The following is a 72,089-nucleotide window of genomic DNA, read 5'->3' as shown; positions in this document are numbered from 1 at the left end:
GGATATAGCATATTTTATGAATATGGCATATTTTATTACATACAGGGCAAGTAATAGATAGTTAGATACTGCCTTCTGCAAAACATACTCACTCCTGTTAAGGTATCTATATTAAAGCAACAACAAATCAAATACATTGGTGTTTCAACTACTTCCTAATTAAATAAATACATATTTTTCATTGTCTTGTTTTGGATAAACTGTTACTTTTATGACAGTGTCCCTTTTCTGGATCTCTTGCAGAAATGAAACATTGAAAGAGGAATGACTTGTATCTGACTTGGGATTAGTTGATTTTTCCCCCTCTCCATTTTCCCTCCCCAATGGTCACCCCAGCCCTTTCGCTGCCTGTAAGTTACGAAGCCCAGCAAGTGATCCGCTCCACAGTTCTTCAACACTGTCTGCCGTGAGCTAGTTTGGATCAGGAGGGCTACGTGATTTCCCTCTGAGTAGCCGCGACACTGGGGATCAACCTCACTTCCCTGTAGGCACCCCATAAAACCACAAAAGCTGAATGGACAAACCAGCAAGGGATTATTTGAGCTTTTATCATGTGGCATTCATAACTCTCTGAACCGTCCTTTGTAACTAAATCTTGACAAACGAATCCAAGTCCGATATTGTTGCTGCCATCAACCTCAAGTTTCAAATTAATTTTAGTATCAGTTTTCTTTTACCGATGCATAAATCTGTTCCAAAATTCTTTCTTTTCAACCCACCTGTGGCACTATACTGTGTGCTGAGTGTTTTTCCCTACCCTGCTGCTGTATCTTCTAGGACAGGGTTTTGCAGTGAGGGGCAGGAAAATTGCCCAATGTGAGAGGAAGCTACTTTTAACTCACCTGCTTAGAGAGGTGGATGCAGAGCTTTCAGATTATAGTTCAGCAATTCTTTCACAAAACTATTAAGGGTTTGTTGCCAATGCTACACGTTCTATTCAACTCACACCAAAATTGTAGCTGCATTTCTATGTCTGCACAGCGGTTAGCACTGCTGCCTCACAGTGCCAGGGAACCGGGTTCAATTCCAGCCTTGGGTGTGGAGTTTGCACGTTCTCCCTGTGTCTGCATGGGTTTCCTCCGGGTGCTCTGGTTTCCTCTCACAGTCCAATTAGGTGGATTGACCATGTTAAATTGACCTTTAGTGTCCCAGGACATGTAGGTTAGGGGGATTATTAGGGTAAATATGTGGGATTATGGGGATAGGGTTTAGGTAGGATGCTCTGTCGAAGAGCTGGTGCTAACTCAATGGGCCAAATGGTGTCTTTCTGCACTGTAAAGATTCTACGATTTTAATTTTTGTGCTGCTATGCCTTCTAGTTCTCAGACATTCAAAATAAGCACACATTTAGACTCAAATTGCTGGAGTTTCAGTGTGTTTCTTATAGCTCTCCATTTGGGTGCTGGACTAATGCAATGGCTCAGAACTTCCTGATCTCTGGATGGTTGGAAACCAGACGCACCCAGGAGATGTGTTATGGGACCTCTGAAGTCCCAATGTAAGAACTCCATGGGAATTGCCTGTGAAGCTTGAACTTCCGATGGGCAATTTCACTGCTCCTCATGCAAAAGAATCTCCAACTCTGTACCAGAATCAGAGTATTCTGATGTACTTACCTAGTTACCCAGGAAATGTTAGACAGAAAAAATCCAAACTAACTCTTGTGTAATTATATAACTGACCCCCAATCACTCACACTGGCCCTCCCATCCCAACTGTTTTTAACCCGACCTGACTTCCCCTGATCTGACCTCACCAACTGCCTCACTGACCTCTTGGCTACCCCTTGACCCGACATGACTATCCCACGAGTCCCCACCACCAGACTCCGCCCCCCCACTCCCTGAACTAATCTGACCACATTCGATTTGCCCTCTGACCCCTAACTTTCCCCAACATGATTGGACAAACCCTCCCGACCTGACCCAACCCAACTATCAACCCACTCATCTGCCACACTACCATCCTGCCAAAGTACCACCTCACCCACTTGTCACCCTACCCCCTTACCCACCCGACCCCATAGCCATCCCATCCTCTTACCCACGTGACCCCCTTACCCACCTGACCCCCTTATCCACTTACCTTCTCTTTGTAAGTTTTCAAAGAAGCTTTGGGACATTTACATCCTTTACTTACAGAATATGGCAGCTAGTGCTATAAAAAGGGGGCATGGTTTGTGTGTGGATTCTTTCCATTGCAGTCCTCACACTGAATCCATTCTGCAGGATCCTTCATTGGAAGACTGCCCTGAAAAATCTGAGGAAGGTAAGTGCGTATGTCTTGTCTGGTCATGGTCAGAGGTAAGGGGCTCAGACCCTGAACAGAAGGTTGGGGCAATTGCTGCTCAGCTCCTGACCGCAGCACAACAGTAAGTGTGGCACTATGAATGTACATTCTCGCAACAATCAGTCCTGGACTCTTCATGAATAAAATAACAAGACAACGCCATTTAAAAAATAATGCCTCTCTATATTAATATAACTATATTATATAGTTGTGCTAATATAACTATATAACATCGTCACTCACTTTCATGACGAGAAGCCCAGCACAGTGCCGATACGTAATGACCACACGCACCTTCATAGTTTCGGACAGGCAGGTTTTCTCTACCGTTCCAATCATTAACTTAATTTTTTAATATGTCTAAACTAAAGGGGATTAACAATTGACTTTTATTAATAAACTGAACACCTTCAGAGTCCTTCACAGTTTGTTTGCTTTCTCAAAAAACTGTTATTCACTGTATGGCTTAGGTGGAAAAATGTTGAGCTATTGGCTTTGACTCACAGCTAATTCTGAAACCCTTTGACAAATGAGCAGGTTCATTGATTGGCTGGAGCCCTCGGTGATGGATGGTCTAAGCTCAGAGATTTTCTTTTACAAAATAATATTGACAGGCCACAAGCTTCTTGTTTAGCTTCTCCTTTTTAGGCAGTATTCCCTCAGGATGGGCAATAATTTACTTCCACTCCAGTTCAATTGGGCTGAAATGTGATCTGCAGACTCTCACATGTGGAGCAGTTGGTGCTTGAAGGGTTGGGTAGGTAAGGAGTCTGGAGGTGTGTGTGCCCCTTCTCTGATGCCTCGACTTAGTTCCTGATGTTCCCAACAAAGTTTCACAATGTTTGTGGTGCCTTCCGAATGAAACCTCACCATTTTGGGTCGCACATGAGGTGTGTTTGACCTCTTGAGGCATTCTGTAAAGACATCCCCAGAGCGTTTAGCAAACATGAAGTGTACCTCACAGCCAAGAGCCAGGAGACTGTCTGTCTTTTGAAAATTCCACGCAACTTTAGCCAAAAGAGCTGGAGTAAATTGTGACAATGGCAAACAAAATTGTTGTTTAAAATTTACATTTAGGAAAAAGAAGCAAGTTCTATCTTCATGGAGATGTGGAGAGAAATAAAAACTTCGCTGCACATGATTCATTCATCCATCTTGAGTCACTCAAAAGGCTGGATCTCAATATGGTAAGAGTGAGTATTCTGTCCACCAATGGGGGAAAGTGGGGAATTCACATTGATATGCTTCAGGGAATGCTATCCAGGGTAAGGGTTCTTTGTTATGATTACTGGATAGTTGCTATGGGAATTTCACGGTAACTTCACTGCAGTGTTAACGTAAGCCTTACTTGTGACTAATAAATAAACTTTACTTTACTTTGGATCTCAATATTGTTTACCTACATATTGGAAAATTAAGGAATAATAACAGAAGTCAGACATTCTGTGACTTGAGCTTGTTATGCCATTGAATTTGGTCATGGCCGACCTGTACCTCAATTCTATGCACCTACCTTTTGCTCCACACCCCATACTAAATAAAACACAACATTGTTGTTTAAAAATAGGAATTGATCAGCTTGTGTGTGAGTTCCAGATTGTAACTACCTTGTTTTTGTCTTTGCCTGTATCTAATCGACCAGTCCTAGTAGTCCATTGAGTAGAAGGTGGCGGGCTGCCTTCCTGAAACACCGCACTATAACAAGTTTGATACAACAGAGTAGATCATTTCAAAAGGCAATTAAGAATCAAATACATTACTGTGGGATTGGAGTCACACATGGGGCAGACTAACTAAGAACAGCAAGTTCAGACCCTAAGGGACATGAGTAAATCAATTGGGTTTTAATGACAATCTGTGAGCTTCATAAGCACTGACTGACACCAGCTTTTTGTTTCAATATTTTTTAAACCGAATTCAAATGTTCAAACTGACTTGGTGAGATCTGGACACAAACTCTCCAGATTATTAGGCCAGCAGTACATGTCTGCAAAATGTGAGAAATATAACATTTTAAATTCTATGCTACAAATTTATCCTCCTCACACATTAAACTGATTCCTCAAAACATAGAGGAAATATTAAAATACCCTCATGTTTGCATATACTTTGATGCAACTTCAAAGTGGTGGAAGTGATTTGGACCAAACTGAGTTTACACCAGTATAAAAGCAAATTACTGCGGATGCTGGAATCTGAAACCAAAAGAGAAAATGCTGGAAAATCTCAGCAGGTCTGGCAGCATCTGTAAGGAGAGAAAAGAGCTGACGTTTCAAGTCCAGACGACCCTTTGTCAAAGCTAAAAGGCATAGAAAGTGGGAGATATTTATACTGTAGGGTGAGGGAACGAAAGATACAACAGAGTAGATCATTTCAGAAAGCAGTTAAGAGTCAAACACGTTACTGTAAGATTGGAGTTACATATGGAGCAGACTAACTAAGAACAGTCATAGCCACAAAAACAAGGGGAAAGGCTAAGACCAAAAGAGAAAATGCTGGAAAATCTCAGCAAGTCTGGCAGCATCTGTAAGGAGAGAAAAGAGCTGACATTTCGAGTCCAGGCGACCCTTTGTCAAAGGCCTAGAGGTGCTAATGGCAGTCCATAGTGAGAATGGAAGGTGTGAATGACCAAAGGGCAGAGAAGCTGAAATCAGAGGGTAAACTGTGACAGATGAAGATGTGGGGAGAGGGGGGAGATGGGTGGGAGAGAGATAAAATTGAGGAAAAAGGGAGAAAAGGGAAGCAAAGGGGGAGAAAAGGTAAGAAAAGAGGGGATAAAAAGAGGGGATAAAAAAGGGGGAAAAGTGGAGGGAAAGAAAAATAAAGACAATAAAGAAATAAAAGGTAGAGAACAGTTAAAAATTAGATAAATGAAAACAAAGGGGTCGAGGTGGGGTAGAGCTAGTCATCTGAAGTTGTTGAAGTTGATGTTGAGACCAGAAGGCTGTAATGTGTTTAGCCGGAAGATGAGATGCTGTTTCTCCCGTTTGCATTGAGAACACGTGTGGTTTTGAAAGGTGTTCGGTATTTGAGAATTGTTGAAAATCTTGAATTTTTGTGGGAACTAGGGATAGGATTTTACAGGTCCAGACTGCCCACTGCAATGTTGAAACCAGTGGGTAGAGATCAGCAACAATGGGGGAAGAAGTTTGGCAGGTAACATATAGATTGGGAGACTCAAATTAGTACAGTATAATAGAGGAGGAATTTCTAGAGTACGTACGGGATGGTTTTCTGGAGCAATACATTGTGGAACCAACAAGCGAACAGGCCATCTTGGACTGGGTGTTGTGCAATGAGAAAGGATTAGTTGGCAATCTAGTGTGAGAAAACCCTTGGGGATGAGTAACCATAATATGGTAGAATTCTTTTTCAAGGTAGATAATGACGCAGTTGATTCTGCGACCAGTGTCCTGAATCTCAATAAAGGTAACTATGGTGGTATGAGGCATGAATTGGCCATGATGGACTGGGAAACATTACTGAAAGGGAAGACAGTGGACAGGCAATGGCAGGCATTTAAAGAACGAATAGGTGAATTCCAGAAGTTCTTTATTCCTGTTTGGCGTAAGAGTAGTAAGGGAATTGTGGCCAAATGATGGCTTACAAGGGAATTTAGAGATAGTATCAGATTCAAGGAAGAAGCATACAAATTGGCACGAAAAAGCAATAGGCCTGAGGATTGGGAGCAGTTTAAAATTCAGCAAAGGAGGACCAAGGAATTGAAAAGGGAAAAATAAAGTATGAAAGTAAGCTGGCAGGGAACATAAAAAGTTTCAATCAATATGTAAAGAGAAAATGATTGACAAAAATGAATGTAGGCCCCTCACAGTCAGAAATGGGAGAATTCATAATGGGGAATAAAGAAATGGCTGACGGGTTAAATTTGTACTTTGCTTCGGTTTTCACAAAGGAAGATATGAATAACATGCTGGGAGAAATATGTTTTAGTGAGGAGCTGAAGGAAATCAGCATTAGGAGAGAAATAATTTTGGGGAAATTGATGGGATTGAAAGTGGATAAATCTCCAGGTTCTGAAAATCTTCTTCCCAGAGTACTTAACGAAGTAGCCCTGGAACTGTAAATCCATTGGTGGCTATTTTTCAAAATTTTTTGGATTCTGGAATAGTTCCTACAACTATGTTAAAAATAATTGAGTTTTGATATAAACATACACTTAAATTTAGATGTAGGCAAATTTAAGGGAAGATTACATTAATATATAACACCTACCAGGTTATGTATTCCATTACACCAAATTTGATTAATATATAACACCTACCAGGTTATGTATTCCATTACACCAAATTTGATTAATATATAACACCTACCAGGTTTCACTTGAATGTTTACCACACCTTTTTGTTTGCACATGTTACTATTAAGATTCTTAACTGTTTTCCCACTTGAATAGAAATTTAGATCAAAAAATCTGGGCGCAATTACATTTGATTTCCATATAGTTTAAATTTTGAGATCAAAGTTATATGATTGATTTAAAATAATGGCATTTGTCATTAAACAATTGAATGTAAATTCGGGACCGAATCAATCTTCCATCAGTAAGTAACCTACAATTAGGCCACCTTGAGAAATGAGCACACAAACTTTAATATATACTGGTAATAAACTGAATTGTTGTTCCTGCAGATTACCAGGACAAAAGAAGGTCTGTCCTGGTAATCTGAAGAGTGGCACGACGGCACAGTGGTTAGCATTGCTGCCCCACAGAGCCAGGAACCCAAATTCAATTCTGGCCTCAGGTCACTGTCTGTGTGGAGTTTGCACGTTCTCCCCGTGTCTGTGGGAGTTTCCTACCACAGTCCAAAGATTTATGGATAAAGTTGATTGGCCATGTTTAAATTGACCCTTTTGCCAGGTAATGACATGAAGAGGGGAACTGGGAAAGTTCCGAACACGTCAATTAGGAGAAACGTTTCTGAAACCACCTTGACCAAATGTTATGAATCCTCAGACATCTAAGGAAACCAAACCGCAGGATCCTATCATTTTGTAAAGCAGGGCACCGGTAAAAAGCCATAAGACACCCTAAGCTTAGAAAAGGAAAGTGGTGCTCATTGGGTTGTAAAGACACGAGACCCTGGTACAACACTAAGGACCCTCTGCCACTCTGAGTGAAAGAGCCAAGTGCTTTTAACATTGATCTGCAGTTTCACTGTTACTCAGAAAGAGCTGAGGCGGACAGAGATGACTTACTGTTCTTCAGCATTAAAGATAAAGGATTGCTACACTGCCTGAAAATGTGTAATGATACCAGTAACATTGGGCGTCAGGCGGAGAACACTACAGAAAGAGATTTTGATATTTTCAGCCTCACCTCTGGGGATCTGGGTGCCTTTGGGACTCAGCGCTCGTTCCAGGAAAGGCAAGAGCCTCCAAATGATCAGAATAAAACGTTGAAAAATTAACCAGCATACACGTTATCACATGACATATTTATAAAGTATTCACATAAACCCTATTTTTAGATTTTTATTTTGATATTCCTTTTATCACTTTCAGCACAATGTTCGCAACCATGCAGCAGCTTTACTAGTAATGGACATATGTGTCAGACACCGGTCAATGAATACTTTGGAGATTGATTTTAAAAGGTAATAGAGAACAGCAGATTTGATTAATGTTAGCGGTAAGTATTAATGGAGCTTCAGTGAGCAAAGCTGGCCGGCAAGAGTTGAATGCAGAGCTTGGACTGGCTCCCAGGGAAGCCGGGAACACAGGAAGATTGCAGAGTATTCGTGGAAGAACGTTTGAATCTGGACCCAGAGTGCACAAACACCCCAGTGGAAGGCAATCAGCTGGAAATTACAGTTCAGCACTCAGCTGAAGAAATGCCAGTGCACCAGAGAGTTACACAGGCGTGGGGAATGCTAAACAGCTGTATGCTAATGAGCAGTGGCTTTACAAAATAAGTATCCTGCAGAGCAGCATCAGTCTAGATTACCCACAAGTGTATTAGGAACTGGGAGGACCTCTTCATGAGCAGGAATTGATTTTAAACCTCCCGCTGTTAAAATGCATTCTATTTATACTACACAGATGTAAACCAAAGTGTTTGTTTTTACTTTAATGTGCCACCATTCAAAATATCAGGCTTATGCACATGGTAGGTGAGAGGATATTATATATTACACTGCTTAAACAACAATCTCCTATTTTATCCAATGTATAAATTGCATTGGTGCGTTACATATTTTGCTGCTGTACATTGTAAAATCTACATTACAATATAAACTTAACGATTGTTTTCTGTTTTCTGACTATGAGGGAATGATTTATGCAGCACCCAGACTTTTTGACTGATAAATAAATGGAATATAAAAGTACCATGTTTCTGCAGGTTGTATTTTTATTTTCCTGGGAGGCAATCCATCCACTCCTGTGCACCCTCCCCCTCCCCCCGCCACCCCATAATATGATGCCCATAGGACTTTGGAACTTGGCTTGAGGCTGTGATGCCTAAGATCTCCTGAAACTCTACTGACCCTAACTATTTGCATTTCTATCAAGCTATCTTTCAAGTTGAGACAGAACATCTACAGGGACAGTATTATATATATGTGTTGGAATCATAGAACACCTACAGTGCAGAAGAAGTCTATTTGGCCCAATGGGCCTGCACCAACAACAATCCCACCCAGGCCCTCTCTCTGTTACCCCACATATTTACCCTATCAGTCCCCCTGACACTAAAGGGCAATTTAGTATGGCCAATCAAAGTCCTGCACATCTTTAGACTATGGGAGGACATAAACCTGTCATCCGGGGCTCTGCAGCTGATCGCCACACCCCCCTCACCCGAAACAATCGCGACCCTTCTCCACCCGGACCGAACGTGGCTGAAACCACCAGGCCCCCTTCTCCCCCCCAACTGATCACTGTTCCATGGTGGCAGAGGTTCCCCCCCCACCTCCCCCCCCTATCCAACCTCAGTCTGGCCCGCTTCTCTCAGTTGACCATAGCCCCTCAGACCCCATCCCCTTGGCACTGCCAGGTGCCTGATAGGCACTGCCGGCCTGGCACTCTGGCAGCGCCAGCGGGGCACCCCTTGCCCTGACCTCCCAGGAGGGCCTCAATGGCCTCTGGTTCTACTGGCGATGGGGGACTATACATGATCCTCAAAAAAGAGAACCTTGCCTGGCGAGATCACAGAGGCAAGTGAGCCTGGACAATTCTGTCCAAGGCTTGCTAATTCCATTCAAATTGGGTTTTAAATGTACTTAAGTATTACATTCAGCCTCACACCTTCTTTGGGTGTGTGGTAGATCATGCTGGATATCCAGTGCCAGTAAGATCACTAGAAAAGAGAAATTGGGCGCAAGCTTGATCTCTCACTGGCTCACCCCATCCCATGGTAAGATCGCCCCCAAAGTCTTTTAACCAGATAGTTGAATTGGTCAAAAATAATTTTAACCCCCGATCCTCAATAGTTATGAGATATAAATTTAATTCTGCAGTCCGGGAGCCAGGGGCTTTCATGGCCGAATTGAGATGATACGTGTTCTTCCCAGTTGTAACTATATATATGTATTAAATATGTAAAATAACATACTAAAATTTCACAATAGTTTTTCAATAAATATTCAGACCAAACATTCTATATTGTTGGAATGAAAGCAAATGGTATGTTGGATTAGCATTCTATACTTCATTCAGAAATAACTGGAGTGAAGGTCAGAAGACATATGGATTAGCATACTGCATGTTTGCCTGGGGGACTTTGGTACAAACCCAAAGCAAACAAGTTAAGATTCTCTCTGACTAACAGAGTCATTTGTAAAATGAGTTGGGGTAGTCTCATCCTAGGACTTGGTGAATGTGCATTTATACCATAAAACTGTCTTAATTCCTCATTTAAATTGTTATAATATAGGTTATTTCGGTGTCTCAATGATGAGAACTGTTTATTGTTAATCTCTAACTATTTATAGAATCCAAGTTACTGTCATACTGGGTGCTGCTCACCATGGTTTCCATGGTGTTCTCTCTGATACTATTACCATGTGAATCTATACATCATACCATGGGTGGTGCTCGTCTCCAGTCCCATGTTAACCCTTGCTCAGCCAAGCACCTTTTCATTACAATGGCATGCAGACACAGAACACAGCATCCCCTTTTCTTCTCCAAAGAAAACCCGCCTTTCCAGCTAAGTATAACTATTTGCAATACAATCTTTACTTTTTATCCCTGCTCCCCAATCTTAAGTTTTTGACTATAAATTTGGACGGTGTTGAGGCTTGACAGTTCTTCCACATCTCGGTCTGTCACGCTTGGAAGAACGGTGGTAAAACTCTATATTTCTGGTACTTGGCTATCTCCATTTGATATGCTTGTTGTGCTCCTTCAGGTTGCATTTCTTTTTATTAACAACCTGCCTTCTTGTGTCAGATACTATTTTTGTCCCATTCCTTCTGAAGGGAATATGCACTCTATTTTGTTGCTAGAATTGACTCAACCTTTCTTTTTGAGTGGTGTTGCCATATTCTTGCTGGATGTGGATGTTTTGCACTGGAACCTTCATTTCCACTTGTTTCACTATTTTGAGAAACATTTATTTTCAACTAGTTTTGCAGGCTTATGAATATTGACATTCAACTCAATGGTTTTCAATACATCTGAGACATCCAGTGCTTTTTCGTCTTCTAGTTCTTTGAGCTTCAGTGTCGGATTTACATTTTCCAATCTTATTTCTGTTTTTTCTTTCTCTGTCTGCAACAGAACTTTGTTCTTGTTTTCATTCCACTAATTCTTCAGCTCTGCAGTCTGTTTCTTGTAGCTTTCAGGTTTCTCTTGGAATGTGGAATATTACTGAGTATTCTCTTTCAACTGGCTCTTCAGTTTCTTCAGAGTGACATTAAATTCCATAAAATTGGAGATTCGATGGGCTGGGTGGCTTCTTCTGCACTGATTCTCCAAAAGAGCAGCCCTTCCAGATCTTCCCCTCCTCCCTATCTCCATTACCCCACACATTTAGCATGGCCAATCCACCTAACCTGCACACCTTTGGACTGTGGGAGGAAACTGGAGCACCCGGGGGAAACCCACGCAGACACGGGGAGAACATATAGATGGCACACAGACAGTCACCCAAGGTCAGAATCAAATCCAGGTCCCTGGCACTGTGAGGCAGCATTGCTAACCACTGGGGTCGGGAGTGTAGGGCAAACCCCATGCAGGGATCGATCTGGGTATTCAGAGTAGTTGTGCTGAAGTTAGAAGTGGTTTTCCAGAGTAACTAATAGTGTAACACTGGCAGAACCATTCAAAGTTAACAATTTAAATTACTTTCTCGGATGGTTCCCAGTAGGTAAATTCACATGGGATACAGGGAAACTTGATAAAGTGGATTCAAAATTGGCTCAGTTGTAGGAGACAGAGGGTGATGACAGAAGGCTGCTTTAGTGGCTGGATGCCAGTGTGCAGTAATGTACCGCAGGGATCAGTGTTGGGCCCCCTATTATACGTCATTTATATAAATGGCATTGATGACTATGTGGGGGGGTAGGATTAGTAAGTTTACAGATCTTGAGCTGTACACCAGGAATAGAAAGGAAGGGAAACCATCAGTCTTCCAACAAGGAAGGTGGGGGAACAGCAAAGCCCACAGTCACAGATCACAGTTTACAGGTGACAAAGATTGGACGGGTGGCTAACAATGAGGCGGAGTGTCTCATATAAGATATAGACGGAATGGTCAAATGGGCAGATAAGTGGCAACTGGAATTTAACCTTGAAAAGTGTGAGGTGATACACTTTGGAAGGAGTAATTTGACAAGGAAGTACTCAATGAATGGTAGGACACTAGGGGGTTCTGTGGAACAAAGGGACCTTGGTGTGTTTGTCCACAGATCTCTGGAAGTGGAAAGGCATGTTAGTAGGATGGTGAAAAAGGCATAGGTTCAAGGTGAGGAGCAGTAGGTTTAGGGGGATGTGAGGAAAATGTTTTTTACCCAGAGGATGGTGATGGTCTGGAATGTGCTGCCTGGGAGGGTGGTAGAGGCGGGTTGCCTCATATCCTTTAAAGAGTATCTGGATGAGCACTTGGCACATCATAACACTCAGGGCTATGGGCCAAATGCTGGCAGATGGGATTAGGTGGGAGTTCAGGTGTTTCTAATCTGTCAGTGCAGACTCAATGGGCCAAAGGGCCTCTTCTGTGCTCTTTGATTCAGAGTGCAATTGTCCAGGGGAGGTTAGTGCTTCTGGACAATTGTGGTGCAAATGTTTACCTGGGAACCTCTGAGAGCAATTACCCTGCACACCATTGGGGTATGCCCCAAATCTGACGACAGTGGAGAGCCAGAAAGTTACAGGCCTCTATTTTTGCAATTTCTGGCTACTTGAGAGCCATTTCTTTCTTCTGTGCTAAGCTCTTCAGCTTGTGCATTTCATTGCACTGGCATGGCTGGTGATTTACATGAACAATGTCTCCCTCGCTCTGATGTCTTTCGGCTCCATGGCTCTGGGGTCTCCTGCTGCCCTCAGCACATTTTTGGGAGTTGCCTTCTCACCATGGGGTCTCTTGTTCCCTTGGTGCTTTGTTGGGGGTTGCCCACTGTCCAGGTGTTATGTATTAATATTGATTCTTGGTAGCTGCACTAAGCACTTTATATTAACAGATTCCTATATTCACCAGATGTGGCATCAAAGCTAACTAGCAAGGGAAACTGCAGAAGAAGCAGCCATGTAGTGAATACCAACCTGTAAATATAGCGCCGTTATTTTTAACCCTATGTGCTTCCTAGCGTCAATTCTCCAATATACATCACATACATCTTGCTGCCCTTGGCGCTTTATTGGAAGTGTGCTAGACTACTTGTGTGTCTGCTGTAGCCATTTCCTTATCCAAAATGCATCCGGCTCTTCCGATTTTCTGTCCTCGAACCTCATACCTGTGTTAGACCCCTTTGCCAAATTGGCTTGAAAATGTCCACATTGCGGTCAGTTTGTCTGGGTGTTCAGTAAACAAAACAATAGCCTTTAAAGGGACAGCTGGAAGCTGCCATCCAAAATGTTAAGTTAAATGTTTTTTACTTACCTTGTTCTGTAACTAAGAGGAACTAGAGCGCTTCTCCCAGCTCTGCATCATAAACATGGGTTGCTGCTGAATGCAAGTCACATCCCAGCCCACCCATTCACTCACACAGAGTTTAATTTGATCTTGGGCTGGTGTTGTTGTTCTCCTGAGAGCAGAGAAGGTTAAGAGAAGTTAGACAAAGGTCTTCAAAATCATGAATGGTTTTGATAAAGTAAATAAAGAGGAACTGTTTCTAGTGGTATAGTGTCAGTAACCAGAGGACATGGATTTAAGTTGAGTGGCAAAAGCACCAGGGGATGACAGGGAAACATGTTTTTACTCAGCGTGATGTTTTGATCTGCAGTGCACTGCCCGAAAGGAGGATGGAAGCAGATTCAATACTAATATTTAAGAGAGGATTGGATAAATTCTTAAAGGGAAAGAAAAAACTTACAGGGCTATGGACAGAGCAGGTGGTGGAGACTAATTGGATAGTGGTACTAAAGAGCTAGCAGAGGCAAGATGGACTGAATGGCCTCCTCAGTGCTGTACTGTTCTATGATTTTATGATTCTAATTCAAATTTATGATGTACATTTGAAGCTCTTACATATTAAGATTTTTTTAAAAATCTTCAGGTCATGTCTTGCTGATATCGAATTTTCCCATTTGTTTATCTTTTCATCCGGATCCATGAATGGGTTAGTACTACATCTGTCGCAATCCTGCCAATTAAACCTTTTCAGATCAATTTTGAACAGCCTGAAACCAAATTTAGGAATCCATATGACACCAAAATGAAGCAGAGAGGCAAGAGTTTGATTTAAACTTTGTATTTTAGCCTCATTGTGAAGCCAAATCCATTAAGAAGGGTCTTCTGAGAAGAAGGGATCTAACTTTTGATGGTGAGTGGATTTTTCCCCTCTGACTTTATATCTGATTATGCATATGTAATCACAATGGGTTTTGCCAGATTAAAAGATTTTGGTTACCCCAAATGATGAAGATATTGAGTGAAGAATTATTTAACTATCAACCCTAATCATTCATATCATCAGGTAAAACATTCCAAGAAATAAAAGGAAATCTTTCTTGCTCCAAAATAATAAAGCTCGGCCCAAAAATTTACGAAGTAAATTCACTTTTCATGCCTTCTGAGGGACTGCTCTTGTGCCATGAAGTAAACCAAGAAAGTCAACTAAGCAAGTCTTAAACCAGAGCTGAAAACAGTTCAAATCTCTAGCCAATTTTTCCCCAGCTTAACAACCCTTTATTTTGGCTAAAATTGACAGAGGAATGTTGGGTTCTGGATATTATTAAAAAGATTTTGTATAAAATGCATTGATCATAAAGTTCTTATCGGTGCTTCAACAGTTGTTTATTGAACACACAGGTAATTCTATTTTTACTGCTAGCCACTTGCATCATTTAGCAGCACAGATAAATGTGGCTGAGTAGTCCATTGATCAACATTATACTATTTCACTTTAAGTATAACTGGCTCAGTTTATTAGAAGTTCAGGGTGGCAGCCAGAAAGCAGAAATCATTAAAACACAATTTGTGTTTCATTTAGCTTCCGTCCCTTTTCATAATTTGGTTAAGGGGTCTTTCTGCAGGGGTGACAATCCATTTTGCAGCAAGCTTCAACTTGACCATACCCCCTCCTCTTCAAGCCCACAAACAAAACACATGTGCCCAGACACGAAACTTTTTCATTGTGTAAGTGCCTGCATCAGCAGCTCCCTCAACTCCACTCAATTCATTATTTATTGGGATGCACCAATCAACATTCAGCCTGTCAGCTACATTGTTAAAATGAAAGGAATCTATGTAAAGGTGCTGGGGGAAATCTGTAGTCTCCAGACATGAGTTTTTAGACTTTGGCCTGTCAGTGAACGCAACATTCAAGGCAGACATCAGACAGAATGGGCTTCTTTGATCTGAACCCTCTGCAGGGAGCTTAGATCTCTGTACAGTTTGAAAATCTAAATGAAGTTTCATGAGATGTGTGTTCAAGACTATAGAGGCTATGGAAGCTGTAGCAGATTAAGGTATTTCATGAAAAATAATTCACACCTATGCAATAAATTACATTGGAGTACACGAGGGACCAATCAACCAACCATATTATGTGTAATGCTTCATGTCACTGGTAATTATTTTCCACACCAAATACAAAAAAAAATGACTTAATGGGTGAGACCTACGAGGCTGTGGAACATTTCACCTGTGGTGACTGGTTAAGTAATCTTTATTCAACGATGACTTGACAATAGTTTCAACACTGTCGGGACCAGATTTCCAAAACATATCCCAGAATTTGCAATGCAAGCACAAAAACTTCTGTTGGGAATTTGTTGTGGAAATAGGTCAACACGAGTTATGTTCAGAGGAGCTACATTAGAATTAAACGTGTGCGACCCCGAGCGGTTATCACCTTTAAATGTCATAAGAGCCCAGCATTCACAGCACAAACAAAGCTGTGACAGAAGGTTGCAACTCGTTGGCAAGTCTTGGCAGTGACTCTTTTATTTGTTGTCCAGGACACCCCAGAGAGGACCACCATGGAGTCCAGCAGAAATGTTGCATCCAATGTAACCGCAAAGACAAGGTGGAATATAAAACGCCTTCCTGCCAATCTTTTAATAATGATGTGGAGAATGCTGGCGTTGGTTTGGGGTAAACACAGTAAGAAGTTTAACAACACCAGGTTAAAGTCCAACAGGACTTTAACCTGGTGTTGTTAGACTTCTTACTGTGTTTATCCCAGTCCAACGCCGGCATCTCCACATCATGACTACCATCAACACCGCAAACTGCCGGCTCCCAAGTGGAGAGGATCTGCAAGAAGATCGCGCGTATCGACACAGACATCAAGTTTCTACAAAGATGCAAGAAAGCAGACCGAAATCTAGTGGCTTTTGCTACCAAATAAACCTGTTGGACTTTAACCTGGTGTTGTTAGACTTCTAACAATCTTTTAATAACCAGCCCTTCAGCAGCCAGCATCTATTTTTCATTTGCAAAGGAATAAAGTCCATTTTGTGCCCCCATACTTTTCATTTAAACCTGTTCTGCTGCTGAAACCCTATCCCTCAGCTCAGATAGCTTTTGTTGCCCTGTGACAGGTTTCACCATTGAATCAGCTCACAGGAGAGTAGAGACCAATACAGAGTATCAATGTACTGTTCTTTCCCTTCAAATGTAGAATTCAGATTCAACCTTGATTGTATGTGACAGACTGTCTCTCCTTACTCTCTTCAGGGCATGATGAAGTGTGTGTTAACAAGTACCAAACCGTCATTGAATTTGTTTTGAGTATACAATTCCTCTTTTCCTTCCCACCAAACCCTTACCCCCATTGTTTAAAAACCACACAGAACAGGAGATCGTCCTGAAAGTACCCCTCGTACGTTTGCCATTTTATAATTCTTGTACTGAGGAAACAGTAAAACTTTATCACAAGAAGAGCTCAAATTTATACAGGGAGTTTATGTTTATACATGTCCTCAGGAAGTCCCCAGAGTACTTCAGGCCAGTGAATTGCTTTTGAACTGTGGTTTCCTTTATGATGTCGAGAACAATGCAGACAATAGACAGATACACAAATGTCAAATGAAATGGAAGACCACTCGATTAATTTTGATTGGTTGGTGGTTGAGAGAAAATATTGGCCAAAGCTGCAGTAAAACCTTTTGTTCTTTTTCGGATACTGCCATGGAACTTTTTACATCCTCCTGAACAGGTTTTGTTGAGGTGTAATTTCATAGATCATAGAATCCCACAGTACAGAAGGAGGCCATTCAGCCCATTGACTGCGCCAACCAGAATCCCACCCAGGACCTATTGCTGTAAGCCCGCACATTTACCCTGCTAGTCCCCCTGACACTTGGGTCAATTTGGCATGGCCAATCTACCTAACCTGCACATCTTTGGACTGTGGGAGGAAACCAGAGAGCATCTGGAGGTAACCCACGCAGACACAGGGAGAACGTGTAAACTCCACACAGACAATGACCTGAGGTGGGAATTGAACCAGGGTCCCTGGTGCTGTGAGGCAGCAGTGCTAACCACTGTGCCAACGTCCCTCCCTGGTCCATGCCCTATTTATTGGGCATGGACCATGGACAGTCAATCATGAGAACACTGGAGGAGTTATAGGCATAGATGAGCTTTCAATGTAAAATACGCTGAGATGGAGGTAGAGGAGAAAACAGGTGATCTTTTTTATGGAGAAAATATGGAGTCAGAGCTTTCAGCTCAGGGTCTTTATTGACACTTCAGTTGTGATCAGCTGAGGAAGAGGCTGGCAAGAGTATAGAGATTGATGCAGGGGAAAAGTAGGTAGCTCAGTTTTCCCAATGTGTAGCTGGAGGTAACTACTGCTCATTTAAGGCTGCAGGTCAGATAAACAATCTGACAGCACAGGAACAGCGATCGTGTCAAGATGTGGCTTCACATTGAAACTTACCCTGGATAATATTATTAAAGAGCAGCATACAGATGGGAAAGAGGAAGTGGACAAGGATGAATCTTTGGGGCAGACTCCTGAGTTAATAATGTGGGGTTTGGAAGAACAGTCTTGCTAAAAATGGACAGCAGATAGGTAAAAGTAGACCCGAGCAAGAGCAGCCTCACTGAGTTGGATAGTGGAGGAGGAAAACATTGAAGGAGGATGTTGTGGTCGCCCTTGTCAAAAGAAATTAAGGAAGGATAATGCAGCACAGGAACAGAGGTTTCAATGCCGTGGAATGGGATTCAACCTGAGGGATGTCTTCAGATTTGGGAGATATTCAAGGCCTTTGGAGAAGGACTGGAAATTAAAATTAATTTGCTGAGACAGAGAAGGCTGTGTTCTCTGCCCCCTACTATACTCCTGATACACCTATGACTGTGTGGCCAAATTCCCCTCCAGTTCGATTTTCAAACGTCAACAAAATGAAGGAGATTATCATCGACTTCAGGAAGTGTAAAAGAGAACTTGCCCCTGTCTACATCAACGGGGATGAAGTAGAAAGGGTCGAGAGCTTCAGGTTTTTAGGTGTCCAGATCACCAACAACCTGTCCTGGTCCCCCCATGCCGACACTATAGTCAAGAAAGCCCCCCAACGCTTCTACTTTCTCAGAAGACTAAGGAAATTTGGCATGTCAGCTACGACTCTCACCAACTTTTACAGATGCACCATAGAAAGCATTCTTTCTGATTGTATCACAGCTTGGTATGGCTCCTGCTCTGCCCAAGACCGCAAGGAACTACATAAGGTCGTGAATGTAGCCCAATCCATCACTCAAACCAGCCTCCTATCCATTGACTCTGTCTACACTTCCCGCTGCCTCGGCAAAGCAGCCAGTATAATTAAGGACCCCACGCACCCCAGACATTCTCTCTTCCACTTTCTTCCGTCGGGAAAAAGGTACAAAGGTCTGAGGTAACGTACCAACCGACTCAAGAACAGCTTCTTCTCTGCTGCCATCAGACTTTTGAATGGACTTACCTTGCATTGAGTTGATCTTTCTCTCCACCCTAGCTATGACTGTAACAGTACATTCTGCACTCTCTCATTTCCTTCTCTATGAACGGTATGTTTTGTCTGTATTGCCCGCAAGAAACAATACTTTTCACTGTATTGTTGTTAATATGTGACAATAATAAATCAAATCAAATCAAAGAGAGGTCAGGGATAGTTTCATTTGAGGAACGGAGGTGGTTTTACAAGGGGAGAGTCTCTGCAGTGAGGAAACCACTTACTTTGCTGTTATGTTAGATTTTCTTTCCTAAATGTAAAATACTCATTTAAAGAGCTGCCCAAACACAGATGAAATTCACATACATTTAGCAGATTTGTGTATTTGCCTATAATTGACTTAAAGCTCATAACTCAGGATGAAAGTACTCAGAGGTCATCGTTAGATAATTGGTTCTCGAGTAAGGATAATATCTCAGTTATCCAGCTTGAAATTCTGACCAAAATGGGTTACTCTTAATTGCCCTCAGGGATGGACAGTAAATGCTGGCCCCCAGGCAGCAATGCCCATGACTGAAAATAAATCTTCTCACCTTCCTCTTCTGCTGTTTCAAGATCATTTTGATTTTCCTATTGAATATGGAGCATGTGGATAGGATAAAGGTGATGCTGAATCCCAATTCTGGATGTGAACTCACCTTCTTCATTTTCAGTAGTATAATACCTCAAGTTAACTTGATGTGGCAAATAATTAAATAAAGGGTTTATTGATAAGAAGAGTTTATTGACATGAAGAGTCCAACACCACAATTAATGCAGGTCTACCCCAATAATGCTCTGACTCCAACTGAAGCCCTCCAGCCTCATGACTGCTCACCCTCACTCCCAATTGGCCCAGGTTTGCACACCCATGCTCCATTGGGTCTGGCCTGGTCACATGGCCCATGAAGGATTGCCCTTTAAAGGGGCCATGATACCATATGTGGCACTGAACAGCTCCATCTTTACTTCTCATAGAATCTCGACAGTGCAGAAAGAGACCATTCAGCCCATCGATTCTGCACCAAGTCTCCGAAAGGGCATCTTACCCAGGCCTTATCCCTGTAACCCCACATATTTATCCTGATAATCCCCCTAATTTACACCTCCACACATCTTGGGCAATTTATCATGGCCAATTCACCTTGCCTGCACATCTTTGGACTGTGAGAGGGAACCAGGGCACCCCAAGGAAACCGAGGCAGACACGGGGAGAACGTGCAAATTCCACACAGTCACCCAACACCATATTGAACGCGGGTCCCTGGTGCTATGAGGCAGCAGTGCTAACCAACATTGCTAACTTCTGGGTGAGAAAAACAAACAACTTTGGCTATCAGTTCAATAGTTAATGGAGAAAGGCATCCCTTTTCTCATCACGTACTGCAGTCATTTTCTTTGAATAATCTGATGGGAAATGATAGCTCTTCAGAAGACATGGAGTGTGGAACAATCAACATGTACTCAGTGGGAAATGTTTCACTGAGAATGGCGCAGATAATCATTCTAAAGGTTAACTATTAAGTGAAAGCTCCAAATGTATTACTTAGATAAAGGTCACATTCTATGGATTATGATGATATAGTTCTAAAAAGATCTAATGAGGTTGCCCTGCAAACTTGCTGCAGGAGAGATTGATGCTCTCGACGAGTTCCCCGTCAGAATAATCTCAATTCTAAGAATGGGGAAATACAATTGAATTGAGATAGTCCATTAAGGCTGTCATTTTTGCAAGAGTTTGTCTGTCTGACAGTAACTTCAGACTCAAACCAGAAGCAACTACCCCCCACCCTCCTTCACCTATGATGGGAGGCGGGTGGGGAAATCTGCTCGATTACGCAGCAGGTTTGCGTTCTAATAGCCAGGTCTAAACTAGAAATGTACTGAGCGTTTGAAAGATTCATAGAGTCAGAGAGTTTTACAACACAGAAAGAGGCTCTTCAGCCCATCATGCCTACACCAGCCATCAAGCACCTATCTATTCTAATCCCGCATTCCCCCACTTGATCCGTGGCCTTGCATGCTGTGGCATTTCAAATGTGCATCTAAATTTAGGGAGGCACGGTGGCACAATGGCCTCACAGTGCCAGGGACTCGGGTTCAATTCTGGAGTTGAGTGACTGTGTGGAGTTTGCATGTTCTCCCCATGTCTGCATTTCCTCTGAGTGCTCCAGTTTCCTCCCACACTCCAAAGATGTGCAGGTCAGGTAGATTGGCCATGCTAAATTGCCCCTTAGTGTCAGGGGGACGAGCAGGGTAAATACGTGGAGTTGCGGGGATAAGGCCTGGGTGTGTTTGTTGTCAGTGTAGGCTCGAATGGCCTCCTTCTGCACTGTAGGGATTCTACGATTCTAGGAATGCTTCTTAAATGCTGTGAGGGTTCCCATCTCTATCACCCTATCAGGCAGAGTTCCAGATTCCCACTATCCTCTGGTGAAATTTTTTTCCCTCAAATCCCCTCTAAATCCAACTGTCAGAGTTATTCAGAATGTGAGTTGTATTTGTACAATAGCCTCTTAAGATGTGTGGTTGATTGCATATTTTATCATATTTTACCCAGTCATTATTTCTTTTCATGATGTACCTTCTTGTATAAAGGAGGAAAATCATGTCCCGTAGCAGTTGGGGCCACCTCATCCTTCCAGCTGGTTATTTGATTGCTGAATGAACAATTCACCTGGCTGTCACCTTGATATGGAATAGACTGTGATCCAGGAGAGTAGCACGAAAGCAAGTCACAGGCCTGGATTGTTAACTTTTGTTTCTCTCTTCACAGACTCTGCCAGAACCACTGACTGTTTACACTATTTTCTGTTTCTGATTTCCAGCGTCTGCAGGATTTTGCATGGTATTGATGAGGAAATAAAAACAGAAAATGCTGGAAAATTTCAACAGGTCTGTGGAGAGAGAATAGAGCCAACGTTTCGAGTCTGGATGACCCTTCATCCAGCTCCGATGAAGGATCATCCAGACTCGAAACGTTGGCTCGATTCTTTCTCCACATGATGTCAGACTTGTTAAGATTTTCCAGCATTCTCTGTTTTTGTTTCAGATTCCAGCATCCACAGTAATTTGCTTTTATATTGATGAAAAAAATGTTTAATTTCATTGAATAAATGATTGTAATTGGGTAAAAATTATAAGCAATCGGATCAACTGACTTAGTCTTGAAAGACTTACGTCTGGTAAGTGGCATGCTTTCAAAAGTGTGTTAACCAGGGTTCAGGGTAAACACATTCCTCTTAGAGTGAAGGGCAAGGCTGGCAGAAGTCGGGGACCCTGGATGACTCGGGATATTGAGGCCCTGGTCAAGAGGAAGAAAGAGGCACATGACGTGCATAGGCAGCTGGGATCAAGTGAATCTTTTGAAGAGTATAGGGGGTGTAGGAGTAGAGTTAAGAGAGAAATCAGGAGGGCAAAAAGGGGACACAATGAGGCATGTCCCAGGACGTTGTGGGAGGCTAGGGAGGAAATTGCGGGTCCCCTAGCCGAGATATTTGAATCATCGATAGTCACGGGTGAGGTGCCTGAAGATTGGAGAGTGGAAATTGTTTTGGCAGATAAGGCAAAGGAGAATTCAAAGAGCTTCTACAAATACATAAAGGGCAAAAGAGTAACAAGGGTGTGAGTATGGCCTCTTAAGGATCAACAAGGTAATCTATGTGCGGATCCACAAGAGATGGGTGAGATCCTAAATGAATATTTCTCATCAGTATTTACTGTTGAGAAAAGCATGGATGTTAGGGAATTTGGGGAATTAAATATTGATCTCTTGAGCAGTGTACATATTACAGAGAAGGAGGTGCTGGAAGTCTTAAAGCGCATCAAGGTAGATAAATCTGCAGGACCTGATGAGGTATATCCCAGGACGTTGTGGGAGGCTCGGGAGGAAATTGCGGGTCCCCTAGCCGAGATATTTGAATCATCGATAGTCACGGGTGAGGTGCCTGAAGATTGGAGAGTGGCAAATGTTGTGCCTTAGTTTAAAAAGGGCTGTAGAGAAAAGCCTGGGAACTACAGGCCAGTTAGCCTCACATCTGTGGTGGGTAAATTAGAAACATAGAAAAACTACAGCACAAAACAGGCCCTTCGGCCCCACAAGTTGTGCCGAACATATCCCTACCTTTTAGGCCTACCTATAACCCTCCATCCTACTAAGTCCCATGTATTCATCCAGGAGTCTCTTGAAAGACCCTATTGAGTTTGCCTCCACCACCACTGACAGCAGCCGATTCCACTCGCCCACCACCCTCTGTGTGAAAAACTTCCCCCCAACATTTCCCCTGTACCTACCCCCCAGCACCTTAAACCTGTGTCCTCTCGTAGCAGCCATTTCCACCCTGGGAAAAAGCCTCTGAGAGACAACCCAATCTATGCCTCTCAACATTTTATATACCTCTATTAGGTCTCCTCTCATCCTACGTCTCTCCAAGGAGAAAAGACCGAGCTCCCTCAGCCTATCCTCATAAGGCATGCCACTCAATCCAGGCAACATCCTTATAAATCTCCTCTGCACCCTTTCAATCTTTTCCACATCCTTCCTGTAATGAGGCGACCAGAATTGAGCACAGTACTCCAAGTGGGGTCTGACGAGGGTCTTATATAGCTGCATCATTATCCCCGGACTCCTAAACTCAATCCCTCGATTGATAAAGGCCAGCCCACCATACGCTTTCTTAACCACCTCCTCCACCTGCGGGGCCGATTTTAGAGACCTATGGACCCAGACCCCAAGGTCCTTCTGATCCTCGACAGTACTAAGAGTCTTTCCCTTTATATTGTACTCCTTCATCCCATTTGACCTGCCAAAATGGACCACTACGCATTTATCTGGGTTGAAGTCCATCTGCCACTTCTCCGCCCAGTCTTGCATCCTATCTATGTCCCTCTGTAACTTCTGACATCCCTCCTGACTATCCACAACCCCACCAACCTTCGTGTCATCGGCAAACTTACCAACCCATCCCTCCACTTCCTCATCCAGGTCATTTATGAAAATGACAAACAGCAAGGGTCCCAGAACAGATCCCTGGGGCACACCACTGGTGACCGACCTCCATTTAGAAAAAGACCCATCTATACCCACTCTCTGCCTCCTTTGGGCAAGCCAGTTCTGGAACCACAGGGCAGCAGCCCCTTGGATCCCATGCCCTCTCACTTTTTCTAGAAGCCTTTCATGGGGGATCTTATTGAACGCCTTGCTAAAATCCATATAAACCACATCTACCACTTTCCCTTCGTCAATGTGTTTAGTCACATTTTCGAAGAACTCCACCAGGCTCATAAGGCACGATCTGCCTTTGACAAAGGCAGATTGTGCCTTAATTGTTGGAAGGTATTTTGAGAGACAGGATCTACTGGCATTTAGAGATGCAAGGACTGATTAGGGACAGTCAGCATGGCTTTGTGAGTGGAAAATCATGTCTCACAAATTTAATTGAGTTTTTTGAAGGGGTAACCAAGAAGGTAGATGAGGGCAATGCAGTTGATGTTGTCTACATGGACTTTAGCAAGGCCTTTGACAAGGTAACGCATTGTAGGTTGTTGCATAAAGTTAAATCTCACAAGATCCAGGGTGAGGTATCTAAATGGATACAAAATTAGCTTCTTGACAGAAGCCAGAGGGTGGTTGTAGAGAGTTGTTTTTCAAACTGGAGGCCTGTGACCAGCGGTGTGCCTCAGGGATCAGTGCTGGGCCCACTGTTATTTGTCATTTATATTAATGATTTGGATGAGAATATAGGGGGCATGGTTAGTAAGTTTGCAGATGACACCAAGATTGGTGGCATGGTGGACAGTGAGGAAGGTTATCTCCAATTGCAGCGGGATCTTGATCAATTGGGCCAGTGGGCTGACGAATGGCAGATGGAATTTAATTTAGACAAATGCGAGGTGATGCATTTTGGTAGATTGAACCAGGGCAGGACTTACTCAGTTAATGGTCGGGCGTTGGGGAGAGTTACAGAACAAAGAGATCTAGGGGTACATGTTCATAGCTCCTTGAAAGTGGAGTCACAGGTGGACAGAGTGGTGAAGAAGGCATTCGGCATGCTTGGTTTCATCGGTCAGAACATTGAATACAGGAGTTGGGACGTCTTGTTGAAGTTGTACAAGACATTGGTAAGGCCACACTTGGAATACTGTGTACAGTTCTGGTCACCCTATTATAGAAAGGATATTATTAAACTAGAAAGAGTGCAGAAAAGATTTACTGGGATGCTACCGGGACTTAATGGATTGAGTTATAAGGAGAGGCTGAATAGACTGGGACTTTTTACTCTGGAGCATAGGGGGCTGAGGGGTGACCTTATAGAGGTCTATAAAATAATGAGCGGCATAGACAAGGTAGATAGTCAATATCTTTTCCCAAAGGTAAGGGAGTCTAAAACTAGAGGGCATAGGTTTAAGGTAAGAGGGGAGAGATACAAAAGTGTCCAGAGGGGCAATTTTTTCACACAGAGGGTGGTGAGTGTCTGGAACAAGCTGCCAGAGGTAGTAGTCGAGGCGGGTACAATTTTATCTTTTAAGAAGCATTTAGATAGTTACATGGGTACGATGGGTATAGAGGGATATGGGCCAAATGTGGGCAATTGGGATTAGTTTAGGGGTTTTAAACAAAAGAGCGGCATGGACAAGTTGGGCCGAAGGGCCTGTTTCCATGCTGTAAACCTCTATGACTCTATGACTCTAGGTCCAGGTGATCAAAGCTATTGCTCATTCTTGTAGCAATTATCACATCTTATCCACCTTTTGCCCATGTCCTGCAGGTATTTGCAAATTAATGCATCTCCCCCATCTTCTAGAAGCGGACACAAAGCAGGCTCTTGTCTCCTTAGAACGACTTAGCTAGTCGTAGCTACGTTTATTTGCAGTTGAGATAGCTCATATCCCAATGGTTTGTGCCACCTGTAGCTCCATGAAAGAAGGGAAATTGTTCAAGTGAAAGGTTGAAAGTGTTTATTTGGAAAGAATGTGCTGCAACAGTTTGGCATTAAAATGACAATGCAATTGGATTCGTGATTAGTGTGTAAACCATCATAGAGCACCATCTCTACCTCATGGCTGGGAAATCATTCAAGCCCACGTGAAAAGCAAAGAATGTTGCAATTATAATAACGTCAAGAATCTTATCGTGGAATGGATATTTGAACCTACAAACATTTGTCTTGCTTTCCTTTCCAAGAAGGTTGCAAAGGCACAAAAATCTCCACAAACTAATGGTGGAACCTTTTACTGTTGCTATGGCATGATTAATGGAGTCCCTTTAGGGTATTGGGAAAATGGTGAATGGCTTTGATTTCATTGTAAGGTTAGATTCTGCAGAATAGGAAGTAGGTTGTAGTAATTGGGGGAGGCGATGGCCTTGTGGTATTATCGGTAGACTATTCATCCAGAAACTCAGCTAATGTTCCGGGGGACCCAGGTTCGAATCCCACCACGGCAGTTGGTGGAGTTTGAATTTAATATAAAAAATCATGAAACCATTGCCAATTGTTGGAAAAACCCACTGGTTCGCTAATGTCCTTTAGAGAAGGAAATCTGCCGTCCTTACCTGGCCTGGCCTACAGATGACTCCAAAGCCACAGCAATGTTGTTGACTCTCAACTGTCCTTAGGCAACTAGGAATGGGCAATAAATGTTGACCAGCCAACGACACCCGTGTCTCACGAATGAAAAAAAAATCAATAATAGAGATAAGAGAGCATAGAACACACATAGTAACATTCATACATGCATATGAACATACAAATTAGGAGCATGAGTAGGCCATTCGGCCCTTAAGTCAGCTCAGCCATTTGACTAGACCATGGCTGATCTAATTGTTATTAATTCATCAAGAATCTAGGTCAGCCTTAAAAATATTTTATGACCCTGACTCCATTGCTTTCTATGTTATAGGCTGCAGCCCCTTTTTATTACCACAAAAACCTCCTGTTGATGTTTTGTTTGCACTTCAGTCCCACGCTCCTGACCTATGGGAACCTGGTGCAGAGGGGGGCAGGGAAGGTGGGGACCTCCTCATGAACCTGCTCCTGGGCCTCGCCAAACGAGCTATTAACAGGTCCAAACAGCGGGCGACTGAGGGGGCCGTCTGACCTGACTATCCTCTCCTCTACTGCGGCTACATTCACGCTCCTGTGTCCTGGAGAGGAAGCATGCGGTATCCGAGGGCACTGTCGAGGCCTTCCATGCTCATTGGGCACCACAAGGACCAGGTGTATTATCGACCCTTTAACCACATTTTAGTTTGAAATTTCCTTTCTGCTTTGTTTTCTATTTCGGACAGTTCCCGTCTTTTGGGGGCTGTCCCTTTTAATTTATCCCTCAGTTTATTTGATTTAGTTTACTTGTTTGGTCAAAAAGACTGACTCCATTGCTTTCTGGGGAAGAGGATTCCACAGACTCATAACCCTCTGAGAGAAATAATTTCTTCTCATCCCCATCTTAAATGTGAGGCCTCTTATTTTTAAACTATGTCTCCTAGTTGTAGCCTCTTCTATCTAGCAGGGTAAATATCTTCTCAGCATTCACCCTGTCAAGTCCCCACAGGATCTTAATAGTTTCAATATAATCAGCTCTCATTCTTCTAAGCTCCAATGGACACAGGCCCAACCTTCTCTTGTAAGATAACTCTTCATCCCAAGAATCATGTGGAATACTGTGTGCAGTTCTGGTCACCCTATTATAGAAAGGATATTATTAAACTAGAAAAAGTGCAGGAAAGATTTACTAGAATGCTACCGGGACTTGATGGTTTGAGTTATAAGGAGAGGTTGGATAGACTGGGACTTTTTTCTCTGGAGCGTAGGAGGCTGAGGGGTGATCTTATAGAGGTCTATAAAATAATGAGGGGCACAGATCAGCTAGATAGTCAATATCTTTTCCCAAAGGTAGGGGAGTCTAAAACTAGAGGGCATAGGTTTAAGGTGAGAGGGGAGAGATACAAAAGTGTCCAGAGGGGCAATTTCTTCACACAGAAGGTGGTGAGTGTCTGGAACAAGCTGCCAGAGGTAGTAGTAGAGGTGGGTACAATTTTGTCTTTTAAAAAGCATTTAGATAGTTACATGGATGAGATGGGTAGGGAGGGATATGGGCCAAATGCCCAATTAGGATTAGCTTAGGGGTTTAAAATAAAAGGGCGGCCTGGACAAGTTGGGCCAAAGGGCCTGTTTCCATGCTGTAAACCTCTATGACTTTTGAATCAGTCAAGTGGACTTTCTCTGAACTGATTCTAATGCAATTCAATTCTTTCTTAAATAAGGAGACCAAAACTGTACACAGTACCCCAGGTGTAGTTTTCCCTATGCCTTGTACAACTGCAGCAAAACTTCCTTACTTTTATATTTCATTCCTCTTACAATAAACAATAACATTCTATTTGCTTTCACTTGCTATACTTACATACTAATGTTTTTTGATTCATGTGCCCAGACACCCAGATCTCTCTGTACCGTAGAGTTCTCTCTCTCTTTAAATAATATTCTGCTTTTCTATTTTTTCCACCAAAGTAGAGAAGTTCACATTTTCCCACATTATACTCCACCTGCCAAATTTTTGCCCACTCACTTAACCAACTATACCCCTTTGCATATTCCCTACATCCTCTTCACCACTCATTTTCAAATTTAACAACCATACATTTGGTCCCTTCATTCAAGTCATTGATTTGGATTGTAAATGGTTGAGGCCCAGCACTGACCCCTGAGGCATTCTGGTCCCATCATGCAGGTGCTACAGTTAAGAAAACCCACCAATGCCTCTACTTTCTCAGGAAACTAAGGAAATTTGGCATGTCTGCTACAACTCTCACCAACTTCTACAGAAGCACCATAGAAAGCATTCCTTCTGGTTGTATCACAGCTTAGTATGGCTCCTGCTCTGTCCAAGACTGCAAGAAACAACAAAGAGTCGTGAATGAAGCCCAGTCCATCACTCAAACCAGCCTCCCATCCATTGACTCTGTCTACACTTCCCGCTGCCTCAGAAAAGCAGCCAGCATAATCAAGGACCTCACGCACCCCTGATATACTCTCCTCCACCTTCTTCCGTCAGGAAAAAGATGCAAAATTCTGAGATCACGTGCCAACTGACTCAAAAACAGCTTCTTCCCTGCTGCCATCAGACTTTTGAATGGACTTACCTTGCATTAAGTTGATCTTTCTCTATACCCTAGCTATGACTGTAACACTACATTCTGCACTCTCTCCTTTCCTTCTCTATGTATGTTATGCTTTGTCTCTATAGTGTGCAAGAAACAATACTTTTCACTGTATACCAATACATGTTGACAATAATAAATCAAATCAAGTTAAAGCTTGTCAACCTGAAAATCATCCACTTATCACTGATCTCTGCTTCCTGTTCATTAGCCAATCCTCTATCCATGCTAATGTTATCCTCTCCAACATGAGCTCATATTTTAATAAAATGTCAGGTCTGAGAAGATTGGATGCTATTTACCAAATTGTCAGTTAGTTAAGCAGTTGACAGTTAACTTAAAGTAATGACTGACCAATAAATAATTAAAATTGGCAAAGTTACTGTCAACGTGGAATATAAACAAGCCTCTCTTAAAGTTTAAAGTTTATTTATTCTGTTACAAGTCGGCTTACATTAACACTGCAATGAAGTTACTGTGAAAATCGCTTTTTTTTATTATTTCCCAAGATGAGTGTATAGTATTCAGAGGTCTATTTTTCAGGAGCTTGCTGGCAGTGGGGGAGCTTTACTTGTCAGTAAATTTTGGAACAAGGCCCCTCCGAAGAAACTTTTCCACATTCAAGAATGGGAGGGGAGATGTTTCACTTTGGAATCCTGTGGAACTGCACTGGCTGGGAAGGCACGTCAGGATTTCATTCTGGGGAGAGGGTATTCTGTGGACTGGGAGTGTGCAAAGCTTTGATATATAGAAACTCTTCACTCTGGTTGTGACAATTCTTTGACAAATGTAATGGCTGGACTTCTTCAGGTTCACATGGTCTGTTATCACTGCCGGCCAGAATGGAAAATTTGGTGCTCCGCCAAATCACCATTCACTGTAGTGGGACCGGAAAATCCCAGCTGCAGATAAGGTTGGAGAATTTAGGCCAATAATTTAGACATCACGGGAAAGGTCAAATACCCTTGACCTCCACAAGACACATTCATAGAATCATAGAATCTCTACAGTGCAGAAGGAGGCCATTCGGCCCATCGAGTCTGCACCAGCCACAAACTCACCCAGCCCTATTCCCGCAACCCCACATATTTACCCCGCTAATCCTCCTGACTCTAGGGTCAATTTAGCATGGCCAACCAACCTAACCCGCACATCTTTGGACTGTGGAAAGAAATCGAAGCACCCAGAGGAAACCCATGCAGACATGGGGAGAATGTGCAAACTCCACATAGACAATGACCCAAGCCGGGAATCGAACCCATGTCCTGGTGCTGTGAGGCAGCAGTGCTAACCACTGTGCCACAGTGCCGCCCCCATTGCTACAGGTCAGGTCAGTTGGTTATGCAATGTGCATTCAGTTTGTCTTTGGTTGGGTTTATACAGCATCCCATTTTGATTTGAAACTCCTAGAGCCCTATGGACCTTGCCCATCTTCTGTCAGTTGAATTGCTAACATTTGAACTCAAAGAGCAATGGTCAATTCTCACATCCTCTGAGCTGAAACAAGCATGTCCACTGGAAAACTCTTTTGGACCAAAAACACAAAGATATTTTTAAAAATGTAAATTTGTTGGTGTATCTTCGGGTGAAGATATATTAAGTTTGAGGGAATAACCAGATCTAGCACTTTTGTTTAATTCATTTATGGGATGTGGGTGGCACTGGCTAGGTCCATCCCTAATTGCCCTTGAGGCAATGGTGGTGAGCTGCCTTCTTGAACCACTGCCGTCCATGTGGTGTAGGTACACCCACAGTGCTGTTAGGGAGGTAGTTTCAGCATTTTGAACAAACAACAGTGATGGAACAGGTGATATATTTTCAAGTAAGGATGATGAATTACTCAGAGGGGAACTTGCAGGTGGTGGTGTTCCCATGTGTCTGCTGCCCTTGTCCTTCTGGATGGCAGTGGTGGTGAGTTTGGAAGGTGCTGTATGAGGAGTTTTGGTGAGTTTCTGCACTGCTGGTACACACTGGTACACCCAGCTGTCACTGTGCATCGATATTGGAGGGTGTGGATGTTTGTGGAAGGGATGCCAATCAAGTGGGCTATTTTGACCAGGATGGAATCAAGCTCCTTGAGTGTTGTTGGAGCTGCACTCATCTAGGCAAGTGGGGAGTATTCCATCACACTCCTGAGTTGCGTCTTGTAGATGGTTGAAAGGCTTTGGGAAGTCAGGTGGTGAGTTATTTACCGCAGGATTTCAAGCCTCTTACTTGCTCTGGTAGCTACAGTATTTATATGGACAGTCCAGTTAAGTTTCTGGTCAATGGTAACCCCCCAGGGTGTTGATGGTATGGGGTTCAACAATGGTAATGCTATTGAATGTCAAGGATTAATGGCTAGTTTCTGTCGTGTTGGAGATGGTCATTGCCTGGCACTTGTGCGGAGTGAATGTTACTTGTCATTGTGTGAAATTAGATATTGTCAAGTTAGTAAAGTTTGCTCAGCCATCTTCTACCATTACTGCCGCACCACAGCCGCGCCGCCCCCCCCCCCCCGCCCCCATTTGAATGTAAAATACAGGGAGATGTTGTTAGGTCCTCACGCCAGCCTCAGATATTACATAAGGCAAGCGGGCATGTTAACCGGGAGGCTGCCTACTATTTGTAAATAACCAATTAAGAAGCTCTGGAGAATGTATGAGGAGGCAGCACAAAGGCAGAAGAAAAGGTCTGTCACCAAGACCATGGCTGCAATGTATCAGCAGATTCTACTTGTGAAAGTGGCAGTGTGTGTATGGTTCCTGACTTCATTTATTAACTTTTGTTGAACCTGCCATAAGAAATATAGAACATTAGAGAGAGCGGTGAGGTGTTTCAAATTTATACTCTGACTGACAGCTTGTTCACGGTATAATCCTTCTCCTGCATGATGTCCCATTCCAGATTGGGCGTGGAACTCCCTCTTCGCACTGCTAACTGGCTCCCTTCCTGACGGGCAGCCGTTTACTGGTCGAGCGATTCTTGATTTGCTGAGTCGAGACAGCAGAGGGGGAAGTGAGTGGCCCACTCACTTTCCATTCCTCCTCCCTCACCCTGCCGAAAAATCCAGCCCATTGCTTCTGAATCCTTCCGTTTCATAAGCAGTCAGTTTCAAACAGGACCATCTTCTTTTACAGCCCTGAGTCAATGCCACCAATGAGACATAACTGAAGATGAGAACCTTTGGTGCCACCCTCATTACACATATTGGGCTCCTAATTCTGTTGCTCCCTTCAGTGTCCCACTTAGTAAATTCCAGTAACTCCCCTTTGATATCTCCACTCATCCAACGTTGTTACTTGCAGCCTGCCTGGTCTTAGGCCTGACTCCCTGCAAGCATTTTTTAGTTTTATTTAAATTCAGGGAGACCAACTCTCCCTACCTTTTGAGCGAGCATGCCCAGACCAAGCACCACTGGACAAGTAGCATTTTGTTGTGTCATGGAATAGGGCATTAGGATCACTATTCTCTGTTCACTCGGTCACATCAGGGGAAGATCCACATTGAAGCAAAATATCTCGTCCCTATCGACATTCAATTAGCATTCGTGGAACATAACACGGGGCCTGAAGAGGTGACTGACTCAGTTATAGAACATAGAACATAGAACATTACAGCGCAGAACAGGCCCTTCGGCCCACGATGTTGCACCGACCAGTTAAAAAAAAAACTGTGACCCTCCAACCTAAACCAATTTCTTTTCGTCCATGAACCTATCTACGGATCTCTTAAACGCCCCCAAACTAGGCGCATTTACTACTGATGCTGGCAGGGCATTCCAATCCCTCACCACCCTCTGGGTAAAGAACCTACCCCTGACATCGGTTCTATAACTACCCCCCCTCAATTTAAAGCCATGCCCCCTCGTGCTGGATTTCTCCATCAGAGGAAAAAGGCTATCACTATCCACCCTATCTAAACCTCTAATCATCTTATATGTTTCAATAAGATCCCCTCTTAGCCGCCGCCTTTCCAGCGAAAACAATCCCAAATCCCTCAGCCTCTCCTCATAGGATCTCCCCTCCATACCAGGCAACATTCTGGTAAACCTCCTCTGCACCCTCTCCAAAGCCTCCACATCCTTCCTGTAATGTGGGGACCAGAACTGCACACAGTACTCCAAGTGCGGCCGCACCAGAGTTGTGTACAGTTGCAACATAACGCTACGACTCCTAAATTCAATCCCCCTACCAATAAACGCCAAGACACCATATGCCTTCTTAACAACCTTATCTACTTGATTCCCAACTTTCAGGGATCTATGCACACATACACCTAGATCCCTCTGCTCCTCCACACTATTCAAAGTCCTCCCGTTAGCCCTATACTCAACACATCTGTTATTCCTACCAAAGTGAATTACCTCACACTTCTCCGCATTAAACTCCATCCGCCACCTCTCGGCCCAACTTTGCAACCTGTCTAAGTCTTCCTGCAAACTACGACACCCTTCCTCACTGTCTACCACACCACCGACTTTGGTGTCATCAGCAAATTTGCTAATCCACCCAACTATACCCTCATCCAGATCATTAATAAATATTACAAACAGCAGTGGCCCCAAAACAGATCCTTGAGGTACACCACTTGTAACCGCACTCCATGATGAATATTTACTATCAACCACCACCCTCTGTTTCCTATCCGCTAGCCAATTCCTGATCCAATTTCCTAGATCACCCCCAATCCCATACATCTGCATTTTCTGCAGAAGCCTACCATGGTGAACCTTATCAAACGCCTTACTAAAATCCATATATACCACGTCCACTGCCTTGCCCCCATCCACCTCCTTGGTCACTTTCTCAAAAAACTCAATAAGGTTAGTAAGGCACGACCTACCTGCCACAAAACCATGCTGACTATCACCTATCAATTCATTACTCTCCAAATAACTATAAATCCTATCCCTTATAATTTTTTCCAACATCTTGCCGACAACAGAAGTGAGACTCACCGGTCTATAATTCCCGGGGAAGTCTCTGTTCCCCTTCTTAAACAATGGGACAACATTCGCTAACCTCCAATCTTCTGGTACTATACCAGAGGCCAACGACGACCTGAAGATCAGAGCCAGAGGCTCTGCAATCACTTCTCTTGCCTCCCAGAGAATCCTTGGATAAATCCCATCCGGACCAGGGGATTTATCTATTTTCAGACCCTCCAGAATATCCTGCACATCCTCCTTATCAACTGTAATACTGTCTATTCTACTCCCTTGCAACCCAGTTATCTTCCTTTATAACATTTAGCACCATGGCACAACTTGTAGTATATGGTTTTGAAAACAAATGGTTGAAAATTTGTTTCAAATGCTGAGCAGGAATTCCCTAAAATTATGTGGCCCAATTTAGACTCTGTGAGTGGGTTAAAACAATGCCGAAAATAGATTCAGTATCTCAACAGAAGGGAAGGAAGACTTGCATTTATATAACACTTTTTCCAACCACCGAACATCTCAAAGCACTTTACGGCCAACTAAATGTTTTTGAAATGGAATCACAGTTGCCAACTCGAACCCCTGGAGAATGCTATCACCATCAGCATACACTCAATGCTGAGCCAATGATGTCTGTGCTGGCTCAGCTACATACATCAGACAGATGATCGCCATATACCCAAAGAGCATCTGCACAGTGAACTGGTAACTGGTCATGACTTCTTGGTAAGAGTTTTAACAACACCAGGTTAAAGTCCAACAGGTTTATTTGGTAGCAAATGCCATTAGCTTTCGGAGCACTGCTCCTTCGTCAGATGGAGTGGAAATCTGCTCCGAAAGCTAATGGCATTTGCTACCAAATAAACCTGTTGGACTTTAACCTGGTGTTGTTAAAACTCTTACTATGTTTACCCCAACGCCGTCATCTCCACATCATGACTTCTTGAGCAGTCAAACCTCCATTACAGGGACACCTGCAAGTGAGATATATAATGATGGTGGACAATGACACTGACAACTGAGAGACAGTCGCTGGTGGTCATGACCTTTGAAGCTGACTGTTTGGAAGGGCATTGGAAGAGGCAAGCAGAAATGGGAGGCTCAGAAAAAAGCAAAAGCCAATGAATTGTATACAAAGAACAAAGAACAATACAGCACAGGAACAGGCCCTTTGGCCCTCCAAGCCTGCAACGATCATGTGTTCCTAACTAGACCATCCGTTTGTATCCCTCTATTCCCAGTCTGTTCATGTGGCTATCTAGATAAGTCTTAAATGATCCTAGCGTGTCTGCCTCAACCACCTTGCTTGGTAGTGCATTCCAGGCCCCCACCATCCTCTGTGTAAAAAACGTCCCCCGCATATCTGTATTGAACCTTACTCCCCTTACCTTGAACTTGTGACCCCTTGTGTTTGTTATTTCTGACCTGGGAAAAAGCTTCCAACTGTTCACCCTATCTATGCCCTTCATACCTCCTCAATTCATTATCTTCCTCTACAGCAAAGTGATAGAGATTGCCATGAGTCTCCTGAGCCATTGCCTCATCCTATGGGACAGAAGGCCACTACCGTAATGTAGGAAGATGGCAGTCAATCTGTACACAGCAAACTTTCACAAACAGAAATATAATAATGACCAGATACGTTGATTTTGATGTCCATTGGGAGATAAATATTGACCAGGATATCAGGGATAACTCCGCTGCTCTTCTTCGAAATAGTGCCATGGGATCTTCTACATCTACCAGAGCAGGCAGATGGGGCCATGGTTTAAATTCTCATCTGAAAGACGGCACCTCCAACAATGCAGCACTCCCTGGCTCCTGCTCTGGAACGTCAACAAATTTCTACGGAATCCAAACTTTCAAGTTTCATGGCAACCAATATCTTCAACTTATTCCTTAGCTTCCATGAAAGAATTTGCAACTGAATGAATGAGTGCTCATACGTTCATAAAATAGAGGAGCAGAAAGAGGCCATTCGGCTCATCGAGTCCGCTCCACCATTCGATCGTGGCTGATATGCTCCTCATCCCCATTTTCCTGCCTTCTCCCCATGACCCTTCAACCCATTACCAATTAAAAATCTGTCTAACTCCTCCTTAAATTTACTCACTGTCTCAGCATCCACCGCACTTTGGGGTAGCGAATTCCACAGGTAATATAGAGTGCTGGCCCCCAGTGAGTGCTTCCAGTGAAGATCATTTCAGTGTATATAGTTTTTGACCAAATACTTGGTGGGGAATACAGCAAATGAAAAACCTCACAGTAGATCAATTGTGTTGGCATCAACATGGAGGACTGGACTTGGAGAATGGTGATTCACTTCGATTATGCAACCTCCAAACTATCCAACTTTGTCTTTAAAGAGCAAAATCACTGAACGCTATATATAAAATTAACGGACTTATCTAACCCCTCACATTTCAAAAAAATACAATACGATCTAATTAAAATGAGACAAAGGTAGAAATGGAATTCCTGTGATATATTTTGCATCTAATTGTAAGTTCTTTTTCATTTTATTTAATTATTTGTGGATTTTTTGTGATTAATGAAGTGAAGGAGGTATAGGTTGGGGAATCCAATACTTCTAGGAACAAATGATATCTGTTTCACAAATTGGAGGGTAAGCATCCAGAACAATGTTTATTGGGTAAAGTTTGCGAGGACATCAGTTCCCTCCCACTTCCACTTTCTAGTGCATGTTCCACTGGAGAATTGTGTTTCTAACTCTCTGTCTGAGCATTCATAATTCAAAATATTCCACTGATCAAAGTGACTCAAATACATTTCTCACTTTTAGCGTTATCTGCTGCTGAATAATAGTAAAATTTGTTTTCTTTTTTTAAAAAAGCTATTGAGAAGATAACTACTTAATGTACAAAGCAGCTGATAATTCTTTATTTCAATGCCCAGAGGATGGTTTCTCAATTCCGTAATTCTCTTTTGAGCCTAAACAAATGCATTTATTCACACCGTGTCTATTTAATGTTTAATATTTTATATTGAAAATGAACGCTATGCAGCTCATTAACATGAACATGTTCTTCGAAGCTATTTATTGTCCAAGGAAGTCTAACTACGATGACGTTAATGTTTTGAGGTATTAGCGGAAAAGTTAAGAAACATGCTGTGTGGGAATTCATTTTATCTTCATTACTCAGACAACTGACAAATTATTTATATATCAAAAGCTCAAAACAACTCACATTTAGGGATTCAATCATTATTTTGTAATCCATCTCATGTGCCATCCTGGCAATGTGATTTTAAAAAAATTATGATGTGTTAACTGATATTTTGAGAACAAGCTCCAAAGATGTGCAGATTAGGTGGATTGGCCAAGCTAAATTGCCCCTTGCTGTCCCAAGATGTGTAGGTTAGGGGGATTAACAGGGTAAATACATGGGGTTACGAGCGATAGGACCATGCATGGGATGCTCTGTTGGAGTGTCGGGGCAGACTCGATGGGCCAAGTAGCCTCCTTCTGCATTGTGAGGACTCTATGATTCTATCATGGGTGGTCTAGCATGTTGGCACCATATCAACATGCACAAAGAACAGTAGGTGTAGCGTTTCCCACATGGTGAGCTCTCCGTTCCGGCTGAGACACCAGGAAAATTGGAAGCAGAGGATCCCCCAGTGATTCGAAATAGTAAAGGATGAATGAATCAGTGGGACTTTTGTGTACCTTCTACTAATCATTAAGAGTGGCAGTAATAGAGTACTGGATGCAGATGGAATGGAGGCACTCTCAGTAAGGAATTGCTCAACACAATGGTTGATAAATCATGGGGCAACAGTAAAGTTTCTATGAGAGATACTCACACCTATTTTGAAAAATATTTTTTTCCATCTGGATTTCCAGTCAAACTGTGGATGAGTGCGATTGGGCAGTGTTTTAAAACGCTTTTTTAAATTTTGCTTCAAAAATATTCCTTCGTATATTTAAAAGTAGCAACTTGTTAAAGTTTGATTCATGGAGCTGAAAATAAAAAATAAGCATTGTAAATGACAGTGTGAATCTAACCTCGGCGAGTCATCCAATTTTAAATGACTTCTAAAAATGTACAAAACTGTATTTGACTTACCCTGGGGTACAGTAGTGAGTTTCTCCAGAAAGTCTTTCCAGAAAGTCATCCAAAAATGTTTAAAGTTATTATCTTTGCACCCAAAATATGCAGCTTAATTTTTGGTGCCCCCTCAAAGGCCTGCAAATGAGTGTAATTAGCAGAAATTTATCAATTTACCAAGGGGATAGGGCCCATTTTGTGGGTGGGATCTGATACTGGAACAATGTTTTTACAGCGAGCACTAGGGATCTCAGGATCTTGGAGTGCGCTGAACGCAATTTGCACTTTCAATTCTGTGATTTTTTTTTGCTTGTGTGACATGAAATCCAGAAAAGCCATGCCAAAAAATAGTGCAATCAAGCAGAAATTCCAGAGCGGGTAGAAAAGGGAAAGGGAAAAGCAATAAATAATACATTCTGTAGGTTTGGTTTCACGCTCAACACATTGTGTACTTCTACACAAATGTTAACATGTTATGAATAATTTAAGAAAAAAAATCCTTAGTTTAGCTACACGTTCGCCAGCCGCGATGCACTTTTAGTCTATGTTAAATTGAAACGATTTTTAAATCAAAACCTGTAGTTTAAGATGTGAAATGAGGTAATTTCTTGCATATAGCTATGTAAGACAATTGTTAGTTGGCCGTCAAATATAGCAGAACCACAGGAAAGCTTCACTCCAGCAGGGAAGTTGAATATATGGTCTGTTAATTCACTGGAAGTATCAGCAGTAAGCCAGTCACTTTTTTACACAACAAACCTTTTAAAATGGCAGAGACTGTGGATCCTTGCAGTGATGCTGTCATGGTCCAGGAACTGGATGGATGTCCCACTGACTTCACTCTCTGTCCCTGCAAAAATAAATACTGGATCATAGCATGGAGGATAGAGGGTAACATTCTCAACACTCCTCCATCACTTTAATGTTTCAAAACAGCATGTCTAAGGAAGTTCAAGTGTACCACGGCGAGTTGATTCCCCATTCAATTTTGTTGTTGTCATGGAGGTGCCACATTCCCGCACTTGACTGTGACAATTGAACACATTAAGTGGATTAATAACAGAATAATTCAAAAAGCAACCATTCACCAGCACTCACCCCCAGCTGTTACGAATAAGCTTCCAATAGTCATATACCCAGGTTTTCATCCGAAACTCTTATGGTGTACTTAGCGCCCTAATCCAGGGCATAAATGGAGCTGTAACGCCTAACAAAATTCTTATCTGCCAGCAACATACCCTGCTTACACAGCCACGACACAGGGCGGCACGGTGGCAGGGGTGGCATGGTGACACAGTGGTTAGCAAAACTGCCTCACAATGCCAGGGTCCCAGATTCAATTCCGGCTTCGGGTTACTATCTGTGTTGAGTTTGCACATTCTCCCCGTGTCTGCGTGGGTTTCCTCCAGGTGCTCCAATTTCCTCCCACAGTACAAAAATGTGTGGGTTAGGTTGATTGGCCATGCTGAAATTGTCCGTTAGCGTCAAGGGGATTAGCAGGTAAAATGTGTGGGATTGCAGGAATAGGGCCTGGGTGGGATGGTGGTCAGTGCAGACTCAATGGGCCAAATGGCCTTCTTCTGTACTGTAGGGATTCTATAAGTCTATGATTCTATGATTTGGAGGGAGGTGGGCCGTGGAGAAGAGACTTTTCAGCTGTAGAAAGTTCCCATCTGGAGGACCAGGAGAAATAAATTCAAACGAGAGGCTGGTGATAACATGGATACTGAAAATACTATTTTGCAATATTTGGTCCCCACATGCCACTTTCTGTTACGGCCCACAGATCCAAATGACAGTTAACGGGGCAAGCAACTACATTACGTGTGGCAGCCAGAAGCCGGAATTTTTGTAAATGCGTCCTTGATTATGTATAAACTATGTCAACAAAGGGAGTGGAAGTTTCAGATTTCTGAGTGTGATTTTCAGCTGGGAGCTAATCATTATGTTGTGGGGGGGGGATATTACTGTATTTTTTCACCCTATTTGATCTCCTGCTAGAAGAACAAAGAACAAAGAACAATACAGCACAGGAATAGGCCCTTCGGCCCTCCAAGCCCGTGCCGCTCCCTGGTCCAAACTAGACCATTCTTTTGTATCCTTCCATTCCCACTCCGTTCATGTGGCTATCTAGATAAGTCTTAAACGTTCCCAGTGTGTCTGCCTCCACCACCTTGCCCGGCAGCGCATTCCAGGCCCCCACCACCCTCTGTGTAAAATACGTCCTTCTGATATCCGTGTTAAACCTCCCCCCACTCACCTTGAACCTATGACCCCTCGTGAACGTCACCACCGACCTGGGGAAAAGCTTCCCACCGTTCACCCTATCTATGCCTTTCATACTTTTATACACCTCTATTAGGTCACCCCTCATCCTCCGTTTTTCCAGTGAGAACAACCCCAGTTTACTCAATTTCTCCTCATAACTAAGCCCTTCCATACCAGGCAACATCCTGGTAAACCTCCTCTGCACACTCTCTAAAGCCTCCATGTCCTTCTGGTAGTGTGGCGACAAGAACTGGGCGCAGTATTCCAAATGCGGCCGAACCAACGTTCTATACAACTGCAACATCAGACCCCAACTTTTATACTCTATGCCCCGTCCTATAAAGGCAAGCATGCCATATGCCTTATTCACTACCTTCTCCACCTGTGACGTCACCTTCAAGGATCTGTGGACTTGCACACTCAGGTCCCTCTGCGTATCTACACCCTTTATGGTTCTGCCATTTATCGTATAGCTCCCCCCTATGTTAGTTCTACCAAAATGCATCACTTCGCATTTATCTGGATTGAACTCCATCTGCCATTTCTTTGCCCAAATTTCCAGCCTAGTGGAGTGGGATAAGGGAAAGGAAGAGTCACTAACAGGGGGTGCTGGCTGACTTTTTCACAGTGACATTTATCCCCCAGCTGAGTGTGTAGGCCTGTGAGAACATTCTGGCTTGAAGGTGCCACCTGGGAATGACCCTGAGGAACCTTTCCTCTCTGTCTCTGTTGCAGTTGCTGATTCTGCCAATTATGCCAAGTGGAAGCCTATGAGTAGCACAAGAATTTGCACGTGAATGGATGGTCAACTGTAACCCCAAATAGGCACCGAGCTGTGAACTGGAACAGCAGCTAATGCAGCAGCATCTTGACTTCAGCAGCAGTCAAATAGGGGTTCTGGTGTTTTTTTGGCTGCACCCTGAACTCCTTTCCCCTTAAGCTTTTGCCTGACAGTTCTTAATCCCCTGTTCCTCCAGCTTTGGCAAAGGCTGCTGAAGTTAGAGGTTCTCAAGCAGCTGAAGCAAATTTTTATCACCCGCACGTGCCCTTTCACTTTCATTGTTCCCATCTCCTTAAATTTCACTGACATTGTAGTTTTCCTCTCACACTGTGAGTGCGATGCCGAGACCAGGCTGAGTTTGCACTTGGTGTTGTGAATAATAACGCAAATGTCAATAGACCAGCCAACTGAGTGTTATTTGCATTTGAGATTCAGTCAGGCATTAAAGCAGTGCCAAACAAATTAGAAATAATTTTACAGATGAAAATTAGTTTCCATATCGGAAAAGCCTTAAATTGGGCACTTTAAAACGGCTGCAGCTGTGTAATTCCAAGCATCAATGCTTCTAAACTACTTCATTGGCTGTAAAACATTCTGGGATTCTTGTGAAATGTACTATGTGATTACAAGGGCAGGATATAATATTTTATCAGGGTTCCCACCCACCACCATCCCGCCACTGCCTCCCCCACCAGTGGACAGCCCACTCCTGCTCTGGTGAGCTCCCCAAAGCCAGTTAATCCTTGGTGGGACATGCATTGGCCCAGGGGGATAATTCTGTGTCCAAGTCTTGCCTCTGAGAGGTGCTGGCCAATCAAGTGGCCATCAGTTCTCTGGTCCAATAGATGCCAACATAAAATCATCACTGGAGCCACTCCAGAGATATCTGATGGATGGGTTTTGTGGGCCAGACCAGGAGGCATCATTACAAAAGAGGCTGAGGAGGAGCTAGGGCCAGGGTGGGTCAACATCCCAGGGAGAAACCCACAGGAGGATGTCGGGGGAGATCAGAACTTGGAGAGGCCTCGGATGAACCCAGGGGGCCCATGGAGGAAATGCCCCCCCCACTCCCCCCCACTCCTTTCCAGCTAATAGGCCTGAGTAGTCAGACATGGAATGTTACTCACAACAAGTGACTGTGGTGGAAGAGCCAGTTTATTGTGAGACACTTCCTCAATGCTACAAACCTACAAGACACTCTCTACACAAAGTATCCAGCTGTCTCTGTATAGATAGGACAATCAATGTCGCATGTTTAACTAGCAATTCCCTTAACAAGGTAATTGCCATACACTGTGATTAATAGTACATTATAGAATCATAGAAACGCTACAGTGCAGAAAGAGGCCATTGGGCCCATCGAGTCTGCACCGACCACAATCCCACCCAGGCCCCACCCCTCTATCCCTACATATTTACCTGCTAATCCCTCTAACCTACACATCTCAGGAGATTAAGGAGCAATTTTAGCATGGCCAATCAACCTAACCCGCACATCTTTGGACTGTGGGAGGAAACCGGAGCACCCGGAGGAAACCCATTTGATATGGCAGACTTCAAATGTTGCACTGGCCTCCATCTAATGTGAGAAGAATTGCACTGGGGCAGCCCAAGAGGCCATTAAGTGACCATTAATATGGCCAATGATGGCTGGACTGCCCAAGCCACCCCCTGCTGCATGTAAAGTGGTGGTAGAGTCAGGGCAGGTGGTTAGGTGCCAAGAAAGGCACTCATGATACTATGCTCAATTTTGCACACCTTGCCTGCCAACCTGCCCCCACAGGAACGTAAAATTCTGGCCCAATTCTTTCTTTTCTCAAAAAATATGAGAGCAGCAATCTTCTTCATAACACTGTAAAGCTATAAACTGGGAAAGTATTTTCTGGTGCTGCCGCTGCCACTGCTGCATTGGTGCTGCTGCATTGCAACATTTTGGTGCATTGGTGCTGCTGCGTTGAGGCTGCTGCATTGGTGGTGCTGCATTGCTGCAGTGACCGGCACAGGTCTGCTGCATTGGTACTGCTGCTTTCCCCTGCTGCATTGGTACTGCAGCATTTGGAGAGTTTAGCTGCATTGGTGCCGCTGCGATGCATTGGCACTGCTACATTGGTGCTGCTGCATTGGTTCTGCTGTATTGCTGCTGCACTCCAATGGCATTGGTGGTGGTGCTCCCAGTGACCGGCACAGAGCTGCTGCATTGGTGCTGCTCCTTTCCCCTGCTGCTTTTGAGAGAGTTTAGCTGCATTGGTGCTACTGCGCTGCAGCTGCATTGGTGCTGCATTGCTGCAGTGTGCTTTCTGCATCAGTGCTGCTGCATTCCTCATGTTGCATTGGTGCTGGATCACAATGAGGTGCTGCATTGGTGGTGCTGCATTGCTGCATCATTCCAAATGCATTGGTCGTGGTGCTCCCTGTGACCAGCACAGGGCTGCTGCATTGGCGCTGCTCCTCTCCACTGCTGCATTGGTGCTGGATCACAAAGGGGTGCTGCATTGAACTGAAACATTATCAACTCTTTCTCTCCCCACAGATGCTACCAGACCTGCTAAGCATTTCCAGCATTTTCTTGCTGACCATGGCTTTTCAATTATTCTCTATACAGCAGGCTGGTGAAACAGAAAATCCTGGTCTCCACATTGAAGTGCATTAATAAAGGAAGATAGACTTGAATTTCCACATCCATAAGACATTTCAAAGCATTTCATAACTGTTGAATTACATTGGAACCATGATTACTCTATGTTCAAGGATGTACTTTTTAATAAATAAATACATTTTCTAATTCTTCATTTTCTTCATCCCATTTAGCACAGTGGTAATGCCGCAGAACACAGGGAAGGGCATTCTCAATGTAAATACGGCATTTTGTCTCCATGAGGACTGGTGGTCACAGGGGACAGGTGGATTGGTGAGGATGAGGTCCATTAGGTTTCCCTTCTTGATGGTTCTCTCAGACCCAGTCGAGCAGCTATCTCCTTTAGGATTCGGCCAGCTCGGTCAGTAATGGTGCCACCAAGCCATTTTTGGTGATGAACATTGAAGTCCCCACCCAGAATAGATTCTGTGCCCTAGCCACCCTCCATCTGATGTCCACATGGAGGAGAACTGATTCATCAGCTGAGGTGGAGGGTGCAGGTGGTGGCAATCAGCAGGAGATTTCCCTGCCCATGCTTGACCTGGTGCCTTGAGACTTCCTGGGTTTGCAGCATCAATGTTGAAGACTCCCAGGGCAATTGCCTCCTGACTCTCTACCACTGTGCTGCCACCTCTAGGGGTGATGATGGTGATGTGTAGGACATTGTGTGCAAGGTATGATTCCATGAGAATGACTATATCAGGCTGTTGATTGACTAGTCTGTGAGACAGCTCTCCCAATTTTGGTACAAGCCCCGAGATGTTAGTAAGGAGAGTCGATATGGTTGGGTTTTCTGTTGCCTTCTGATGCCTGGGTGATGTGAGTGATCCATCCAGTTTCATTCATTTTCTAGACTTTGTAGCGGATCTGATCCAACCGACTGGCTTTCTAGCCCATTTCAGAGGTTGTTAAGATTCAAGCACATTCCTGTGTGTCTGGAGTCACATATAGGCCAGACTAGAAAAGGACAGCAGATTTCCTTCTCAAGGTTTTGTGAAAATTTGCAATGGTTTCATGGCCACTGAAAATAGCCTTTAATTTCAGATTTTATTAATTTAATTGAAATTCCACCAGCTGTTGTGGTGGAATTTGAACTCATGTTCAAATAGGCCTCTGGATTAGCAGTAGGACAGTGATATTGCCACTATATCTCCAACCACTTCCCTTGGTTACTTAAGTGCCTGAAAGGCACTTAATCCTGGTGGACCTTCCCGGAGGAGGCAACATGGGTATATTACCAGCTCTTCAGCCAGCAGGCGAAACTCCCAATGCTTGCAGAAAATCTTCCTTGTATGTACCTTAGAGCAGAGATTAGGGCTGGAGTTCTCAAGCCATGCACGTCTCTCCACCGCTGCCAGCAAGAACGGAGAATTTGGCGCTCAGCCAAATCTCCATTCATTGCAGAGGGACCGGAGAATCCCTGCTGCAGGCGAGGTCAGAGAATCCAACCCTAGAGCTTGTATCTTCATGTGAGACACCGGGCACAAGTGCCCTGCAGTCAATGCAAGCATGGCACCAGTGCCAGCTTACAGGAGGCCAAGTTCATGCATGGGTTCTCCTGCAGAACACTGAGATGAGGACTTTGAGAATGTGCAGTATACTGAAGACCAACATGTATCTGGAGAGTTATTCAGCTGAGTACTGCAAAGCTCCTCCAGACTGGTCCAGGCAGTGCAATCTTAACTTCAACATGGCAGCAACCTAGGTGACATTTCATGTAGCAACATGATGATTATTTAACATCTCCTGCTCATGTGTGTGGTGACTGCAAACCACAATCATTAGTCCTGTGGGCAGTGAATAGGTCTTGTCACACTTTGGCTTCTTGTGGTACTTGATAGGAAGCTGGCATAGTGGATTGCCCCAGAATGAAGACATCATGACTGCTGCCAGGATATCAGGCATTGAACAGCCTGATCCGCTCTGATGGCAGTCAGGCACCGGCTGAACGTTGAGGGAGTGGAATCTCTCCCAGTGCTGCTGGTGGTGAGGCAGGGTGGGGGGGATGACCTTCCTGCTGTTAATGAATGTTGAGCTGTGTGAGTTTAAGAGAAGGCTCTGACTTGAGCATTGAGTTCTAAAATGGCAGCACTGGAGTCAAGTCAGCATTGCACGCTGATTAATGACTTCTCTGTGCATTCCTGACAGTTGTTGACTACATGCACGCTAAGGCCTTTACTATGATGGCGTCCACTGCACTTTGCATTAGAAGTGCACGCATAAACCATCCACTCCATTTTTGGACCCCGAATGGTCAGTTGTCTGATGATCAGTAACTCTGAGTTTTAACAACACTAGGTTAAAGTCCAACAGGTTTATTTGGCAGCACAACCCACTAGCTTTCGGAGCGCTGCTCCTTCGTCAGACGGAGTGGATATCTGCTCTCAAACAGGGCATACAGAGACACAAAATCAAGTTACAGAATACTGATTAGAATGCGAATCTCTACAGCGAACCAGGTCTTAAAGATACAGACAATGTGAGTGGAGGGAGCATTAAGCACAGGTTAAAGAAATAGTGTATTGTCTCCAGACAGGACAGCCAGTGAGATTCTGCAAGTCCAGGAGGCAAGCTGTGGGGGTTACTGATAGTGTGACATAAACCCAAGATCCCGGTTTAGGCCGTCCTCATGTGTGCGGAACTTGGCTATCAGTTTCTGCTCAGCAACTCAGCGCTGTCGTGTGTCGTGAAGGCCGCCTTGGAGAACGCTTACCCAAAGATCAGAGGCTGAATGCCCGTGACCGCTGAAGTGCCCCCCCACAGGAAGAGAACAGTCTTGCCTGGTGATTGTCGAGCGATGTTCATTCATCCATTGTCGTAGCGTCTGCATGGTCTCCCCAATGCACCATGCCTCGGTACATCCTTTCCTGCAGCGTATCAGGTAGACAACGTTGGCCGAGTTGCAAGTGTATGTACCGTGTACCTGGTGGATGGTGTTCTCATGTGAGATGATGGCATCCGTGTCGATGATCCGGCACGTCTTGCAGAGGTTGCTGTGGCAGGGTTGTGTGGTGTCGTGGTCACTGTTCTCCTGAAGGCTGGGTAGTTTGCTGCAGACAATGGTCTGTTTGAGGTTGCGTGGTTATTTGAAGGCAAGAAGTGGGGGTGTGGGGCTGGCCTTGGCGAGATGTTCGTCTTCATCAATGACATGTTGAAGGCTCCGGAGGAGATGCCGTAGCTTCTCCGCTCCAGGGAAGTACTGGACGACGAAGGGTACTCTGTCCGCCGTGTCCCATGTTTGTCTTCTGAGGAGGTCGGTGCGGTTTTTCGCTGTGGTGCGAAATCCCCCACAGCGCAGTTCGCAGCCGTGGAGGCAGCCCGCTATTGGCTGGCGGCAGGATCTTCTGATCTTGCCGATGTCAACAGAGTTTTCTATTCTGTGCAACCCCCACCGCCGGGAAATCCACAACAGAGGTATACCGTCGGCAGGACTGGAAGATTCTGATCACTCCTGACCTTTCACACAGCGGCAAGGATCACAGTTCACTGAATCAATATGTTAAAACAATATCCTTTATCTTTATAGGTTGTGAATGAAATCTAATAACATATATATTGGAATTATACTTTGAGTAAGTATATATTGAGAATTAAGCTATACTTATTCTTAGTCTCAGAATTCAGCTTCACCTTTTCCAGAAAACTACTGATATCCTAAATTCTTGTATAACCTTTTAATTTTTTTTTGCCTACATATTAATTCTATAATTACTCATCTGTAAAGTCTTAGAGTCATAGAGATTTACAGCATGGAAACAGGCCCTTCCGCTCAACTTGTCCATGCCGCCCAGTTTTTAACCACTGAGCTAGTCCCAATTGCCTGCATTTCGCCCATATCTCTCTATACCCATTTTACCCATATTGTAACTGTCTGAATGCTTTTCAAAAGACAAAATTGTACCCGCCTCTACTACTGCCTCTGGCAGCTCATTCCAGACACTCACCACTCTCTGAGTGAAAAAATTGCCCCTCTGGGCCCTTTGAAATCTTTTTGAAAAGTCAAGGGGATGTGGAAGATGCTATATAAATGTGAATGTGCACATTCTTAATCTTGAGCACAGAACTCTGTCAGAAAGTATGAACTGTATGGAGGCCCCATTTAAAGAAATTGCTTCCATTGTATTGTGACCTGTTTGATCTCTCTGTGTTATTTTTATCTAAGCCAGAAACTTTGCATTATTTCCACCAAACATGTTATTGTTCTTTCTCAAAGGGATGTGGTGAAAATGCAGAACATGAGTCAATTTACAGCTTGCTACCTGCCCAATTTCCCCACCTGTGTTTCTGGGGCGGCACGGTAGCACAGTGGTTAGCACTGCTGCTTCACAGCTCCAGGGACCTGGGTTCGATTCCCGGCTTGGGTCACTGTCTGTGTGGAGTTTGCACATTCTCCTCGTGTCTGCGTGGGTTTCCTCCGGGTGCTCCAGTTTCCTCCCACAGTCCAAAGATGTGCGGGGTAGGTTGATTGGCCATGCTAAAAATTGCCCCTTAGTGTTTTGGGATGCGTAGATTAGCGGGTAAAATATGTAGGGATATGGGGGTAGGGCCTGGGTGGGATTGTGGTCGGTGCAGACTCGATGGGCCGAATGGCCTCTTTCTGTACTGTAGGGATTCTATGACTCCACTCTCATTCAATCTAACTCTCTAGTTTTTAAATTACAATTGGTCAAAGTTATTTAATCCTCAGCAATTAGTTATGTTTTAAGTAGCCAGATAAAGAAAAATGGTTAAAATACAGTAATGTTAAACATCAATCTTGGCATCCTTGAAAGAACATTAAACTGAACCAATTAATGGGATTTGCACATTTTAATAAATAAATGCTCCACTCAGAAAACAATTTTGAAGAAAACTAAAGCCATTATACAATTTGTTTAAATTATTCGATTGACTTCAATTAACTCGACATATTTCACCTAGTTATTTCAGTGCTTTTCTGACAATTTGACTTGGATAACATCTTAGTTGGCCTAAACTGTATCTCCGGCTCCCTCTTTTAATTAAATTGTATTAAAATTACAACAGTTAAAAGCAAATTTAATTATAAGACTGGCTGCCCCTATTTAAAAAATGGGTCTATGATACAACATGTCAAGGAGTAGATGATGATTTTTTGACACATGTAATAATGAAAATATTAACATGCATAACACTAACATGGTTATCATTAGTTTATTAGCAAAGTTTTGTCACAGATTTTTCAACTGCCTTTGCTGCGAGCTCTAATCTATTTGATATATCAGAAGAAAGCAAGGGAAAATAAAAATATTCTTACATATCAATATAATTAAAATAATTTGTTTCCACCTTCAAGAGAGGCCTCATGGACTTAATTTCAGACTACATCTTTTATTTTCGTCTTCAATTAACTTAATGTGATTGTTGAGGAGACTGTATTTTAAAATAATAGGAACACTCTCAAGATAAAGCTCCTTTATCATGGGGTTAATGATAGGTAAATATAACTTATTTAAATCGCTGAAATGTTATAAATTTATTAATCTATAACCAGCTCCCTCTCTTCCCCTTGTAAGTGTGCCCACTACCTCCTTGAAGTTTGTTTCTATGATTGCTAACCCTGCCTCCTCATGATTGCACTTTCTACATAAACCCATATATGGTTACAAGTACATTGGCCCAAATCTTCCAATCAGCATTGGAAGCACTGTATCCAATGCTCATCGAACAGAAAACTGGGCACTTACCTGTCCCTGGATGCCTTTAAAAAGTTCAAACTACTTATCCGTGGTGCAGAAGGACTTGCTCAGTGCAGAAATCCACACTGAAGAGAATCAGTACAGAATACACATCTTTTAAGGCACTGGCAGCTGTAAGGTATGGTTAAATGCCCAGTGTGAATGTTAGCAAGTGGGTGAGTGGATGACTGAGCAAATGGGTAGGGTGGCTGAGGTAGGTGGGAAGTAGATAGGGTGGTAGGTGGGTGAGGTGGTAGATGGGTAAGGTGATAGGGTGCAGTGGGTAGGGTGACAGTTGAGTAGGGTAACAGGTGTGTAGGTTGGTGGGATGGCAGGAGGGCAAGGGAGCAGGTGATTATGGTGGCAGGTGGGTAGGGTGGGTAAGGTGAAATGGTACCAGCTGGGTAGAGCGACAGGTGGCTGAGGTGGTAGGGTAGCAACTGGTAGGATGGCAGCTGGGTAAGGTAGCATGTGGGTGAGGTGCTGGGTGGCAGGTGGACAGGGTGGGAGGGTGGCAGATGATTAGGGTAGCAGTTGGGTAGGTTGGCAGTGGATGAGGTGGTAGATGGCAGGTGGATGGAATGATAGGATGTTCGATGGGTAGGATGATAAGGTAGAAGGTGGGTGAAGTGGGTTGGGAATAATTGGATCGGGCAATTTTGTCAGGTCAGGTCGGGGGATAGTCAGGTGATAGGGTTAGTCAAGTTGGGTCAAAGGGGTAGATGGATCAAGTCAGTCAAGGGATGATTGGGGGTGGTTAACCTGTAGTTAGACTACGATTTTTCTGTTGAGCATTTCCTGACCAACTATTCTGGTAAGTACCATAAAACTGCCCAAAGTCTAACTCAGAGTCAGAGACTGTTTTTGAGGGTCCCAGGGAGCAAGGGAATTGCCCATTGGAAGTTGAAATTTCCCAGGCCATCACCATGGAGTCAGTATGATGGAACATCCACAGGGACCCAGCATATATCTTGTGTCATATGTCCGGTCTCCAATGATCCGAGACCAGAAGATCTGGGCAATTAAAACAGGAACTGGGTACACATGTGCGGTATAAGGGTTTTCAGCAGAGTAAAGCTTAATATGGGACTGGAGAACAGTACTGTCCACTGCAAGATGTAAAGCGTCTCATGATGGTGGTCTGAGTACAATGGTAGTGTCGCAGAAGCCAGCATGTAGATACCGCCTAGTCGGAAGGTGTATATCAATATGTGTTGTTAATAACACTTAATGTTCAACCATACAGGCCTCCAAACCTCTGAGTAAGACACCAAACAAGTTAATAACATGGTGGCAGCTAATTGAAGGACTCATAACTTCAAAGAAGTTGGAGAAGGATCCCACGGAATGAAAAACTAAAGAGATTACAAACTGACCTGAACCAAGTACATCTGAATTGAATTCATAGCTGGAGAGCACCTAAGAAGAATCTCCTTTGTAAACATGGAGGCTGAGGGACAGAGGAAATATCCACTGCGCAGCTGAAGAACTCCATCACAGCATGTGCAGGTCCGTTGCCAAGCCTATCGAACACAGAGTCAAAAGACTTCGCCAGACCATAAAACAGGTGAGCAAAATTCACTAAAAGGCTGAACTAACCTTTTAAAAATAATCAGGGCACTAACCAAGCAGAGAAAACTGACTGTATAACCAGAGCAGCTGGAAGAATACTGCAGCCAGGTCAGGAGTCAGTGCCATACCACATGGTGGCTGAGCTGGAGTGAAGGAAAAAATTAAAACAGAAGGCAGAGCTAAAGATCACCTTCATATTGACATCCCAGACCCACAAAGCAAGAGGTTGGCCCAAACTACTTGTTTGAGGACTTGCTAAAGTTGCACAAGGGGAGCCCACTGAAATCTGACAAGATCTGAAAAGTTAAAGAGAGAAAAAAAAGACACCGTGGCACCATCTCGGAAACAAATTTGAAGCTGCACCTTCCTGTTATGCAAAAACAACCGTGGATAGCAAATTAAAACTACCAAACCAATTTGTACTCACACAAGGGCAAAGTCAGTCACAGGGCATCATGGAGAAGAACGTTTTTAGATTACAAGATGATTGCATTTTTAGATTACAAGAGGATTAAATCAGGATTAAATCAGAAGTATAAGTTAATATGTTTTTATCCTTGTTTAGGGCATGTGCCAATAAAATAATCCTCATGCATGGTATAGATGAATCCTTAACCACTTTTGGTTATGTACTAAAAGCCTTTGACAAGTATTTTAAACTCCCAACTGTGGAGAGTGAAGACCTTAAAAAATGGGTATAGAACATCCCCCAAAAATACAGAAGGGCAAGGAGACTCCAGGGTGAAGGAGACAATACCCAAGCAAACCACAAGATGGTTACAGACTGTGGTGGACTTCAGTTATGCCTGGACACATCCCCTGCCGGCTCGGCTCCTCCCCTTGTCACCTAGTATAAAGGTGGCTGTCTACTCCACCTTGTTCAGTTCGGGTCGGTTACCTGTTGGGATGTGCTCCTGATTCTGTTATGAATAAAAGCCTACAGTTGTATTGGCACACAAGTAGTCTTTTGCCTAATTGGTAGCGCATCACAGACCATATCAGTGCAATGAAGTGCATGAACTAGGAATTAGGCTCTGCTAAGGAAAAGCTGCTTGCTGCACAGAAACAACTTTCACATACAGAAGATGAGTTTGGAAATAAAAAATAAAGCTTGATGAACCTCAGAAGCTTCTATTATGAACCATGAAAAGTGTCTGTAACAGGAAAAGGAGTTGCTGATAAATCAGAATAGTTGGTTGAAAGCTGAATTAACGACCAAAACTTATGAAATTATTAATCTTTGATCCAGTTTGAAGAACACAAAAGATGAGATGAGCAATACAGAAGAGCAAATCCAGACTTTAAAAGCAGATAGAGAGAATTCTGAAAAAGATATTGAGATCTAACGAGTGAGTTGAATGAGTCTAAGGAGAAAGATTCTGAAAGGAATTGAACGCCCGGGTGAAGTTGGTAAGCTTGTATAAGAATTCTGCAGATACTTCTGAAACAAAGACAACTGAATTCACCAGAATAGCTGCTGAGATGAATGAAAAGATTAATAGGCTTGAAAAAGAATTGGGGGGAAAAAAGAGAGGAAACAAATATCCGGTTAATATTGTGGAACAAGTGGAAGTGAAAGTTTGGGCTTTGAAACAATAACTTGCAAGAAGAACACGGCAGACCCCACAGGAAAAGAAAACCTGAGTCCACTTTAGGAATGAATGGAGTGAACATCCCCTTCAGAAGGAATGGGAAAAACCCATGGTGCCTGAACAAAGTAGATGGGTTGTCAAAAAGAGAAATTCAATGCAAAGGAACATAAAAAGTGAATCAAATGAGGGCAAACTATAGCACAACACAGAGTACGACAATCCCAGTGCCAAACTGACAAAGATAATCCAACAAATCGACACTACCATTCCTCCATATCAGACAGGAATAAGATCTGGAAGAATTGTTAAGACTCCAGACTGTCTGAATTTATAAAGTAAGAGTTTTGACAACACCAGGTTAAAGTCCAACAGGTTTATTTGATAGCAAATGCGAATCTCTACAGCCAACCAGGTCTTAAAGATACAGACAATGTGAGTGGAGGGAGCATTAAGCACAAGTTAAAGAGATAGTGTATTGTCTCCAGACAGGACAGCCAGTGAGATTCTGCAAGTCCAGGAGGCAAGCTGTGGGGGTTACTGATAGTGTGACATAAACCCAACATCCCAGTTTAGGCCGTCCTCGTGTGTGCGGAACGTGGCTATCAGTTTCTGCTGATAGCCACGTTCTGCTGATAGCAGAAACTGATAGCCAAGTATTTGCGTAAAGACTTGGGGTTGGGGGTGGGGTAATATAAGGGTATTCGGCAAGGCAAGGAGAACAATACTGTTCACTGTATTAGAGATTCACATGGTAGTGTACTGAGCACAGTAGTAGTCCAGCAGAAATAATATGGAGATAGGTTTTGTGGCAGGCAAGAGCTGAAAATCCAGACAGAGACCAAGGACGGGATTTACGGCCTCACTCGTCCCGAAACCGTAAAATGCCACCCGAGATCATAGAAATCATACAGAAAGAGGCCATTCAGCCCATCGAGTCTGCACCGACCACAATCCCACCCAGGCCCTACCCCCATATCCCTGCATATTTACCCACTAATCCCTCTAACCTACGCATCTCAGGACACTAAGGGCAATTTTTAGCATGGCCAATCAACTTAACCCGCACATCTTTGGACTTTGGGAGGAAACCGGAAACCCACACAGACACGAGGAGAATGTGCAAACTCCACACAGACAGTGACCCGAGCCGGGAATCGAACCCAGGTCCCTGGAGCTGTGAAGCAGCAGTGCTAACCACTGCGCTACCGTGCCGCCCTTTTTTCAACGGACCTTTCCATGGTCAGCCCCTCACCTGCTCCGATTCCCGTGGTGGGCAAGACAGTAAAATTCCGGCCCAAAAGTCAGAATCCTGCTGGTGGGAAAACAAGTGGGAATTTTCCCTTCATCACTTTCATGATGAGCTGATTGTGGGTCGGATTTCCCACTGACAAGAACTCATCTACATGCATTAGCATTGTCAAGAATACCCATTGAAAACGCAACTCACCAGAATCATATTTCCCCCTTCGAATTACATGCCACACCAGTGGGAAATTAGACCGGGTTTATTCCTGGCCAGATATAAGTTGCGTGCAGCGATCCATCCTCACTCCCAGCAGGGCCTCAAGGCAATTGCAACATTTGCAGCCAACCTGCAACAATGCTGCTCCGGGTTCTCAGCAATGCCAGTGTTAACACACATTGGTGGGGGTTTATCCTTGGGCTGCTCATGGCAGGTGCCATGGGTGTTAAGCAGGGCAGCCCATGTTGTGGTATGGGCCTCAGGCAGGGCTGCACTCTGAGGCAGAGACCAGCATGATGGCGACCAGAGGGGGACCCTCAGCATCCTCCTCTGAGTGGCCCGGGGGCTGGGCCTTATTTTGCCTGTGCTGGTCTGGCTGGACTTGCTGCTGCTGTAAGAGAAAGAAGATAGGTGCACTACATGAACAGGTTGAGTACAGCATTGCATTTCACTCACAATCAGCATCAGGGTGTGATCAACTCAAAGAACAAAGAACAAAGAACAGTACAGCACAGGAAACAGGCCCTTCGGCCCTCCAAGCCTGTGCCGCTCCTTGGTCCAACTAGAACTCATGAACAGTTCATCTATACTGGCTTGTTGGGAGAGGCCGACCACAGGAGCACCTTCACCACAGGAGCAGTCTCTGTCCTCCCTACCAATGATGTGGAGATGCCGGCGTTGGACTGGGGTAAACACAGTAAGAAGTCTCACAACACCAGGTTAAAGTCCAACAGGTTTATTTGATAGCACAAGCCACTAGCTTTTGGAGCGCTGCCCCTTCATCAAGTGAGTGGGAGTTCTGTTCACAAACAGGGCATATAAAGACACAAACTCAATTTACAAAATAATTGTTGGAATGTGAGTCTTTACAGGTAATCAAGTCTTAAAGGTACAGACAATGTGAGTGGAGAGAGGGTTAAGCACAGGTTAAAGAGATGTGTATTGTCTCCAGCCAGGACAGTAAGTGAGATTTTGCAAGCCCAGGCAAGTCATGGGGGTTACAGATAGTGTGACATGAACCCAAGATCCCAGTTGAGGCCGTCCTCATGCGTGCGGAACTTGGCTATCAGTCTCTGCTCAGCGATTCTGCATTGTCGTGTGTCGTGAAGGGTGCCTTGGAGAATGCTTACCCGAAGATCAGAGGCCGAATGCCCGTGACCGCTGAAGTGTTCCCCAACAGGAAGAGAACACTCTTGACTGGTGATTGTCGAGCGGTGTTCATTCATCCGTTGTCGTAGTGTCTGCATGGTCTCCCCAATGTACCATGCCTCGGGACATCCTTTCCTGCAGCGTATCAGGTAGACAACGTTGGCCGAGTTGCAAGTGTATGTACTGTGTACCTGGTGGATGGTGTTCTCACATGAGATGATGGCATCCGTGTCGATGATCCGGCATGTCTTGCAGAGGTTGCTGTGGCAGGGATGTGTGGTGTCGTGGTCACTGTTCTCCTGTAGGCTGGGTAGTTTGCTGCGGACAATGGTCTGTTTGAGGTTGTGCGGTTGTTTGAAGGCAAGAAGTGGGGGTGTGGGGATGGCCTTGGCGAGATGTTCGTCTTCATCAATGACATGTTGAAGGCTCCGGAGTAGAAGTCGTAGCTTCTCCACTCTGGGGAAGTACTGGACGACGAAGGGTACTCTGTCCACCGTGTCCCGCGTTTGTCTTCTGAGGAGGTCGATGGGGTTTTTCGCTGTGGCGCGTCGGAACAGTCGATCGATGAGTCAAGCGCCATATCCTTTGTACTCCTTTTCTTGTATCCTTTTCTTCCTTTGGACTCATGGTGAACAATCTCTGAAACAACTATATGATGATGTCAACAAGTTCCATTCCACCATCAGACTCACCATGGACTACTCTCCGGAATCGGTTGCATTCTTGGACACACGCATCTCCATTAAGGACGGTCATCTCAGCACTTCACTGTACCGCAAGCCCACGGATAACTTCACAATGCTCCACTTCTCCAGCATCCACCCTAAACACCTTAAAGAAGCCATCCCCTACGGACAAACCCTCCGAATACACAGGATCTGCTCAGATGAGGAGGATCGCAACAGACACCTCCAGACGCTGAAAGATGCCCTCATAAGAACAGGACATGGTGCTCGACTCATCGATCGACAGTTCCAACGCACCACAGCGAAAAACCGCACCAACCTCCTCAGAAGACAAACGCGGGACATGGCGGACAGAGTACCCTTCGTCGTCCAGTACTTCCCCAGAGCAGAGAAGCTACGACATCTGCTCCGGAGCCTTCAACATGTCACTGATGAAGACGAACATCTCGTCAAGGCCATCCCCACACCCTCACTTTTTGCCTTCAAACAACCGCACAACCTCAAACAGACCATTGTCTGCAGCAAACTACCCAGCCTTCAGGAGAACAGTGACCATGACACCACACAACCCTGCCACAGCAACCTCTGCAAGACATGGCGGATCATCGACACTGATGCCATCATCTCACGTGAGAACACCATCCACCAGGTACACGGTACATACACTTGCAACTCGGCCAACGTTGTCTACCTGACACGCTGCAGGAAAGGATGTCCCGAGACATGGTACATTGGGGAGACCATGCAGATGCTATGACAACAGATGAATGAACACCACTCGACAATCACCAGGCAAGAGTGTTCTCTTCCTGTTGGGGAACACTTCAGCGGTCACGGGCATTCGGCCTCTGATCTTCGGGTAAGCGTTCTCCAAAGTGGCCTTCACGACACACGACAACGCAGAATCACTGAGCAGATACTGATAGCCAAATTCCGCACACATGAGGACAGCCTCAACAGGGATCTTGGGTTCATGTCACACTATCTGTAACTCCCATGACTTGCGTGGGCTTGCAAAATCTCACTAATTGTCCTGTCTGGAGACAATACACATCTCTTTAACCTGTGCTTAACCCTCTCTCCACTCACATTGTCTGCACCTTTAAGACTTGATTACCTGTAAAGACTCGCATTCCAATCATTATTTTGTAAATTGAGTTTGTGTCTTTATATGCCCTGTTTGTGAACAGAACTCCCACTCATCTGATGAAGGGGCAGCGCTCCGAAAGCTAGTGGCTTGTACTACCAAATAAACCTGTTGGACTTTAACCTGGTGTTGTGAGACTACTTACTCCCTACCAACTCAGAGTGTCATCGCCCTCTAATTTGGAGAGCTCCTGGATGTTGGCCATTCCTTCTCCACTCTGGGTAAGTAGTCTCACAACACCAGGTTAAAGTCCAACAGGTTTATTTGGTAGCACGAGCTTTCAAAGCGCTGCCCCTTCATCATCTGATGAAGAAGCAGCGCTCCGAAAGCTTGTGCTACCAAATAAACCTGTTGGACTTTAACCTGGTGTTGTGGGATTACTTACTGTGCCCACTCCAGTCCAATGCCAGCAACTTCATATCATGTTCTCCAGTCTGGGATCTTTCCCTCTTATTTTGGGTGAGCTTGGCCTGCATGTAGACAATTGGAGGGAATGTGATGAGAAAGGATGGAACAGAGGTTAGGAAGAATACATGCCTACTGTGTGTTCCTCTCTCCCCAGTAAGGGCTGAAGATGCTGTTTGTGCAGGGTGGTAAATGAGATGCTAGTGAATAGACTTCTATTGATTTTACAAAAGATTGGCTTACTCTGGCAGTGCAGTTGAGATCATTCATTCTCTTCCTGCACTGGATGGCATTTCTCTGGTGGTTTCTGGAAGAACTGAGGTTTTTCGCCTTTGCCTCCCAGTCCAGCAAAATGAGGTTGCTGGACCTCCTGGATTCATCCCTGGGAATAAGGACCTCCCGGTGCTGGTGGATGCTCCAAAATGTGACTCAGTGAATAGCTCGCCTATATATAATTAATGAAACATCTGGCGTAAGAACACAACCCACCAACCAGCGGCAAACTCACTACTAATCCTGCCCCCTACTGTACTTAGTCTCCAGAATGGAGAATGTCATGATGGTGCCGGAGTGTGGTGACTTTTTGCAAACTATGCCCACTACACCCTCTACTTCAATCTTTTACTCTCGTTCTATGCTTTTAAAACTCTATTCTAACTCTTTTAAACTCTGTCTTTCTCTACACCCTAGCTATGGCTGTAACACTACATTCTGCACCCTCTCCTTTCCTTCTCTATGCATGGTATGCTTAGTCTGTATAGTGCGCAAGAAACAATACTTTTCACTGTATACTAATACATGTGACAACAATAAATCAAATCAAATCATAAACCCTTAATGTTCAAGCATACAAGCCTCCAAACCTCTTAGTGAGACATCAAACAACCTTATAATAACTTGCATCACCATCGCTGGCCCTATTCTTTACACTTGAATTCTTCCACCAGCATGAAAGACACCTGGAATCTATGCATGTTAATTGTTCTTTACTTTCTCAGTCCCATATATTTAAATCTGATTTATGAAATTATACTCATTACAGACAAATCAGATTTCAAATATGACCTATTTTGGAAATAGTTTTATTGTTCTACATGATGTAAGAATGAAGGTGTATTAGATAATGGAATTCTTACATCTGCTCAGTATTTACAAGTGAAATTAATGCCGATTTTGCACCATTGGTATTTGTTCATCCATCAAAAAGATAGGTAGAACCGAAATTATTTTTATTCATTGGATGTGGGCATCGCCATCACCAATTGCTCTGCAACTAAGTCACTTGCTAAGCTATTTCAGAGGGTATTTAAGAGTCAGCCACACTACTGTGGGTGTAGAGTTACATATAGACCAGAACAGGTAAGGATCATAGATTTTTATTAGACTCATCATTAGATTTTTATTGAAGTAAACTTTCACCATCTGCCATGGTGGGACTCGAACCAGGGTCTCCAGTGCATTGCCCTGGGTCTCTGGGTTACCAGTTCAGTGAAAATACCTCAATGTCAGTGCCTCTACCTGAAGACATTCCTTTCACTCAGACAACTTACAAAATATTTTTTGAAACAGGCTCCACTGGGTGATGTAGCTTCAATCATCCAGTGAGATTTAATAGTCTATGTGCTTTCACAAAATAAACTGTGGTTATGCATGGTGTCTTTTAGATGGAGACATGAAGTGGTTCATGGACTATTGTACGATGCGTTTGGTTGCTGCCTGATCCTTAATTGGAAGGAACTTTTGCCTCGTCACATCTTTCTCTGTGATAGTGTATCTGGCTTCCATCAATCGAGCGTGTGATATGGTTCATGGAATTTCCTAGAGCCAACAGGAATCTAATGGCCAAATGGTTTCTTCCATTAGAGTAGTGCTATTGTCCAAGCTGTAGGGGTCATAGCAGTAATAAAATAAACCAAGGTTGCAGTTTGTAGATAGAAAAAACAACAGCCAGGGACTCTTATCCTGTAAGTTCCAATACCACGCTATTGCAACAATGAGGTCCAAGGCTAATAACGTTCCTCGACCAGAAGACACGAAGAATAAAACATAGAAAAACAAGCCTAGTTTTCCAAAGCCTACAATAAAGCTACAACATAAAAATAAAAATATACAGCAAATAAAACTGACCTTCAAATTGAACTTCCAAGTCCAGAACTATACCCATCAAGTCTCACAGAGCATAAGAGACCAGTGAAGGGGTTAAATCATGGCTTAAACTTTGAAAAGATGAAACATATTTGCACGAGGGCATTTATAATTCTTCTGCCTAACTAATGTGAATTCAAAGCAAGATTAAAGGTGAATATTACAGTATAAGATGATATTACCATTTTTAATTTGTATTAAGGTTATGGGTCATCATATGAATTTTCTTTATAATATATCAAGCTGACAATAGGCAGCAAAAATTGTAATAGATAAAAGTAAGCGGAAAGGGCACTGTCTTTTCTGGATAGGTCAATGGCAGCCAGGAGACTCACACATCCACCTTTCATCCCATCATCATCCTTTTTTCCTATTAAATGTGGACACCCAATTAACATCTCAGCTTGGCGGACAACCTCATTTTCAGTGAATTATTGCAATTTTTCCCTTCTCTGAAATGAGAGTGATCACAATACATCATAGCATTCTGTGGATTAGCACTAATTGATTTGAGTACAGAGTGTGATGGCCTACTTATATAATCTAGCCCTTATTTGGTCCTACGAGGGACAAAGGGAATATTAGATTCCCAGGTCTGTTACCATGGCAATGAGAGTCACCTGACATCTTGTTACAAAGTGGTTGAGGTTGGATTGCTTTCCCAGTGGGGTCGTCAGTAAACTGGAGTGATGTCCAAACATCATTACATGCTGCTCTGATATTAAAGCAGGGGATTAGCACCTTATTGCAGGCAACCTGGATTTGTCATTTCACCTTCATTATCTAATTTACTGCCAGTAATGTGACTGTGCCTGCGGGGAGGAAGACCTGGGCCAAAACCTAAACTTTAACCCTTCCAGTTCTCTCCTCTGTGGGAATAGTTTATCACAGCTGTGCCCCATTCAGACATTGAGATCCGTAACTTTTCCCTTGCAAATGCGCTCAAGCCTTGCTCCTTCTGACACCTATTAAGATTTAAATGATGTTAAATTCCTTGACTTTGAGGGGAGGGTGTAGAAGCAAGTTTTTCCCAAGATTGACATCCCAATGAGTACCCATGCATGAAATTTGTACTTGAATATTTTAGGTCCTTCTAAAACTAGATAATCCTACAACCTTTAAATACACTATGGGAAGAACAAATACTTTCACCCGTTGGTTTCCAAACCTTTCTCTTTGTTGTTTTTTAATGGGGATTAACCTATGTATTTAAAAAAGCATGAGGCCTCTGTTAAAATATTAGAGAGAGAGAGAGAAAATTCCAATGAATGCATTTTGTGTCCACACTTATTTCCTCACAGTGCTATGGTTTTCTTCAAGCCATGGGTTTTCAGAAAAATAAATTATGTTTGGAATGACCTTTATGATCGTCATCACTGATATAGGTCGCCAACCCATTTCAAGGTGTAAGTTTATCTTGAATAAAGACACATCATCTAAGCTGCGATGGTTTAACTACAGAGTGACTGTTAGTCGTAATGGCAAAGCTGCAAAGGATTTCAGGAAAGCTGTACTTGTAGCCTCACATGGACCATTTCTTGGACTTGCTGTAAGATTGTGCTCCAATGTCCGAATAACATTACCTCTGTAGCAATCTATGATTGCTCAGCTTGTCCCCATTCTCCTGCCACAACTATTTGCCCATATTTGTGAAATTACAGAGTCATAGGACCCGATTTTACCATCAAGTTGTGCCCGTTTTCGGGCGTGAAAATTTGGTAAAGTCGGGCGTGGGGCGAATAGCACGATCCGCGACCACCTCCACAGCTGTTCTCCCTTTACCAATGGCCGAAAATGGCGGTGATCGGAACCACGCCCGAAACAGGTGCCACGACAATTTAAATGCATTTGAATGCATCTAAATTGAATTAATGGGCTGGACACCCAACTTTACCAGAACTTCCTCCTTTACCACCGCGTTCGCCTGTCCAGATTCGGTACAAAACAGACATGGTCCACACAGGTCCGATTCGGGTGCTCCAGCTTCTGAGGAGGTAAGTTCAGGGCTTCCGCGGCTCTCTGACTCAGATCGGTGGTGGTGGGGTGAGGGAGGGGAGAGCGGGGGCACGGCGGGGGGGGGGCGCGGGGGTGCAGATCAGATTGCTCTTTGGTGGGGGGAGGGAGGGAGGCGGGGGGCAGGGGAGGTCCACTGCCACTCTGTGTGCGATCGGTGAGGTGGGGAGGGAGGCGGGTCAAATGGCACTCTGGTGGGGTGGAGCTAGGTCAGATGGCACTCTGGTGGGGGGGGAGGGTGGCGGGTCAGATAGTTCTCTGGTGGGGGGGAGGGAAGCGAGTCAGATGGTTCTCTGGTGAGGGGGGGGAGGGAGGTGGGTCAGATGGCTCTCTGGTGGGGGGGAGGGAGGAAGGTAAAATGGCTCTCTGGTGGAGGGAGGAGGGGGCGGGGGCAGGGGGGGATCCGCTGCCAATCTGTGTGTGATCAGTGGGGGGAAAGGGGACAGGGGGCCACGATCAGTCTAGATAGCGGGGGGTGGGGGGATAAGGGAGACAGTAATGTTGTGGGAGTGAAGCAATGTCTGTGGGGGTCAGGGGGAGGCATTATCCGGCCCAGGAGCGATATGGCAGGGGAGCGTTTTTCTGTTTTTTTTACTGCGCATGCGCAGTTGGAGGCTCCGATCGGAGCTGCAGTGTTTCGGGCGCGATAAGCCCCGCCCACAGGCTTCTGACACATGATTCAGAATCGTTGATTTTGTTTCACGCAGAATGCGTATGGGGGCACCTGAGAACGGGTCTAAAAGTCGGATTTGAAACACTGCCAGATTCAAGCCTCCCCAGAACTTAGAATCAAAATGGTAAAATTGGGCCCATAGAGTCATAGCGGTTTACAGCATGGAAACAGGCCCTTCAGCCCAACTTGTCCATGCCGCCCTTTTTTTTTACTACTGAGCTAGTCCCAATTGCTCACATTTCGCCCATATGCCTCTATACCCATCTTACCCATGTAACTGTCTAAATGCTTTGTAAATGATAAAATTGTACCCACCTCTACTACTACCTCTGGCAGCTTGTTCCAGACACTTACTGGCCTCTGTGTGAAACAATTGCCCCTCTGGACCCTTTTTTGGTGTCTCTCAGGGTGCCCCACTCCACCATTTACCTCTGTTACTTGCCACCCTCTCTCCCACACTCCCCCACACTCCCCTGCTCCCCCACCATTCCCAACTCTTCGATAGTTTTCTTGGTCTTTTTCTATATAATTTATCTTTTGCAAATATACATTGTCAGGGCTCTTCCTACTATGTACGTAGCTGAAAAGAGCATTTAACATTTTTGTGCATATAAAAGGTTGTGATTTTAAGCAAACCTCTTTTTCTTAATGACTCATTTAAAAAGAATTCAGAACCAAGACAGGATCCAATATTTAAACTATATATACTTGTAATAAAAAATTGAACTGTTAGCCTTGCAGAAAACTGGCCCAAATATGGCACTATTGTGAATGGTCATTCGCTCTCAAAGCTACTATAAAATTTGGTAGCACGGTAGTCGCATTGTCACTCAATTTTAATATGAAAGACTTCTAGTATTTGCATAAATATATATAAAATAACCAACTTATTCAATTGTAAAAAGTGATAGATTTAGTAATACCAAGGCTGACGTTGAAATGGTTTAGAAATTGCCAGACTGCGTAGGTTAAATAGGTGTTTTCAGGATTGTTGCGAGTTGAGCTTCAGCAGAGATTCCTCAGCCACCCACCATAACTTTAACAGAAACCCTGGACACACTGTAAATGATTGTTTACTTTATTTCTTCCAAATTTCTGTCAAGCTTCCACTGAAGTTACGGCAGAAGATCAGAAAAAAAAAATAAAACAAATTTTAGTGAGTTCTTATGTATGTACCATAAGTAAAAGACTGAAGGATCACTGATATGAACAAGTACCCTGCACCTCTAACACAGATAGGATGTCAATAAAGTCCTCAGTTGTACTTGTGACAGGGGTCACTTTGCTGATGTCACTATCTGTAGCCAGGTTTTCCATGACAACAATCATATGCTCCATGTACTTGCACAAGTATCCTTGCCAGTCACAAATGTAAATACGCTTTCCATAACCTCTACAGATACCTGTAACACAGTAAAGGCATTAAAAAAATGTGATTTGAAAATTTCTGTTGACAAAGGTATACACGTAATATAAATATATACAAATAATTTAATTATATACAAGTAGTTCATTCATCTGAACACATAGGTCATATTTCAATATTTTGACAGATTTTCCTTCATGAAAAGATTGTGGGATTGAATTTGGTTTAAGAGTTGCTCTTTGAAACCAAATGAAGTTTCAGAGCTCTGAAAAGAAAGGCCACAGCCTTTGAAACCTATGAAAGTTGTAGAATCCCTGCAAGGCAGAAAGAGGCCAGTCAGCCCATCATGTCTGCACGGACTCTCCAACAGAACATCTCCGTAACCCCAAACATTTACCCTGCTAATCCCCCTGACCTACACATCCTTGGACACTAATGGACAATTTAGCATGGCCAATCTACCTAACCTTCACATCTTTGGACTGTGGGAGAAAACCGGAGCATCCGGAGGAAACCCACACAGACACAGGAGATTATGCAAACTCCACACAATCACCTTAGGCCAAATTGAACGCAGGCCCCTGGCAGCAATGCTAACCACTGATCGGGGATTTGTCATTGGTGATGATATGAAAGGTGTGATGACAGGCATTGTTTTGTTCAGATGGTCATTATCTGGCATATATGAATTGTTCGTGCAGTCACTGATTTATCATTTCACAGAAACAATGGAATGAAAAATGACCCTTTGACCCATTAAGGTTACAGAGATTTCAATCAATTGAATCATGGTCTCTCCTCCATCCTCCGTTCATCGCTGACTTTGCCGATGTGTTGAGGCCCCGTGCCCCATTTATGGCGGCATGAAACATGCCCACCTGTTTTTTTGTGGCAGAGTGTGGTAAGATCTGGAGAGAAAACACACTGGAGATGATCTTACCGGCTAGTCCCGCTGGTCAATCAGTGTGGCGAGCTGGTATGATCGCGAGAGAGGTGCAATACTACCGGCACTGTGAAGCTGGCGTGATCAGCATTCATGCCCGGGAAGGGCGCAAGGCTGATTATAGTATTTGAATCTTAATTTAAATATTATTAATGAATTGTCCGGGCTCATTTACCTTAATGGCCTTGTTGGTGGAGGTCCTCACTGGCGCGGATCACATTGTCCCCAGCAACGGGCCCTGTCGTGATGTCCTCGTCAGTGGGACTAGAGACCATTGAAAGCCTCCAGGTGGTCAGGGGTGAGGGGGCAGTGCTCCTTGGACAGTCCCAGCCTGGCATTGCCAGCCTGGGACCCTGGCAGTGCCAGCTGGACACTCTGACAGTGCCAAGAGGCAGGGCCTGAAGGGGATGGGTGCAGCCTAAGAGGAGGTGGGGGGCTGTGCACTCTGCTTGGGGATCACTGGAGTGGCGATCGACTGGGAGTGTGGGGGAGGGTGACGGTGATGGGCCAGAGGAATCGGGATGGGAGCAGCGATTGGGCTGTTGGGAGGAGCGAGGTACCTCCCAGTGCATTAACATCTTGTAAACAGTTGGTGCACTGGAAAATCAGCACAAATGCATTGGCGCCCTCTAACAGTCGGCAGCCGGCTTTCTGGCAAGAATATACTCCATCCACTGTCTTTACTGATCAGAGTCACACTTTGCCTCATTTTTTTCTCTAAGTGGCATAAGATTGTGTCTGAGAGCTTGCCGAAAAAATGGGTATGATTCTCTCCAGTTTTCCTGCTCATTTGGCACTTCGATTTTTTTTGGAAAGGTCGCCTCCACCGTTTTTCTCACTGGAATCAACACTCTGCCATTTTTGGGTGAGATTTCACCCAGGAAACTGAACTTGAGATAGAGTGGAGAAGAATGTGTTACTACTCCATGGATAGATTTCATTTATACTCCTAAATTTAGCAGCTGGGTATTGTAATGATACTGTGCCTGTAAGAAATGTATTTTAATCATGTTTCCCTGCACATTTTCAGTCAGGTCCCAGCATTTTATTGGTGTCGTGATGTCTGTAACTGGTGTCCTCTAATTGTTACTGAAGCAATATAATGGACATGATGCTGATTTTAATCTGGACTAATGCAATTCCCTGGGGTTTTATGATCCTTTGGGGTTTGCTGAGTGGTGCTTGATTTGGGGATGATGACAGGTCAGGTGATGCCTGGAACAGTTTCTTTTCATGGAAACATCCAAGCTTTTAGTTTCAGTTTAGTTGTAGTTAGAAGCTGGTGGAAGAAGGCAGTTTCACTCTCTTTCTCTCTCTCTCTCTCTCCAGAGGCATGCTGCAAGTTCCAGGACTGAGAAGCCTCAGAGATTTAATCCAACATTCAAAGGACCAATTCGCAGCAAGTGTTAAAAAGCTGAAAACGCAGCATCACCTGAGCATACTTGCTTTTTATGTCAAGTCTCGAAAGAAGTGTATGTTTGGGGATGTTTTTTGACTTGGAACATCATAGATAGCATGCGGTTAAAGTTTACACTGCATCGTTGTTGAAACCTATAATTGGTAAAAGTAATGCTAATTCTTTTTATATTTTAACTGTGTTCTTAAATAAACTTTGTTTGATAAAAGCTTCCTGGTGGGACACTTGAATCATACCTGGAGTGAAACACCCTATGCTCACCCATGCCAAATTCAAATGCAAAACTTAGGACCAAGGCTACAAAATGCCTTGGAGTTTCTGGCCTGGGTCTTAACAGTGTTATAATGAAAGACATTTTAAATGGTTATTTAGTCACATGGCTTCTCTCCCTATTGTGATTTCAGAAGTTAACTGGTTGGCTCATGTCTGGGCAGACATTGGTTATTGTTATGGTCTAGTGGCATAGTTTCTTTATTGCCCCAGCCATTAACTCCTGAATGATCCACCCTCCATCTTGATGAGCTAGAAAGGACATATATATAGCTATTGTCCCGGTAGACTTTCTGTCTCCACTTGAAAGGCAGTTTTGTAAGAACTGTAAGTTACAATTTCAGTTCACCTTTTGAAGTAATTCTTGACATTGGCAGGCATGAAATTCCACAGGAGAAGGCAGTTATGTGTCTTAATTGAAATCCTCATTGCAACCTTCCAGAAACCTGTCAACTTGTAATACCAGACATCAGGTGACTCTAGCAGGCATCCTAAGTCAGTATCTTTGTTTGCTTCTTTAGAAGACATTTTAAAGCAATTCAATATACATTTGATGAGCCAATGAAAATAAAGATTAATATCACACATGCACAACTTCACACCATCTTGACACTTGGTATGCTCCAAGTTCCTAATGACCCTTAAGCAATGTCACAGATGTTTTGTGGAGGATAGTGGCCCTTGCTGTCAGGGCACTCTATAGGGCACAAAATGTGCAGTCAGGAGGGTCACCCCAGCTGGGCCCACAGGGAGTCACTAGGGTATACCTGGTAGCCTATCCACATAGTATACTGCCCAGTGATGACCGGATGAGATTCTTAAGTGGTCATTAATTGAAAACCTAAGCACCTTAACAGGCATCCAAATGGGAAGGCTGTCTTCGATCTTCCTCACCCTGGCTTTATCAGGAAGAATCGGGAAGACAACAGCCTCTCCACCCTGCACCTTCCCACCCAATTATGCAGGTTCCCCTGTCTCCCAGCCTGCTCCTGGGAGAAGAATTAAATTCCACCCCAGAAGTGCAGAAGGCACAGGAGATGGATAAGCCCAAGCACGTAAGGACCTGTATAGTGACAGTAAACACATTAAAACATACATTCTACACTACCAAAAAAAGTGCAGTTTTTTGCTATCCTCAACTTTTGTCTCACAAAGATCCCACCGGGGTCAATTCACGATACAGCTGTTTTTTTCTGTATCAGGCCATTAGGGAGAAGCTGTCTCTTCTATTATCATGGACTCAGTTACATATAGTTCAAAAGGGTTGGCAAAAGCTTCGCAAATTTAGCTTACTAAATGTACTGGCTATCAGGACACACATGGCTATTTACGCAGCCACCAATCTAACCTGTGCTTTATGCAATAGGAAGACCTGGTTTTGTATTAACATGATGAGTAACTATCAGCAGGAAGTAATAATCCTTAAAGTATTTTTGCTCGAGCAAGAGGATGCTTCAAATGTAAGGAAATCAAATGTTGTATCAAGGATATAGAAAAGTGACCAGTTTGGTCTACGGAAATGAAACAAATTGTGGCTGATGGCAACCTGAAGAGCAATATGGCCACCGTCACAGAGTCTTTCTGTTCGGTGCTCAGAACAATTGAACCATAATGGGTGATTTTGTCTGGAAAGCAACAGATGAGACGTTCTTAACTGACATGGTTCATTTCAGAACCTGCATCAAACAAGAGATATTGGTCCATGTTTGTGCATCTGTCACCTCAATGTGGAAGGCCTCTGATCGGCAAAGTATGGCTGCCATACAAATTGGTTCACAAACTAAAAAGGAATCTTCTTTCACTATATGAGACTCACGTTGAAAGTAAAAATAAAGCACCAAAATCTCCCATTTCTGGATATAAGTAAATAGGGAGGCAACACCACCCAAAACAATGTGTGTGAGACAAGGGGCAGGATTTTCCAGCCATGTTCGCCCCAAAGCCGGAAGATCCCGCTCGAGGTCAACAGGCCTTTGCATGGTCCATGTCCCGCCCGCTACGATTCCCATGGTGGGCGGGATGGCAGAATTATTTCCAAGAACTTTGGAGCAACTTTTGCTTGGATTTAAACTCTTCAGGACCATATGCCATCACAATGAGATTTGAGAGCTTCAATAATACTGTACCTTGCGCTCAAAATGTAAGATCCCAAATGGTGGAAGAAGTTGTCTTGACACCTTTCCACACAGCCAATAAGCTTCTGTTGTCATGCATATTGGCCTGAAAGACTCCTCATTATATCATCAGCAAAGCCACTTTGGAATTTTACGAAGGCTAGCTGGAATGTCTGTGTGGAAACAGTTATAAACGTGCTTCAAAAATTCCTGCAAATACAATGAAATATGAGAAGTTCATGAACCTCCTGTGGTGGACCTCAGTTGTGCCTTTGTCCTATATGGACCACCGTTGTGTGTGTTTGTCATACCTGGACACATCCCCTTCCAGTTTGGTTCCTCCCCTCAGCACCTAGTATAAAGGTGGCTGTCTCCTCCCCCTTGTTCAGTCCAGGTCGGTTAATTGTTGGGATCTGCTCCTGATTCTGTTGTGAATAAAAGCCTACACTTATATTGGCATATCGGTAGTCTTTCGCCTTATTGATAGTGCATCAATTTTATTCACAACAGTTACTAGTATGGAGCAGTTTCTAAAACCCGACAAGTTAGCTTTAGACCCTCAAGAGGTTGGAGCCTCTGATAAATTTGATCATTGGTTGGACTGCTTCGAAGCATTCGTCGACACCGCTACGGCCATCGACACCGACGCTGCTAAACTCCACGTGCTCCGCGCCCGGGTAAGCGAAACTGTCTATGGAATCTTCCGGGACGCTGCTACTTACGCGGACGCTATCGAACTCCTAAAAGGGCAGTTCCGAAAGAGCCCTAACGTGGTTTACGCCAGACACCTCCTAACTACCCGCAAACAGCAGCCAGGAGAATCGTGCGCCCAATTTCTGCGCGCCCTGCGAGTCCTCGCCCGAGCATGCGACTGTAAGGCTGTTTCAGCAGCTCAGAACACGGAGGATCTGATCCGCGACGCCTACGTTGCGGGCATTGAGTCTACATACATCCAGCAGCGTCTGCTGGAACAAGATGACCTAGACCTCCGGAAAACGGCCACGATGGCTGAAACGTTAGAAGCAGCCTCCCATAATCTCGGGTCTTACCTTGGATCCCGTTCCACCGACGGCTCCACTGCGACGGCTGCTCCAGCAGGGCCCAAATGTTACTTTTGTGGCCTCCCTAAGCACCCTCGGCGTCACTGCCCGGCAAAGGACGCGATTTGCTCCGGATGCGGTAAGCTAGGCCACTTTGTCAAAGTCTGCAGAGCAAAGCCGCTTCTGAAGACTCGTGGAGCCATGTGTGCTCCGAGGGCGCGGCCATCTTTGATGCAGGCGGCGGCTGCGCGCGAATCGCCATCTTGGATGCGGTCACCGGAAGTGCGGGAATCGCCATCTTTGATGCGGTCACCGGAAGTGCGGGAGTCGCCATCTTTGAGACTGGCATCAAGGCAAGCTGAGCAGGAAGCTTCATCCGTGACGTCATCAGACGGCGACGAAGATGGATTCTTCTTTAATTCAACAGTGGCATCGATTTGCCTGGACCAGTCGCAGCCACATCAACTCTCCAAGTCCATAATGGAGATCAAGGTAAATGGTTATGCAGAAAACTGCCTGTTTGACTGTGGGAGCACGGAAAGTTTTATACACCCTCGCACAGTGCGTCAATATGCCCTTCCCGTGCGACCCTGGAGCCAGACCATCTCCATGGCCTCGAATTCTCACTCAGTGGAGGTCCTCGGGTGCTGCTTGGTGACGCTGACGGTACAGGGCACAGTCTACGAGCGTTTTCGGCTCCTCGTGCTGCCGCGACTCTGCGCAGCTGTACTGCTGGGGTTAGATTTCCTCAGCCATCATAGAAGCGTCATCCTGCAGTACGATGGCCCTTATCCCCCGCTCTCCGTCTGCAAGGCGCCGTCACGGCAGCGCCCCTCGCGCACCACCTGCAGTCTCTCGACCCTCAAGATCACCCCCCCCCCGTTATTTGATAACCTCACCCCGGATTGTAGGCCTATAGCCACCAAGAGTAGGCGCTATAGTGCGGATGACCGGGCCTTCATTCGGTCCGAGGTACAACGTTTGCTCCAGGAAGGGATTATCCAGGCCAGCACCAGCCCCTGGAGGGCGCAAGTGGTCGTAGTTAAATCGGGGGAGAAACACCGCATGGTGATTGACTACAGCCAGACCATAAACAGGTATACCCAACTAGATGCATATCCTCTTCCCCGTATCGCGGACATAGTCAACCACATCGCGCACTATAGGGTTTTTTCAACGATCGATTTGAAATCGGCTTACCACCAGCTCCCTATCCGCTCGGAGGATCGCCCATACACTGCCTTTGAGGCGGATGGCCGCCTCTACCAGTTCCTCCGAGTCCCCTTTGGTGTCACCAATGGGGTCTCAGTCTTCCAACGGGCCATGGATCAAATGGTGGACCAGCACGGACTACGGGCCACTTTCCCGTATCTGGATAACGTCACCATCTGCGGCCATGACCTGCAGGACCATGATGCCAACCTACAAAAATTCCTTCGTACGGCCACTCTCCTGAACCTCACATACAATGAGGCGAAGTGTGTTTTCCGGACACGCCGCCTCGCCATCCTTGGGTACGTGATAGAAAATGGTGTCCTTGGCCCCGACCCAGCCCGTATGCGTCCCCTTATGCAGCTTCCCCTCCCTACTACCCTCAAAGCACTGAGGAGATGTCTGGGCTTCTTCTCCTATTATGCCCAGTGGGTTCCCCGTTACGCAGATAAAGCCCGTCCGCTCCTAAAATCGACCTCTTTTCCCCTGGCGGAGGAGGCCTGTCGGGCCTTCGATGACATCAAAGCGGACATCGCGAAGGCCGCGATGCACGCTGTGGACGAATCCATCCCATTCCAAGTGGAAAGTGATGCGTCTGACTTTGCCCTAGCTGCCACCCTTAACCAGAGGGGCCGTCCGGTGGCCTTCTTTTCCCGGACCTTACAAGGCCCTGAGATTCGACACTCCTCGGTCGAGAAGGAGGCCCAGGCCATCGTGGAAGCCGTCCGGCACTGGCGTCATTATCTCGCGGGCCAACGATTCACCTTAATTACGGACCAGCGGTCAGTTGCCTTCCTGTTTAACACCAGGCAAAAGGGCAAGATTAAGAATGACAAGATCTTGCGGTGGAGGATTGAGCTCTCCACCTACAGATATGACATCATGTACCGGCCTGGGAAGCTCAATGAGCCCCCAGACGCCCTGTCCCGTGGATCATGTGCCAGTGCCCAACTAGACCAGCTACAGTCCCTCCATAACGACCTCTGTCACCCGGGTGTCACCAGATTTTTCCATTTTGTCAAGTCCCGTAACCTGCCCTTCTCCCTTGAGGAAGTCCGGACGATTACCAGGCAATGCAGGGTCTGCGCTGAGTGCAAACCGCAGTTCTACCGGCCAGGTAGGGCGCACCTTGTAAAGGCCACTCGCGCGTTCGAGCGCCTTAGCGTTGATTTTAAAGGCCCCCTCCCCTCCTCTAACCGCAATGTTTATTTCCTGAATATCATTGACGAATACTCACGTTTCCCTTTTGCCTTCCCCTGCTCGGACATGACCACGGCTACAGTGATTCGGACCCTGAACAAGCTCTTCACCCTGTTCGGCTTCCCAGCCTATATTCATAGCGACCGTGGGTCCTCTTTCATGAGTGATGAGCTGAGGCAGTACCTGCTCGCCAAAGGCGTTGCCTCCAGCCGTACCACTAGCTATAACCCCAGGGGCAATGGTCAAGTAGAGCGGGAGAACGCAACCGTCTGGAAGGCCGTTCTATTAGCGTTACGGTCTAGGGGCCTTCCAGTCA

The sequence above is a fragment of the Mustelus asterias genome, chromosome 5 (assembly GCF_964213995.1).
Source record: "Mustelus asterias chromosome 5, sMusAst1.hap1.1, whole genome shotgun sequence".
In the NCBI taxonomy this organism is placed as follows: Eukaryota; Metazoa; Chordata; class Chondrichthyes; order Carcharhiniformes; family Triakidae; genus Mustelus; species Mustelus asterias.
Note: the sequence above shows the minus strand (reverse complement) of the source record.